General features: G+C 51.1%; 2 protein-coding genes across 3 annotated transcripts in view; both read left to right on the top strand.

The window, feature by feature from the left end:
- The first annotated feature begins 18658 nt into the window (after positions 1-18658).
- On the top strand, positions 18659-66095 carry CNNM4 (cyclin and CBS domain divalent metal cation transport mediator 4). The gene is made up of 7 exons (XM_025354863.1): positions 18659-20161; positions 51807-51950; positions 52290-52424; positions 53804-53973; positions 54317-54413; positions 62770-62951; positions 63524-66095. The coding sequence occupies exons 1-7, from the start codon at positions 18760-18762 to the stop codon at positions 63719-63721; spliced, it is 2328 nt and encodes a 775-aa protein (XP_025210648.1). The 5' UTR covers positions 18659-18759; the 3' UTR covers positions 63722-66095.
- A 2827-nt stretch (positions 66096-68922) lies between these two features.
- The window catches only part of CNNM3 (cyclin and CBS domain divalent metal cation transport mediator 3), a 22076-nt gene continuing 20575 nt past the window's right edge, over positions 68923-70423 (top strand). For both annotated transcript variants that reach the window (XM_025353968.1, XM_025353967.1), the window contains exon 1: positions 68923-70423. This exon is cut by the window's right edge and continues 991 nt beyond it. In XM_025353968.1, the coding sequence (XP_025209753.1) occupies positions 70190-70423 (234 nt within the window). In that variant the 5' untranslated portion in view covers positions 68923-70189.

Raw genomic sequence — 70423 nt, 5'->3', positions numbered from 1 at the left:
TTTGCATCCTGACTAAAATCAGGTGGTACGCATGTGCACTATAATGTGTGTCACCTGGAATTATGGCGCTCAATTAACAGATTATGGGTTTGTCTCTGCAGCAAGGCTGGGAGCTCCAGGACCACAGGAAGCAGGTCTTACTTATTTCCTATCTCAGGCCACACCCATTTCCCTAACGCCAACCTATCACCCAGCACATATAGGGGTTCTAATTGTTTTGAATAAAATTACTTTCATTGGCCGGGCGCGGTGGCTCAAGCCTGTAATCCCAGCACTTTGGGAGGCCGAGACGGGCGGATCACGAGGTCAGGAGATCGAGACCATCCTGGCTAACACGGTGAAACCCCGTCTCTATTAAGAAATACAAAAAAAACTAGCCGGGCGAGGTGGCGGGCGCCTGTAGTCCCAGCTACTCGGGAGGCTGAGGCCGGAGAATGGCGTGAACCCGGGAGGCGGAGCTTGCAGTGAGCTGAGATCCGGCCACTGCACTCCAGCCTGGGTGACAGAGCGAGACTCCGTCTCAAAAAAAAAAAAAAAAAAAAAAAAATTACTTTCATTGCATTTCTCTGCAAGATGAATTTTTAATTGTGGTAAAATGCACATAAAGGCCAGGCACAGCGGCTCATGCCTGTAATTCCAACACTGGGAGGCCGAGGCAGGTGGCTCACCTGAGGTCGGGAGTTCGAGACCAGCCTGACCAACATGAAGAAACCCTGTCTCTACTAAAAATACAAAATTAGCTGGATGTGGTGGCGCATGCCTGTGATCCCAGCGCCTCGGGAGGCTGAGGCAGGAGAATAACTTGAACCTGGGAAGCGGAGGTTGCAGTGAGCCGAGATCGCGCCACTGCACTCCAGCCTGGGCCACAAGACTGAAACTCCGTCTCCAAGCAAAAAAAAAAGGAAGGAGACCTGGGGTAACCCCAGGTAAACAAGGGATTTTTCATGAGAGGAAGGATAGAGAAGGTCTTATCTGAGTCACTGAGGAAGGGTGGAAGTGGGTCTTATCTCAGGATATTCCAGAGCAGGGTAGTCCGTTAAGATCAACCATTTCTCAGCTGGGCGCGGTGGCTCACGCCTGTAATCCCAGCACTTTGGGAGGCTGACGCGGGCAGATCACATGTCAGGAGTTTAAGACCAGCCTGGCTGGCCGGGCGCGGTGGCTCAAGCCTGTAATCCCAGCACTTTGGGAGGCCGAGACGGGCAGATCACGAGGTCAGGAGATCGAGACCATACTGGCTAACACGGTGAAACCCTGTCTCTACTAAAAAATACAAAAAACTAGCCGGGCGAGGTGGCGCATGCCTATAGCCCCAGCTACTCAGGAGGCTGAGGCAGGAGAATGGCGTAAACCCGGGAGGCGGAGCTCACAGTGAGCTGAGATCCGGCCACTGTACTCTAGCCTGGGCGGCAGAGCGAGACTCCAACTCAAAAAAAAAAAAGACCAGCCTGGCCAACAAACATGGTGAAACCCTGTCTACTAAAAATACAAAAAGAAATTAGCCAGGCATCATGGCACGTGCCTGTAATCTCAGCTACTTGGGAGGCTGAGGCATGAGAATCACTCGAGCCCAGGAGGCAGAGGTTGCAGTGAGCCAAGATCGCGCCACTCTACTCCAGCCTGGACAGTGGAGTCTACAAAATGAGATGGAAGGAAGACAAAAGGATGGGGGATTTATTTACTGTAGCTGCTTTTCAGAAGCACAAGCTTCAGCTAACTTCAACACAGTCAAGGTGTTGAGGGGTGGTGGTGGGAAAGAGAACAAGTAGCCATGCCCCCTTCAACACCGCCTTTTACTCCCACGCAGAGGCACCCTCTGAAAGCTGGCTCGGGTCTTGCGCTGCCATCCTTTCAGCTGCCTAGCGGTCCCCTTTTTCTCTGTGGAATCATCTGTCTCCCACAGTCTAGGGCTGCACAACTTCAGGGCTGGGGTATTCATATACAATGTGAGTTGTGTATTGCAGCGGTTCTGGGTGATTGCTCTACCTTCCCGTCTTCCAAGCCAAAATCGGGGGGCTGGGTGCGGTGGCTCATGCCTATAATTCTAGCACTTTGGGAGGATTGCTTGAGCCCAGGAGTTCAAGACCAGCCTGGGCAAGATGTTGAGACCCTGTGCCTTTTAAAAAATTGAAACAACAACAGCCAAAGAGGGACCTCCGCTCAGGAGCACCTTGAAGCCTGATGCCCCTTCACCCCATGATAGAGGCTCCAGGGCAGCCTCTTGGCCTATTCTTTCCACTGCTTCTCACCCTTCTTTTACAAACCTTGCCATTCAGTTCTGATCCACCCCCTCCTAGGACCAAAGCAGGGTCTAACATCAGCCCTCCCTAGGCCAAGTACAACCATCCATCCATCCTCAGGTATCCAGTGGGTCACGTCCATCTTCAGCCCAATAGTCACAGCTGACTGGGTCCTACCAACTGTACCTCCAGTTCCCCAGGTAGCCACTGGAGCATACGAGAGGATGGCAGCTCCAACACTAACTAGGCAGCTACTTCCCAGTGGTGACTTTTCAACATTGGCCTCCTGAAAGCCACAGTCAAATATCCTGGGAGGTACCTTTGCCTGAGCCCTCCTGTCAGACACTTGAGTCAATAGGTGTAGGGATTTAGTTTTGAAGAAAAAAAAAAAAAACTTGGAGAATTTAATTTTATTTTTTTTGAGAGAGTCTCTCACTCTATCACCCAGGCTGGAGGACAGTGGTGTGATCACGGCTCACTGCAACCTCTGCCTCCCAGGCTCAAGCCGTCCTCCCGCCTCATCCTCCTGAGTAGCTGGGACCACAGGCACGTGCCACCATGCCCAGCTAATTTTTTTATTTTTTGTAGAGACAGGATTTCACCATGTTGGCCGGGCTGATCTCCAACTCCTGGTTGGGTTCAAGCACTCCGCCCACCTCAGTGTCCCAAAGTGCTGGGATTACAGGCATGAGCCACTACGCTAGCCTTTTTTTTTTTTTCACTGTAGCCTCAAACTCCTGGGCTCAAGGGATCCTCCTGCCTTAGCCTTCTGAGGAGTTGGAATACAGTCAGGTGTCACCATGCCTGGCTATTATTTTATTTTATTTTTTGTAGAGATAATGTCTTGATATTTGACCAGGCTGGTGTTGAACTCCTGGGCTCGAGTCATCCTCCTACCTTGGCCCCCGAAAGTGTTGGAATTACAGGTGTGAGCCATCGTGCTCACCCCACCCTCTACCAGAGAATTTAATATGCAGCCTATTTTTCAGAACTACAGCCCTTTCACATTCAGTATCTCATTTTGATCTCACAATGATTTGTTGTGGTAATCTTTCAGATTGAATCTTTCAGAATGGCGTGGGCCCAGGAGGCGGAGCTTGCAGTGAGCCGAGATCGCGCCACTGCACTCCAACCTGGGCGACAGAGCGAGACTCCGTCTCAAAAAAAAAAAAAAAAAAAAGCCGGGCGCGGTGGCTCAAGCCTGTAATCCCAGCACTTTGGGAGGCCGAGACGGGCGGATCACGAGGTCAGGAGATCGAGACCATCCCGGCTAACATGGTGAAACCCTGTCTCTACTAAAAAATACAAAAAACTAGCCGGACGAGGTGGCGGGCGCCTGTAGTCCCAGCTACCCGGGAGGCTGAGGCAGGAGAATGGCGCAAACCCGGGAGGCGGAGCTTGCAGTGAGCTGAGATCCGGCCACTGCACTCCAGCCTGGGTGACAAAGCGAGACTCCGTCTCAAAAAAAAAAAAAAAAGATTAGGACAGGCTGGGTGCAGTGGCTCACACACCTGTAGTACCAGCACTTTGGAGGCTGAGGCAGGAGGATCACTTGAGTTCAGGAGCTTGACACCAGACTGGGCAACATAGTAAGACCCCATCTCTACAAAAAATATAAAAAGTTGTCTGGGCTTGGTGGTGTGCACCAGTAGACCCAGCTACTCGGGAGACTGAGACAGGAGGCTCATTTGACCCCAGGGGGTCAAGGCGGCAGTGAGCCATGATCAGGCCACTCCACTCCAGCCTGGGTGACAAAGCAAGACCCTATCTCTAAAAAAGAAAAAAAAAAAAAAGATGAGGCTCCAACTCCTGAATTTAGAGACAAGAATTAGAGATTTGCTTTAAGATACTCTAGAGGAATATCATGTGTGTGTGTTTAGAAGGGTGGGATGGATAAACAAAAAGACCATCAGGATGTTGAGAACCGCTGGAGCTGGGATATGGTTATACAACACTTCCCTCCAGCTCATGGGTGTGTGAGAGTTGCTGTAAGAAAAAGCTTCTCAAAGTCTCCCCTGGAGATGATGAGGAAATATGCTGGGTATGCATTTGTGGTGTTTTCTAAATTTCTCCGAGGGAAGGAAAACTGTAATTAACTATAATCTCGTAAAGTTCATTGTGACCCATCCAATATAATGTTGTCATAACTAAAGAGAGAGATGTCTGCAATCTAGAAAAAGAACAGTCAAGGGATGAAAATAAGTCAGAGCTGTATCAGTTCTGTCCAGGAAAGAGAATGCTTCTAAGTAGCCTGTGTTAGATCTCCATATAACTTTATTCAAATAAAGCCTATTTTCTGAGCATATTTATAAAGACTTCCAGCCTGGCCGGGCGCGGTGGCTCAAGCCTGTAATCCCAGCACTTTGGGAGGCCGAGATGGGTAGATCACGAGGTCAGGAGATCGAGACCATCCTGGCTAACAGGGTGAAACCCGTCTCTACTAAAAAATACAAAAAACTAGCTGGGCGAGGTGGCGGGTGCCTGTTGTCCCAGCTACTGGGGAGGCTGAGGCAGGAGAATGGCATGAACCTGGGAGGCGGAGCTTGCAGTGAGCCGGGATCCGGCCACTGCACTCCAGCCTGGGCGACAGAGCGAGACTCTGTCTCAAAAAAAAAAAAAAAAAAAAAAGACTTCCAGCCTACCATTCTAATCCTCTTAGCAGTTTAATTTTGCTGTATAAATTAAGAAATTAGTATGTGTTTGGGTTTATCCCTTAGTTATTAGTGTAGTCAGAGTGACTTAACCCTCCCAGTCTGTTTATTTGCAGGGAAATTGATAAAAACCAGCATCCTGAGGACCAGATCTCAGATCTATGGTGGCTCCTTGCAGTGGCAGAGCTCCCACAACTGAGCTGTGCCTCTGGGGATCCAGATGCTTACTTCCCACAGAGTTAGGGTATACGATTTGCCAAGGATCGCACAATGGGGTGTGGTGAAGGAGGAGAACTCTGGCATATTTGATTGGAGTTGGGATGAAATATCTGCCTTTTTGAGACCCAGCTGTGCTGTATGATCTCAGGAAAATTACGTAATCTCTCTGAGTCTCAAATCTTCTCTATGTAAAATGAGAGTGATGAAACCTACCACACTGGACTTCTGAGAGCATGAAATGAAGGACTGGGCCGGGCACAGTGGTTCACACTTGTAATCCCAGCACTTTGGGAGGCCAAGACAGGCAGATCACCTGAGATCAGGAGTTTGAGACCAGCCTGGCCAACACGGCGAAACTCCGTCTCTACTAAAAATACAAAAATTAGCCAGGCGTGATGGCACGCATCTGTAATCCCAGTTACTTGGCGGGGCTGAGGCAGGGGAATCGCTTGAACCCGGGAGGCGGAGGTTGCAATGAGCTGAGATCGCGCCACTGCACTCCAGCCTGGGTGACAGAGTGAGACTCTGTCTCAAATAAATAAATAAAAGAGATAGAAAGTCTCTGGAAGGTTTTGAACAGAGCAGGTTGTAATCTAACCTATATTTTTAAAGTATCACTCTGGCTGCTGACTTGAGGAGTGACTGTAGAGTAGAAAGGGTGGGAGCAAAGAGACTAAGCAGGAGGCTGTACAGTTACCCAGTGACAAAGGGAAGGGCTGGGGGGTTGGGTGGGGCTACTGGATGGGTCTTTCTTAGATGTATTTTCAAGGTACAGCCAGCAGGGTTCACTGATGGGACACACAGAGGTCTAAGAGAAGGAGAGGAGTGGGCCGGGCACAGTTACACCTGTAAACACAGCACTTTGGGAAGCCGAGGCAGGCAGATCACCTGAGGACAGGAGTTCGAGACCAGCCTGGCCAACATGGTGAAACCTCATCTCTACTAAAAATGCAAAAATCAGCCAGGTGTGGTGGCACATGCCTGTAATCCCAGCTACTCAGGAGGCTGAGGTAGGAGAATTGCTTGAACCCAGCAGGCGGAAGTTGCAGTGAGCCGAGATCATACTACTCCATTCCAGCCTGAGTGACAGAGCGAGACTCTGTCTCAAAAAAAAAAAAAAAAAAGATAGCGAGAAGGAGAGGAGTGAAGGATGACTCCAAGATTTTGGGCCACAGCAACTGGAAAGATGGAATTGCCACATACTGATGGAAGGGCAATTATGGAAGATATGTCTTTATGGAGAAAAGATCAGTAGTTTCGTTTTGGTGATAGTAGGTTTATATGTCCATTGGATATTTAAGCAAAGAACAGGTCCTCAGAGTCCTGCCATCACCCTGGTAAGACCAAATTTTCAGTCTTTTTTTTTTTTTGAGACAGAGTCTCGCTCTGTCGCCCAGGCTGGAGTGCAGTGGCCGGATCTCAGCTCACTGCAAGCTCTGCCTCCCGGGTTTACGCCATTCTCCTGCCTCAGCCTCCCGAGTAGCTGGGACTACAGGCGCCCGCCACCTTGCCCAGCTAGTTTTTTTGTATTTTTCAGTAGAGACGGGGTTTCACCGTGTTAGCCAGGATGGTTTCGATCTCCTGACCTCATGATCTGCCCGTCTCGGCCTCCCAAAGTGCTGGGATTACAGGCTTGAGCCACCACGCCCGGCTTAAAATTTTCAGTCTTTAAGAGAAGCTAGAAAGTCTCTCTAAGCCTTCTCTGGCTCAGGAGGCTGTCCAGTTACAAAAGAGAGAGAGAGAAGCTGTTGCGTCAGGGAATGGTGGCTTACACCTGTAATCCCAGCACGTTGGGAGGCTGAGGAGGGAAAACGACCTGAGGCCAGGAGTTCAAGACCAGCCTGGTCAATATAATGACACTCCATCACTACAAAAACATTTAAAAATATTAGCCGAGCGTGGTGGTGAGCACCTGTAGTTCCAGCTACTAAGGAGGCTGAGGCCAGACAATCACTTAGGCCCAGGAGTTTGAGATGACAGTGAGCTATAATCGTGCCACTGCACTCCAGCCTGGGTGATAGGATGAGACCCTGTCTAAAAAAAAGAGGGAGCGGGCCCGCCGGGTGGCTCATGCCTGTAATCCCAGCACTTTGGGAGGCCGAGGCGGGTGGATCACCAGAGGTTGAGAGGAGTTCAAGATCAGCCTGACCAACATGGAGAAACCCCATCTCTACTAAAAATACAAAATTAGCCGGGTGTGGTGGTGGCACCTGTAATCCCAGTTACTTGAGAGGCTGAGGCAGGAGAATTGCTTGAACCCGGGAGGCGGAGGTTGCAGTGAGCCAAATCACGCCATTGTACACCAGCCTGGGCAACAAGAGCGAAACTCCATCCGAAAATAAAAGAGAGAGAGAGACAGAGAGAAGCTGTTAGGAGTCAGGGTGGCGGGAAATTTACCAGTGGATCAGTGCTCAGTAAAGAGAATTTTCCCTCACCTCTTGGGATAGTCACTTCCAAATGGCCGCCATGGTTTCCCCTCCTACTATTCATGCCCTTGTATAGTTCTTTCCCACACGATATTAGGTTTGGTCTATGTGACCAATGGAATATGAAAGAAGCAGTGATACGGCATTTCTGAAGCTAAGTCATAGACAACATTGTGGCCTCCACCTCGGTCTTTTTCTCCTGGGATCACTTACTCTAAGGAAAGCCAGCTACAACGTTGTGAGCAGCCCTTCACGCAGGTCCTCGTGGTGAGAAACTGAAGCCTCTTGCCAACAGCCAGGAGAGTGAGGTTGGAGGTGGATCTTCCAGCCCCAATTAAAGTCTTCGGGTGACTGCAGCTCCAGCCAACATTGACTGCAACCCATGAGAGAGCCTGAGCCAGAACCACCCAGCTGAATTGCTTCGTAATTCCTTCCCACAGAAACTGGGACATAATAAATGCTTATTGTTTTAAGTCACTGAGTTTGGGGTACAATTTTTTATGCATCAATAGATAACTCACACTGGGCGCGGTGGCTCACGCCTGTAATCCCAGCACTTTGGGAGACTGAGGTGGGCGGATCACCTGAGGTCGGGTGTTTGAGACCAGCCTGGCCAACATGGAGAAACCCTGTCTCTACTAAAAATACAAAAATTGCCGGGCGCGGTGGCTCAAACCTGTAATCCCAGCACTTTGGGAGGCCAAGACGGGCGGATAACAAGGTCAGGAGATCGAGACCATCCTGGCTAACCCGGTGAAACCCCGTCTCTACTAAAAAATACAAAAAACTAGCTGGGCGCGGTGGCGGGCACCTGTAGTCCCAGCTGCTTGGGAGGCTGAGGCAGGAGAATGGCGTAAACCCGGGAGGCAGAACTTGCAGTGAGCTGAGATCCGGCCACTGCACTCCAGCCTGGGCGACAGAGTGAGACTCCGTCTCAAAAAAAAAAAAAAAATTACAAAAATTAGCCAGGCGTGGTGGCGGGCGCCTGTGATCCCAGCTACTCGGGAGGCTGAGGCAGGATAATTGCTTGAACCTGGAAAGCGGAGGTTGCGGCGAGCCAAGATTGTGCCATTGCACTCCAGCCTGGGTAACAAGAGCGAAACTCCATCTCAATTAAAAAAAAAAAAAAGAGAACTCGCATACCTCTCCAAGTCAAATGAAGGGGGTATTCCAAAACAATTTGGAGGCTCCTGCAAAGAAGGGTGACTGGCACCTCATGCCACAGTCAGACCTCTGTTCAGGCAGTGAACTTGCTCTCATGCCCCCGTCACTCGTAGATCAGAAGAAGGAGAGAATTGGAGACAGAGTTGGGCAGAAAGAGGAGTTGGTGGCAGGGTGCACAGGCACATGCCTATAGTCCCAGCTACTCAGGAGGCTGAGGTGGGAGGATCACTTGAGCCCACGAGGTTGAGGCTGCAGTGAAGCAAGATTGCACCACTGCATTCTAGCCTGGGCAACAAAGCAAGCCCTCTCTCGAAAACTAAAAAAAAGAGGGGTTGGCCCTGGAGTGGTCTCTACTACAACCCTTGGGTAGGCTCCCCCAAAAGGGGCACCTGCCAGGCAAATGGGACCCCAAGAGTGAGAAGCAAGGAGCAAGGAGGCCTGACAGGGCCGGAGCCTCCCACTATGAGAACCAATATCTGGACACCAAATCACACTCAGTCAACCAGTAACAACCACAAAACGAGTGGCGATTAAACTGTGGGAAATTAAGTAAAGAGAAATTACCCTCCTTCTCTCTTTCCTCAACACTGGAAAAGTTAGACCTGAGAAGGAAGGGAACGTGTACCAGAACCATCCGATGACCGCCTACACTCAACACCAGACACAAGCGAACACACACACACATATATCCCCCTCCAGCCCCTTCAGCAAATGGAGGGGTGAGAGGCTGACCAGAGCCCTTCCCCACAGGAAAGGAATCAGCAGAAACTGATCCCCAAGCCTGGAGAAGGACGGTAGGGAGGGGACACAGATGATGTATATCAGAAGTGAGATGGCAGGGGTTTTTTGTTTGTTTGTTTGTTTGTTTTCTTTTTTTTTTCTTTCTTTTTTTTGAGATGGGGTCTCGCTCTATCACCCAGACAGCAGTGCAGCTGCACAATCTCAGCTCACTGCAACCTCCTCCTCCCGGGTTCAAGCATTTCTCCCGCCTCAGCCTCCCAAGTAGCTAGGACTACAGGCGCACGCTACCATGCCTGGCTAATTTTTGTATTTTAGTAGAGACGGGGTTTCGCCATGTTTGCCAGGCTGGTCTTCAACTCATGACCTCAAGTGATCCGCTTGTCTCAGCCTCCCAAAGTGCTAGGATTACAGACGTGAGCCACCGCGCCCGGCTTGTTTTTTTGTTTTGTGTTTTGTTTTGTTTTGTTTTTGAGGCAGGGCCTTGCTCTGAGGTTGGAATGCAGTGGAGCAATCATGACTCACTGCAGGCTCGACCTCCTGGGCTCAAATCCTCCAGCCTCAACCTCCCAAGTAGCAAGGACCACAGGTGTGCACCACCATGCCTGGCTAATTTTTAAGTTTTTCACAGAGATGGAATCTTGCCATGTTGACGAGACTGGTCTTGAATTCCTGGGCTTAAGCAATCCTCCCTCCTCAGCCTTCTAAAGTGTTGGGATTACAGGCCCTGATTGGGCTTTTAATGTTAAAAGTCATACTAAAGCTATGGAATCTATCCAAGATCTCAAGAAGGATACAGAAAGGGAAATGTGACAGAAATTGGTTAAAAGCCTTGAATGGAAAAGAAATAAAACCGTGTTATGTTAAGTCCCCACTGAGTTGAGACTAATAAAAAGGTTATATATATATATTTTTTTCCTGAGACGGAGTCTTGCTCTGTCACCCAGGCTGGAGTGCAGTGGCCCAATCTTGGCTCACTGCAACCTCTGCCTCCCCGGTTCAAGCAATTCTCCTGCCTCACCTTCCTGAGTTGCTGCGATTATAGGCATCTGCCACCACACCCAGCTAATTTTTTTTTTTTTGGGATGGAGTCTCGCTCTGTCACCTAGGCCAGAGTGTAATGGCGCGATGTCGGCTCATTGCAACCTCTGCCTCCCAGGTTCAACTGATTCTCCTGCCTCTGCCTCCCCAGTAGCTGGGATTACAGGCGCGCACCACCATGCCTAGCTAATTTTTGTATTTTTAGTAGAGATGGGGTTTCACCACGCCCAGCCTTTTTATTTTATTTTGTTTTATTTTTTTGAGACAGAGTCGTGCTCTGTTGCCCAGGCTGGAGTGCAGTGGCGCAATCTCGATTCACAGTAACCTCTGCCTCCCGGGTTCCAGTGATTCTCATTCCTCAGCCTCCCAAGTAGCTGTGATTACAGGTGCCCGCCACCATGCCCGGCTAAGTTTTTGTATATTTTGGTAGAGATGGGGTTTCACCATATTGGCCAGGCTGGTCTCGAACTCCTGACCTCAGGTGATCCACCCACCTCTGCCTCCCAAAGTGCTGGGATTCAGGCATGAGCCACCGTGCCTGGCCTATTTTTTAACTTTTGTAGAGATGGGGGCGGGGGTGGGGGGTTGGTGGTAGTGGTCTCACTGTGTTACCCAGGCTGGTCTCACACTCCTGGCCTCAAGTGATTCTTCTCAGCCTCCCAAAGTGCTGGGATTACAGGTGTGAACCGCTGCCCCCAACCCTGAGAAGGATTCTTAACCTTTCCAAATCTCTGTTTAGAAAATGAGACTAAGAATGGTACCCCTCCCGGTCTCCTTGTAGGGCTGAGGTGAAGGGGGACAGAAGCAGTGCATTCAGCAGGCAGAGGGGACACTGCAGCTGACAGCTTGAGGCTTCCATAACCTCCATTATGGGACCTCCTCCTTATATAAAAGCCCCAGTCAGACCCCTGATCGACCCTCCTCACTGTAGATGAACAGCAGCCAGGGATGCTTTGATGGTCCCTGCGTGGGTAGCTGCCCATTCCTACTGGAACCCTTGGAAATGGAGGAGGGACAAGTCTCCAGAGAAAGGGGAGGTCCGTGCCTGGAAGAAAGAGGACAGGAAGCTGGACAGATCCAAACAACAGGTGTCCGCTGCATCTGATGATGCTGATTTTGCCTTCACCTTACAGAGGTCAGTTGCAATTCCTTCCTGTGTTGCCCAGGAAGAATTACACATCCAGGAATTTAAATTAGCATTGAACCTGTTTATCTGATCCAGTCCTCTTATGTTAAAGAAAGGCCCTGAGGCCCAGCAAATTGAGCTGGTTGCTAAATGTCTACAGGTAATTGGCACCTTGGCAATTGTTTGGGACAAACCTGAGAAAATCTGGATACTTAGGAATGAAGATCTCAAAGGTTCTATGGATTTCTGGGTGAGCTGGGGCACAATAACACTGAGGAATCAGGAACTTGCCTCATCAGTATGCCCGAAGTGATTTATTGCCACATGTGAGTTGTGCCAAGTTCTGTGGGTGTAGGTGCCACTTACATAGACTGGACCCTTCTTATTTATTTATTTATTTTTTTGAGACTGAGTCTGGCTCTGTCGCCCAGGCTGGAGTGCGGTGGCCGGATCTCAGCTCACTGCAAGCTCTGCCTCCCGGGTTTACGCCATTCTCCTGCCTCAGCCTCCCGAGTAGCTGGGACCACAGGCGCCCGCCACTTCGCCCGGCTAGTTTTTTGTATTTTTTAGTAGAGACGGGGTTTCACCGTGTTAGCCAGGATGGTCTCGATCTCCTGACCTCGTGATCCGCCCGTCTCGGCCTCCCAAAGTGCTGGGATTACAGGCTTGAGCCACCGCGCCCGGCCAGACTGGACCCTTCTAACGCCCACAAGTCCCTGCAGCCTTCCTCCCGGGCGAGTTCCACTGGGATGCCCATAAGCAATATATGAGACCAGCATTTTTCAAATGTGGATCAGTCAAGAAATCAATTTAGTTGGATCAAAACACAGATTAAAAAAAAAAAAGAAATAGAACAGAATTTATAACAATACATACAGTCTCTGGGAGCAGAATTTTAATTTTACATATAAGGCCACTGGCCAAGTGCTTCCTACTCATTTCCTACCCCTGGGTCCCAGGAGTATTATTCCTACGCCACTATTTTTTTTTTTTTAGAGATGGGGTCTTGCTGTGTTGCCCAGGCTACAGTACAGTGGCTAATCACAGGACTAATTGTAGCATGCTGCAGCCTCAAACTCCTGGGCTCAATCAATCCTTCTGCCTCAGCCTCCTGAGTAGCTGGGATTATAGGTGCACACCACTGCACACAGCTCATACCTCTTTTTTAAGGGATGTCCAATTCATTCCATAAATGCATACAGAATGCTGGGCACTCCTGATACAGCGATGACTATGATACAGTTTTTGTCCCTGAAGGATTCTAAACCCAATGAGAAATGGCCTCTAGCCCAGAGTACGGTAGAGAAGGTAATGAAGAAGGCAGATGGTGGCAAAATACTTAACAGAAAAACAATCCCTGAGCACTGGGATGAAGGGGAAGGAGGACCAACGTTTTCTACTTTATACACTGTGTTATTTGAGTTTGTTGCAGTGAACATGTATAACGTTTGCATTTTAGAAGCCCAGTAAAAATAGAAAATTACACAAATGAGCAAATGATTGAAATGTAATTGAAAATCTTGGACTGGGGAAGGAAAAGGACCTAACCTTTATGGGGCAGTGCTTTCAAACTCTGGCTCATTTTGTCCTTTTGATGCAGCGAGAAGGATTTCTTGATCCCCATCTTATTTTTTAAATTATTTATTTTTATTTATTTTATGGATGTATTTATTTATTTTAGTCTTGATCTTGTCACCCACGCAGGAATACAATGGCACGATGTAGGCTCACTGGAACCTCCGTCTCTTGGATTCAAGCAATTCTCCTGCCTCAGCCTCCTGAGTAGCTGGGATTACAGGCGCACACCACCATGCCCGGCTAATTTTTGTATTTTTAGTAGAGACAGGGTTTCGCCATGTTGACCAGGCTGGTCTTGAACTTCCGACCTAAGGTGATCCGCCCACCTTGGCCTCCCAAAGTGCTGGGATTACGGGTGTGAGCCACCGCACCTGGCCTTTTTTTTTTTTTTTTTTTTTTTGAGACAGAGTCTCACTCTGTCGCCCAGGCTGGAGTTCAGTGCTGTGACCTTGGCTCACTGCAACCTCTGCCTCCCGGGTAATCCCCATCTTAAAAATGGAGAAACCAAGGCCCTAAGAGGTGAAGCACTTTGCCCCAATTCTCCGGTTAGCAAGGGACATGAGCCCTTGATATTTTTGCTATAGACTTTTTTCCATTTGCCAGCTCAGAAAAAGAATCTGAAACTAGGGACGATTCCAAGCACTTTGTTATTAGGCCTTTATAGATACTCAGTGTCTGTTATCTTGTTCTTTCTTGTTTTTCTCTAGTAATTTATAGTTAATGTCTTAAAAGAAGGGTCTTTGTGTTTTTGGAGGTGGAAGGAAAACTTGCTGGGGTAGCCAGTCTTGGGGACAGAGGGCGGGAGGAGGGTGGCATGAGAGAGGGCAGGCCGAGGGACTCCCCACCTGGGCCCTGGTACTAGCAGGGGAGTCCCAGGCAGGCCTTGCCTAAGGGCTTGCCAGGTGTCTGACACCGAATGAGAGGCTTGCCTCTCTTCCTGGCTTGCCCAGCCTTTTCAGCTTGAGCCCCTCTGTGCTGTGAAAACTTTTCTTAGGCTCTCTTCCAACAGGCTTCTCCTCCACTCCCACCTCCTTTCTGTCCTCCCGACGGAGGCCCAAGGGTCCAATAGGGTCTTGCTTAGTCCCAGGTGGCCTCCCCCTCAGCCTCCCTTCTTCCCTCATCATCCTCATCTGGGGGAAAGGGATGAAAATGAACGAGAAGGCTGTGGCTGCAGGTGGATGGAGAGACACACTGCAGCTAAGGAAATTTACAAGCGTCTTCTAAAAATCCTAGCCGTGGGGCTGGGCACAGTGGCTCACACCCGTGATCCCAACACTTTGGGAGGCCGAACTAGGAGGATCACTTGAGGCCAGGAGTTTGAGACCAGACTGGGCCCATCTCTACAAAAAACAAAAAGAAATTAGCTGGGCATGGTGGTGTGCGCTGTGACTGTGGTCCCAGCTACTCAGGAAGCTGAGGTGGGAGGATTTACTTGGCCTAGGGAGGTTGAGGCTACAGTGAGCCATGATCGTGCCACTGCATTCCAGCCTGGATGACAGAGCAAGACCCTGTCTTTAAAAAAAAGGAAAAGAGAAAGAAAAGGATCCTGGCCACATCATTTTCATCATTATCGCGGTGACAGGGCATGTTTACTGAGCTCTTACCGTGGGCCAGACACTTGTGAAGTACTTATGGCTCATCATTTCACTCAACACTCGAGAATGTCCCAGAGTCCCAGGTCACACAGGCAATCAGCTGCCAAGCCAGCCCCCGGAGCCCTTCAAAACTGTGCTCTGAACCTCCATGGTGGGGCATCCTGCCTTCCATGGTCCTGCTCCCAAGAAAAACAATTTGTCCTGTGGCCAGAGGAATCTTGAAGCCCACTTACATAGTTAACACAAACCCCTTCACCTTTGCTGCTCTGGCATTCGACTTCCTTGGCCTGGACCCACTGATGTGATGCTCTCACTCCCTCCTCTGGCTCAATTAAACATTCGTCTCAGGTAGAAATCATGACATCCTCCTATCCAGGTCCTCATGCCCCCACTTGCTAGGATGACCTGAGTTGGGATCTGAGCCAAGGCACCAGCCTAGCTAACTCCACGCTCACTCTGTCCTTCTGTAGAGGGTTGACTGCTCCTTCCTTCCTGAGACAATTTAACGGCATGGATGAGTCCTGCAGATGTTCAGGGCTATCATAGTAGACTGACGGGCAGCCGGTGAACAGGCCACTGTATGTACTGACGACGATGCATAGCTCACCCTGAAAAGATGTCTCATGGTCCCCAACCAGGTTCTCCAACCCCAGGGCCCACGGTGCACCCAGAGGGATTCTGCCCATTGTGAGGCCAGGGCAGGCCTCAGGCTGTGAGCCCCACTCGCGGAAGGGAAGCTCCTCTGCCAGCAGCTCCCTATATTGGAGACCCAGAGGGTGAAGAGGGCTTAGAAGCCAGCCTGGGAGGATTAGATCCCGGGTTACTAATTCAGGATCCTTGTTCATCATCGGATCTCCAGCATCAGTGCGACGCCAGGTACAAGCGAAGGGGCACTAAGCCTTTAAGACCGTTTCCCTGCACAGAACCAGGAGGGAGCGGGCTCAATTATTGGAGGTGTAGCCATGTTGCCACAGGGCCTACACCTGGAAAGAAGCAGTAAGCTCCGAGGATCTCATGACTATAGAGTGCTGTGATATGCTCAGGGGTCCAGGATCAGGACCCCTCTGGGCAATTTCTTACTTGCAAATAGAAGCAACTAGGTAAGTAAGGACTTGCCATCCTGAGGCAGAGAGAACAGGTCTGATCATGCCTTTATCTGCCCCCAAAGGAGAGAGGCTCCTTGCTTGCCCGTTTGCTTTCTGCCATTCTCACCACCTGGTTAACAGAGAGCCGTGGGTGCATCCAAGCTTCCTGACACAGCATGTTGATAGACCGCTATCTCCATGCTGTCCCCACGGTGGGAGAGGTATTTCGACATGGGAGATGCAGAAAGGGCAGATTCCCTAACCAGGGTTGCAAGCTGGCAGCAACTGAACCTGGACTTTGGCCTGGGCCCCGTGTGCCTCTTCCAATAAGTGATACTCTGAATCTTTTTATTTTTATTGTATTTATTTATTTATTTATTCATTTTTTGAGACGAAGTCTCACTCTGTCACCCAGGCTGGAGTGAGTGGCATGATCTTGGCTCACTGCAACCTCCACCTCGCAGGTTCAAGTGATTCTCCCGCCTCAGCCTCCCGGGTAGCTGGGATTACAGGCGTGCATCACCTCACCTGGCTAATTTTGTAATTTTAGTAGAGAAGGGGTTTCGTCATGTTGGCCAGGCTGGTCTTGAACTCCTGACCTCAGGTGATCTGTCCACCTTGGCCTCCCAAAGTCCTGGGACTACAGGTGTGCACTACCGTGCCAAGCTAATTTTTTATTTTTTAAACTTTTAGTCGAAATGAGTTTTCGCTATATTGCCCAAGCTGGTATTCCCACATTTAACCTAAGTATCTAAAAAACTTATTTTTCCTTTTCTTTATTGGCTTCTGTCATTAGACTCAGTGCATATGAACAGAGCTTCTGAGTGTAGACAGCCTGAGAAGGGTAAAATAAAAAGAGCCAATTCGTACTTAAGCAGAAAAAAAAAACATAATAGAGAAAAAAATAAAATCTTAAGAAAAAGGGAAAAAATAGCCAACTGATAATAGAATGGGAAAGTTTTAAGTATGGGAGGTGGGGGTAGGGGTGGAGCAGGGCGCTGGTGTTACAGCTAGCTAGGAGATGAGGAGAGCTGGGCTTGCTTTGAGGCAATTCGGGTGGCTCTTCCTGATTGGTGGAGACAGGGAAGGAACAGGCAGTCAAGGTTCTGCTTTTGTTCTGTCTCAGCCAGTGCCCATTCCACGGCTCCTATGCCTGGAAAAAACTGGCCTGCTGGGCACTCGCTAGAAAGTATCCGCTATGAGTGGGACCCTACTTGCAATAGACTTCTCCGGGCGGGTCTAGTTACAGAATCCTCTACCCCTGCTAACGTGGCTTTCTTGAGTCCGGGCCACTCTGCTACCACACCTCCTCCCAAAACATTGTATGATTGTTCCTTTCTGTTTAGGCTCCTTCTGTTTGGTAGTGATTGTTGCTTTTATTAGCAAACGTTATACCAAAATGAAAATAAACACAAGTGTCAGTGGGGGAAGAGAGTAAAGTGGGTTCTGTGTCTTCAGTATTGGGAAAAGATTTGCTGTGAGACCTGGTGGTCAACCCAGTACCTGATCTTCTCTGTGCACCTCTGCAATTATTGTAAGGATGTTATCTGTCTGTCTCCTTCCCCCTCACAGGGTGGGCAGCTGCGGTCTTCCTCATACACCCTACTGACACAGGGGTGGGGCCATTCAAGAAGCAGTCACTTCAGGGATAGGCCCACTGCCGCGCCTGCCTGCTCATGTCCACAGGCAGCTGCCCAGCTGATCAATCACCACAATTTGGGGTTGGGAGTTTGGTCCTGGAAGGCAGGTAGCCATAACTACTACCTAGCCAAAGAATATTCTAAAGAGCTGTCCTGTCGTGTTCAATGTCTAGGTCCACGGTTCCCGCAAGCTTAGCGAAGTAATGCTCTATCATTCTTACCCGCATTTACAGATGGGGAAATGGGCTGGGAGATGATAATCTGGAGGGACCAGGATTTGTGTCTCGGCTCAATTTCTACATCTCTAAATGGAAATAATTCTACTAACTCTGAGGGTTGTGGGGGGAATTTAATGAATATATGTGTTTACTTGTTTATCTCCTGTTTTCTGTTCTAGACTGTAAACCCAATGGGCAGCTACTTCGGTTTGTTCACTGCTCTATTGTCAGAGCCTAGAACAAGTGCCGGTACGAAGTAGATGTTCAATAAATATCCAAGCCTAAATGGAAGCGACAGGAGACAAGTCTAGGCCAGAGCCTGGCCCTTCTATAACCTTAGTTCCCCAGATTTGCCTTCCACATCTGGCAGCCACTGGTTGATGGAAGCATCGTCGGGCTGGGGCTACGGCTGGGGCTGGCGGAAACTACTTCTGGCCTTGGGACAAGGTCAGCAAAAATCTCAGCAGCGAGGAGGCCAGAAAAGTCCCCAGGGGCAGGCTGCAATGCCAGCCTAAGCCCTCAGGTTCCCTTTTTCTTTTTCTACATCAGGAAAAGCACTTTTCTCGCCCTGCCTGCAGAGCGGGCCACCCCCAGCTGCAGGCTGCCGGGACGGAAAAGGAGCCTCGCACGAGCGGCCGGGCGAGGCCGAGGAACAGGAACGGCGTGGCGAGGAGACCAGGTCCCGGAGAAAGAGAGCCGACCCCACGGGCAGAGAAAGGCGGGGAAGGGCGCGGAGGCGGAGCACTGGGCCTGTCCCCGCCCGCGGCTCTCGCGCTCCGGCGCGGCTCCACCTTAAGCGTCTGGACCCCCTTAAGGGCAGGGGCTGGAGCAGCGCGCCCCGGGGGCGGGGCCTCCAATGCAAATGAGGGGCGTGGGCCGGCGGGGCGTGGCGGGCGGGGCGCTGACCTGACGTCAGGCTCGTGGCCCGGGCAGTTGGCTCGGCGGCAGCGGAGCGGCCGGAGCGGCCGGAGCGACGGTGCGGAGCGGGGCCGCGCGGCGTGGCGCGGGGAGCGGCGGCGGCGGCAGAGCCAGAGCAACATGGCGCCGGTGGGCGGGGGCGGGCGCCCGGGCGACGGGCCGGCCCGCGGGCGCCTCCTCCTGGCGGCGCCGGTGCTGCTGGTGCTGCTGTGGGCGCGGGGGGCCCGGGGCCAGGGCAGCCCCCAGCAGGGCGCGATCGTGGGCATGAGGCTGGCGAGCTGCAACAAGTCGTGTGGGACGAACCCGGATGGCATCATCTTCGTGTCCGAGGGCAGCACCGTGAACCTGAGGCTGTACGGCTACAGCCTGGGCAACATCTCCGGTAACCTGATCTCCTTCACCGAGGTGGACGATGCCGAGACCCTCCACAAGTCCACCAGCTGTCTCGAGCTCACCAAGGACCTGGTTGTCCAGCAGCTGGTCAACGTGAGCCGCGGGAACACGTCCGGCGTGCTGGTGGTGCTCACCAAGTTCCTCCGGAGGAGCGAGAACATGAAGCTGTATGCACTGTGCACCCGGGCCCAGCCCGACGGGCCCTGGCTGAAGTGGACGGACAAGGACTCACTGCTCTTCATGGTGGAGGAGCCTGGGAGGTTTCTGCCTCTCTGGCTGCACATCCTCCTCATTACGGTGCTGCTGGTGCTGTCGGGCATATTTTCTGGCCTCAACCTCGGGCTTATGGCCCTGGACCCCATGGAGCTGCGCATCGTGCAGAACTGTGGCACCGAGAAGGAGAGGCGCTATGCCCGCAAGATTGAGCCCATCCGGCGCAAGGGCAACTACCTTCTCTGTTCGTTGCTCCTGGGAAACGTGCTGGTCAACACCTCCCTCACCATCCTTCTAGACAACCTCATCGGGTCCGGCCTCATGGCGGTGGCCTCCTCCACCATTGGCATTGTCATCTTTGGGGAGATCCTACCTCAGGCCCTGTGCTCCCGACACGGGCTGGCTGTGGGTGCCAACACCATCATTCTCACCAAATTCTTTATGCTGCTCACCTTCCCCCTCAGTTTTCCCATCAGCAAGCTCCTGGACTTTTTTCTGGGCCAGGAGATTCGCACTGTTTACAACCGGGAGAAGCTGATGGAGATGTTGAAGGTGACGGAGCCGTATAATGACCTCGTGAAAGAGGAGCTCAATATGATCCAGGGTGCCCTGGAACTCCGCACCAAAACCGTAGAGGATATCATGACCCAGCTCCAGGACTGCTTCATGATCCGCAGCGATGCCATCCTGGACTTCAACACCATGTCGGAGATTATGGAAAGCGGCTATACCCGCATCCCTGTGTTTGAAGATGAGCAGTCCAATATCGTAGATATTCTCTACGTCAAAGACTTGGCCTTTGTGGACCCGGATGACTGCACCCCGCTCAAGACTATCACTCGCTTCTACAACCACCCGGTGCACTTTGTCTTCCATGACACCAAGTTGGATGCCATGCTGGAGGAGTTCAAGAAGGGTAAGGCCGCATGTAGTTCCCCTGGTTCAGTTTCCTCGAGATGCCTCTTGTCCCCTGGCGTGTTTTGTGTCTGCTGGCTTTAGTGTTCTGTTTGTGTGACTCTGTGTCCGTTTGCCCATCACTTCCTATGCCTCTGAGGTGAACGATTTTGGAGCAGGAGACCCATTCTCAAGTGTCTGCCATCTGCCAGGTAGTATGCTGTGTGCTCCTGATGAATCAAAGCTGAATAAGACACACTCGCTCCCTTGGAGGGCTGGAGCAAGGCCTCAGGGAGCTATTGAAGCAAGACAGAGTAAGATGCCTGAAAAGAGGCCAGGGTGATGGAGATTTAGAGTATGGGGTGGAGTCGAGAAGGGGCTGGAAAATTGGGGAATTCACAGGGGAAGGTGCTTTTGAGGAGAACCTTAAAATGTGGAGAGGCTTGCTGCTTGAGACAGAGGGAACCCCGCAAGCAGAGAACCCGAGTGGCGAAGCAAAGGTGTGCTGGTGGCCTAGCGGGTGGTCCTGTTTCTTGGGCATAGTGGTTCTGATGCTCAGTTGTCAATGGCTGGAGTCGTTTGGGGCCTGGTGGTGGATGCTAAGTTTGCTCCCAGCGTGGAGCTGCAGGTTTTTGAGCAGGGGAGTGATGTTACTGGAGGTGCCAACCCACAGAAGCAGAACTGGGAGGTCTCTCATTGGCTTGCTGCTCAGAACAATGCCAAGTGGCGCTTTCGACTATTCAGCAGACGCAAGCAGATTAAGTTTTGGTAATTGTCCCGTCTTTCCCTGGCGCCAGCATCAGCTTCCCTCCAGTGGTCTGCCGGAAATCTTCAGCTGCCTTGCACTGCCTTGTGTTTTTTTCTCACCTGGGTTCTTGGCCATTTCGCAGGTAGTTAGAGAGACATTTGGAGGGTTTACTCATCAGCCTCAAAGCTCAAGGCACACTCTCCTTTTCTTCCAGCAAAATTTTCCTCCCACCTCTGCCATTCAGAAACCCTCAAAGTGGCAGTAAACAAGCCAATTATGGAGTGGAACCCTCCTAGGCTGGCTGAAGGAAGTGAGGAGGCAGAAAGGGAAGCTCTTTTTTAAAGGAATGGGGGTGAGGGGCTCATCCCAAACTTGAGGACTTTGCTTTCTAACCACCCTCCCAGCCTTCATTCTTGTAGTAGAGCTCCTGCTGGCTGAGGCCGCTCAGGCCGACCTAGGACTCGGAGGGACTTCGGAATCCTAGCAGGCAGTGAGCTGGCAGGTGTTTCTGTAACAGAGAGTGGAGGACAGCTTTGGAGTGGGATAGGCAGGAGCTGGCTTTGCCAGGTTTGGTCTGAAAAGATGCTGGGGTCAGGGCCAGGGTGGTGGGTTGGTATCCTCTTAAGTTCAACAGACTGAATCTCAGCATCGGAGCTGAGGACCACTTGAGTAAAGTAAGCTAGAGTCGGGGAGAGCCCTGGGGAAGGTGGCTTCCTGCAGAGACTGGAGAGACAGATGCCTGGTGGTGAAGGCAGAGGCTGCGGTGGGGCGGGGGTGGAGGCGGCTTTGGGAGTGCAGAGCCAGGGATCAGGTTTTCCCAGGTACCCGAGCCTGGGACAGGAAAGCAGTGAGGATCTGTGCCCCAGCCCCACCCCAAGCCTTGGGACCTGAAGACTTCTCTTATTGCTTGGGAGGGAAACTGATTAGGACCCTCCAGGGCAACTTCCTCCTCACTGCCTCTGTGGTGTTTGGGACTGTGGCTTGTGACACACCCAATAGCACCTTCTCTCAATTCAGTTGGGAATCTGGATCCAGCCAGTATGGATTGGTCTGACCAGTCTCCCAGTCTTGATCAGCAGGACTGAGCTCTCTTGGTTGGGAGCCTCCTGGGTCTTGAGAGGGCTGTCTTTGGGCTCTGTCTTGTCAAGTGTCCTTTCATTAAGTTCGGAAAACAGAGCTAGCATCTCTTAGGCCAGAGCAGAGCTCTGCTGAGCCAAAGTCCCCAGGTCAGTTTACTCCAGGAAAGTCTTCTCCTTAACAGAGGCCAGTCGCCTGAGGCCAAGCCCTGCAGCAGTGCTGGTAATCCCAGGGAACTGCACACAGGCTGCCCAGGAGATGGTGATAGTCCCCGCTCTCCACCCCCCATCCCCAAATGAGCAGGCCCTGTGGCTTTATGCCATCACTTACTTCCCCATTCTCAGAGGTCTTGGAAAACCAGTTTTAACTCTTTGCTCACTGGGTTCCCTGCAATGTGGTCTCTTCCAGACCTTCCAATCTGGTGTCCACCTTCTTAGTCTGAGATTGCCCAGGACACAGCACACACCTAGTGTCCATCTGCAATTTAAGAGTTTCGCCTCAGTGTGCGTTGGCTCATACCTGTAATCCCAGCACTTTGGGAGGGCGAGGTGGACAGATCACAAGGTCAGGAGATTGAGACCATCCTGGCTAACATGGTGAAACCTCGTCTCTACTAAAAATACAAAAAATTAGCCGGCCGTAGTGGCACATGCCTGTAGTCCTAGCTACTCGGGAGGCTGAGACAGGAGAATCACTTGAACCTGGGAGGTGGAGGTTGCAGTGAGCCCAGATCGTACCACTGCACTTCCAGCCTGGGTGACAGAGCAAGACTCTGTCTCAAAAAAAAAAAAAAAAGTTTCTTTAGGAGTCTGGTGTTGGTGGTGTTGGGAATGCTTTTTTTTTTGGCTAAGAGAAACAAGTCAGCAAGGTTAGAACAGCTGGCATTGTTTTATTTGTTTGTTTGTTGTTTTTTGAGACGGAGTTTCGTTCTTGTTGCCCAGGCTGGAGTGTAATGGCACGATCTCGGCTCACTGCAACCTCCACCTCCCGGGTTCAAGCGATTCTTCTGCCTCAGCATCCTAAGTAGCTGGGATTACAGGCATGTGCCACCGCCCCCGGCTAATTTTATATTTTTAGTGGAGATGGGGTTTTTCCATGTTGGTCAGTCTGGTCTGGAACTCCTGACCTCAGGTGATCCACCTGCCTCGGCCTTCCAAAGTACTGGGATTACAGGCATGATCCACCGCGCCTGGCCTTTCAGCTGGTATTGTTAACAGCACCAGAGTCAGAGCTGGGGTGACTGTCTAGCCCAGCATCTCTCTCTGAGGGTCTGTCCTGGACCCTCCTCCACCCCAGGTTGGGCAAGGGCCCTGAGCCTAGCTTTGCCAGAGTCCTTCTGCCCCACAAGTAATCCTGTTTTAGGGCCTTTATATTCTTTCTTTCCCCTCTCCAGCATTATAAGCTCTTTGAGGGTAGAGGCCATGCCTTCTTAAGTGTTTTCACTACTCAGTGCTTGGTAAAGAGACGGGTCTCCAGTAAGTGTTGGACAAATGAATGAACAATGGATGACTGTCTGGCAAACCCCATTGACCTTTTTGCTGTTCGTTTTTTCTTTTTTTTTTTTGAGACGGAGTTTTGCTCTTATTGCCCAGGCTGGAGTGCAATGACACCATCGTGGCTCACTACAACCTCCTCCTCCGATTCTCCTGCCTCAGCCTCCCGAGTAGCTGGGATTACAGGCTCCCACCACCACGCCTGGCTAATTTTTATATTTTTAGTAGAGATGGGGTTTCACCATGTTGGCCAGGCTAGTCTTGAACTCCTGACCTCAAGTGATCTGCCCGCCTTGGCCTCCCAAAGTGCTGGGATTACAGGTGTGAGCCACCGCGCCTGGCCCTTTTTGCTGTTCTTGAACACACCAGGATGTTCCCACCCTGGGGCTTTTGCCCTGGTTGTTTCCTTGGGCTGGAATATTCTTCCCCAGAAGTCAGTATGGCTCACTGTCTTCCCAGGTCACCTCTCAGTGGGGCCTTCCTGCCACTTTGTTTAAAACCGCACCCACCATCCCACCCCAACTTCCTAATCTCCCCTGCCCTGTGCTGATGTCCCCTCTTCTCATAGCACGCATCGCTCTCTAGCATCTGTGTAATTTGCTGATTTACTGTGTTGTCTACTGTCTGTCTCCTTCCACTGGCATATAAGTTTCAAAGGGCAGCTCTCTTTGTTTTGCTCGTCAATGTATCTCTAGCCCCTAGAAAGGTTCTTGGCACATAGTAAGGCCTCTGTCCACGGCACCGAGTGAGAAAGTGAGTGAATGAATACCTGTCTGGTTTGGCAAAGGATCCTTCCCATTTTAATAGTGTTAGAATTCTAGGAGCTGATGAGGGCAAAGAAAAATGGGTGTTGTGCACTTACCAAGTTCAGAGTTCCATCCACACAGGACAGACAGGAGGAGTGCCTGGGATGACATGTCGGGGACTGAGAGGTAGAGTTTGGGGCCTTGAATGTGATGCATGGTTCCCCACCACGTGCCTCAGTTTCCCTACCAATAAGTGGTCTTTGACCACTGGGGGTTTACACAGCTTCCCTCGTTAGATGAGTCATGAATGTGCTCCTGCACACTTAGAGATGGGCTAGGGGCATCGGTGCAGAGGTGGTGGCCGAGCGTCCCTAGGAGTAAGGCAGGGGGTACAGCCTTGCAGCGCTTCTGTCTCCCGGCTCACGGCAGTTAGTGCCAGATATCTGTGGAACCCCATGCTGCGTGCAAGACGTGATGCTAGGTGCTGCAGGACCACAGGAGTAAGATCAAGAGTTGGTGAGACAAGCCCTCAGGCCTGAGTCTCCTGTGATTTGAACCTTGGCCCTTCCGCTTAAACCTTGCCTAGAACTGTTTGCAGTACTGGGTGTTGTGGATGGGTTTGTCCAGCTTGGAATCTCAGAACAAAGGCACCTCCAGTTCCTCCTGTCCTAGTTTGTGTTTTGCCTTCACCACTCTCCCAGACCCTGAAGCAAAGTAATGAAGGAAGAGGGCAGGGCCGCCCACCTTCCAGCTTCTAGCTGTGACCCACCCTCTGGGACACTCCTTCCCTCCCAGGTACTTAGCTCATCTTTAAACACCTTATCTTTCCCACCCACCTTATAACCACCTAGACCCTGTACAGACCTGGGTGTAACTCCAGCCAGCCTGGTCACTGACCTGTGAGTTGGCCTTGGACCTGTTACTGCTCCTCTCAGCAAGTTAGTGTAGTATAAATTGGTGAGAAAAAGCTAGAAATATTCTCATTAAAAACTCCTCCCGCGGAGCTTGCAGTGAGCTGAGATGCGGCCACAGCACTCAGCCTGGGCGACAGAGCGAGACTCCGTCTCAAAAAAACAAAAAACAAAAAACAAAAAACTCCTCCCGGCTGTGGCTCACGCCTGTAATCCTAGCACTTTGGGAGCTCTTTGGGTGGGTCACTTGGGGCCAGGAGTTCGAGACCAGCCCGGCCAACATGGCAAAACCCCATCTTTACTTAAAAAAAAAATGCAAAAATTAGCCGGATATGATGGCACATGCCTATAATCCCAGCTACTGGGGTGACTGAGGCAGGAGAATCGCTTGAACCCGGGAGGCAGAGGTTGCAGTGAGCTGATACTGTACCACTGCACTCCAACCTGAGCGACAAAGCAAGACTCTGTCTCAAAAACAAAACAAAACAAAAAACCCATATTTTCATCTAGGCTATGTCAGATTTTCCCACCGACTTTTTTTTTTTTTTTTTTTTTTNGGGTAAAATAATACTTTTTTAAAAATAAAAGCTTTAGAAATCCTTTCAGACGGACTCTTAAGTCACTAGCCTTTTCATATGAGTTAGGGTATCAGGGGCTATATATGGTACTGTGTTATGTAGAGGTTCAATTTAGAGTCAGAAGAATTTATCACTAAGCACTGTAAGACTAGAAAGGTACTTTATTCTCAGGGCTATAGTTTTGTTGATCCAAATAAAAGCACTTTTTTTTTTTTTTGAGACGGAGTCTCGCTCTGTCACCCAGGCTGGAGTGCAGTGGCCGGATCTCAGCTCACTGCAAGCTCCGCCTCCCGGGTTCACGCCATTCTCCTGCCTCAGCCTCCCGAGTAGTTGGGACTACAGGCGCCCGCCACCGCGCCCGGCTAGTTTTTTGTATTTTTTTTTGGTAGAGACGGGGTTTCACCGTGTTAGCCAGGATGGTCTCGATCTCCTGACCTCGTGATCCGCCCGCCTCGGCCTCCCAAAGTGCTGGGATTACAGGCTTGAGCCACCGCGCCCGGCTGTATTTTTTTTTTAGTAGAGACGGAGGGTCTCGATCTCCTGACCTCGTGATCCGCCCGTCTCGGCCTCCCAAAGTGCTGGGATTACAGGCTTGAGCCACCGCGCCCGGCCCCTACCAACTTTATTTTATTCCTGGAACAACTTTATAAAGTGAAGAAAAAACACTGCATGATTTTTGCATTCACTTTTGGTTCCTGTCATCTGACACACCTTAGGTAGCTTATCCTCCCCACCCCGCACTCCCTTCCGCACCTGCTTGTTCTTTCGTTTGTTCAACCAACAGTGACCGTTTTGAAGCCTGTGTGTCAGACACTGTGTTGGCTGTGGGGAATCAGAGATGAATAAAACTGCCCCATTCACAGAACTCACAGTCTCCCGAGGAGAGAGACACATGAACAATGCCTGGCTACGCAGAGTTCACAGATCGGGTGCCGTGGGGCTGAGGGAGGGCAGGCCTGCGAGATGCTTCTGAAGTGAGAGTAACTAGACTCATTGGTCCTTATGGAGACCTGGGAGTCAGGGCCAGGAAGTAGCTGTGAAAGTCTGAAGTTTCTAGCTTAGGACTCAGGTTGATGATGTCGTTTAACTGTAGTCGGGAGAGGAGGACGAAGAGACAGTTGGGTGAGGGCAGAGGGAGGTGAGTGGTGGTAATGAGAATGGTGGGACCCATCACTGAGCTCCTTCTCCGTGCCCAGCATTGTTTACACTAGGGCTTCTCACACTGGACTGCCTGGACATTTTGTTAAAATGCAGACTTGAACTCAGTGGGGCTGAGTGTGGCCTGAGAGTCTGCATTTCTGACAGGTTCTCAGATGATGCCCATGCTGCTGGCCCCTGCCCGCACCAGTGTGCCATAACATCTAGGCAGGCTTGCAGGGGAAAATGCCCACGTGGGGCTGGGGAGCAAGGCCAGGACAACACTAAAAGGTTTAAGAGTCAGCCAAGAGCAGGCAGAACGGGAGAGAGAGCTGCCGGGCACAGTGGCTGACGCCTGTAATACCAGCACTTTGGGTGGCTGAGGCGGGTGGATCACCTGAGGTCAGGAGTTTGAGACCAGCCTGACCAGCATGGCGAAATCCCGTCTCTACTAAAAATACAAAAATTAGCCAGGCGTGGTGATGGTCGCCTGTTATCCCAACTGCTAGGGAGGCTGAGGCAGAAGAATAGCTTGAATCAGGAGGCGGAGGTTGCAGTGAGCCGAGATCGCGCCATTGTACTCCAGCCTGGGTGACAGAGTGAGACACTGTCTCAAAAAAAAAAAAAAAAAAAAAGAATGTGAGAGAGAGGAAAGGACAGTGCAGGGGATGTCAGTGTGTAAAAGCTGGGCTGGGGCGACTCCTTGATGGGGACAAAGAGAACCAAGGGGGCACGGTATTCGGGAGCCTCCTTGTAAGGTCCGATGGGGTGAGGACCACGCACAGACTGTGGGATGGGACCTTAGGCTGTGGGGTGCCCAGCGAGAGCAGCCTCAGACAAGTGGTGCCCGAAGGCAGCTGTGCACAGGCTGTCCGTCAGCCCTGCCTGGTAATAGCCTCAACATGGTGCTTTGATCTCGAGAAGCTGCCCAGGGGCAGGTGTATCTGAGAGTGACACGAGCTGGTTGATACTCTGGGTGCAGGCAGAGGTCCCAGCAGGGACAGCTGACAGAGCTGTGCCCAGGCTCCTTCTCACTTTCCCTTTAGTGCAGTGCTGTGGGAAGGGAACATGGGCATGTGCAGGGGCCCGGTGTGTGCCAACCGGCGGGCAGCTGCACCTCCTTCCTGGCTGGCCCCGCGCAGCCTATGGGCTGATTCCCAAAGAGGAGCCAGAACTGAGGGGAGACTCACGTGTCTTCACTTGACAGTTTTCTTCCCAGAGCTCTGGTTTGCGCAACGGAAGGCACTGCCGTGCATCGAGGCCGTAATAGGTTCGTAGGTTATTCTGGTGTTTGCTTTTCAAACATCTCGTATTTTTAACTAGGAAATCCCGCTCCAGTGTTTTTCTGCTCACCTCTGGTCAGGACGGGAAGCACCGAGCAGATGTTTAACGTTGAAAATGGGTGAATACGTAGGAGCGCAACATCAGGGAACGGCCCTGCAGGATCAGCAGGGGGCCCTTAGGAAGGGGAGGCCTGTCTTGTAAGTAAAAGTCTGGGAAGACATTTCAGCGGAATCTGCCAGGGTGGGTAGACACGGCGTTTTCCACTCTGGTACGTGTTGCCCTGGGAGAGCCTGGACAAGACCCGAGGGCTGAGGGGTGAGCCTCGCCGTCCTCCGCAGCAGCTGTGGGGGTGTGGCTCGGGCCTCCCAGGCTGCTTCCCATCCCTTTCTAGAGGGACTTGGGGGTGCGGATCCCTGGGTGCCATCTCTCTGCCCCCCTCCCACATGAACCTGGTTCACTGAACAGCAAGGACATCTTTGAGGGGAAGGAAGCCTGGCCCCTCTGAAGGAGTCGCTACTACAGGCCTCCAGTCTCCTTGAGGGCAGGGGCCAGCATGGTTGTCCCGCACTGAGCGCTGGCTCCTGAAAGGCCGCACAGTCATGGAGAGTGTGTATGGAACTGGGCCAGGCCTTCATCGCTGCCTTGGTGACTGATTTTCGCAGAGCTTCCTGGTTCCTTCTCCCCAGCCTGTGGGGGATGGACAGGCTGTCTCGAAGCCTTCCTGTGGTCTTAGGGATTCTTGGAACTCAGCAGAACTGACTCTGAGATGGGTGAAGGTGCTAGAATTTCCAGAAGTACCCGGCTGGCCCTCGGCTGAGGGGGTGGGAAGCAGCTGGCCAGTCGCTGCCATTTGCTCCAGCCCCTGTGTCTGCTGCCACACCCGCCCTGCACCTCTCTTACCCCTCTCCTTTCACGAGGACATCCTGTTGTGAGAGGGTCGGAGGCTCCATAAAGGACCCCTGGCTTATGTCATAGGCTAGAGCCTGGACTCCTTACTTCTGTGCCTATTCCACTGTTAGAGGATTTTCTGTCTTTCTTTTTTATTAGTGTTTATTATTTGTCCGTAGCCATAAAAGAGATACATCTCATTGCTGGAACTTGTCTCTATTCAAAACAAAACAAAACAAAACAACAAAACAAAAACCTTATAACAGACAGCATGGCTCGGTGCAGTGGTTCACACCTCTAATCCCACTACTTTGGGAGGCTGAGGCGGGTGGATCACCTGAGGTCAGGAGTTCGAGACCAGCCTGGCCAACATGGTGAAACCCTGTCTCTACTAAAAAAATACAAAAAAATTTAGCCGGTCGTGGTGGTGCACGCCTGTAATTCCCAACTACTTGGGAGGCTGAGGCAGGAGAATTGCTTGAACCCGGGAGGCGGAGGTTGCGGTGAGCCACGATCGTGCCGCTGCACTCCAGCCTGGGCAACAGAACCACACTCCATCTCAAAAAAAAAAAAAAAACACAAAGAAATCCTTGTCTGCATGCTTTTTGGAACACAGTTTAGATGGGTTCTTCAGATTTCCCGCTGATAAGACATGAAATCCATTTGATCCCCATCATCCTTTGGGAGTCTCTCAGAGCATCTGCACCAGGACAAGGGCTGGGCAGTGCTGTGTGCCTCTGCGGGAGGGTGAGCCCAGAGGCTGGCTGTGCAGCTGCTGGTTTGTTTTGCTGGGGGTTAAACTTGGTGTTGCTGGAGCATTCCCCAGAGGTTACGGTCAGAGTTGCTTCCATGCTGCAGGGCTGATTTACTGTGAAGGGGTAGGGTTGTTGCAGGACTGGTTTCCCAGGCTCTCTGAAACGCCTGGTCTCTGGCCAGGAGGCAGCCTGGAGCCTCAGTGCAAGGAGGATCCCTCCCCCACCCCAGGTAGGGCCACTCCCACCTATGTGCGCACCCACACTAATACCCCCACATAGGCACAGGCAGGCACTCACACATGCATGCACACACATACACACACACTCATACCCCCACATAGGCACAGGCAGGCTCACTCCCACCCATGCACACACACACTTATACCCCCCACAAAGGCACAGGCAGACACTCACACACACATGCGTGCACACACACACACCCTTCACATAGGCACAGGCGGGCTCACTCCCACCCATGCACACACACACACTCATACCCCCCACACAGGCGCAGGCAGGCACTCACACACACACGCGCGCACACACACACTCCCACCTCCCAGATGCACAGGCAGGGCCACTCTCACACGTTCACACCCACCTGCTAACCCCCATGTGCACACACAGGCTCTCAAACGCCCACGTTTATGCACACATGCACTGTCACCAGGAGTCTTGCCTTAAACTGAAGCCTCTCTCTCATGAAACTTTCCTAAGAATTAGAAGTCAGTTTCAAAAATTAGTAAATGCTTGTACAGTGTAATTTATTTCATGAAACGCCCAAAATAGTGACTTTCTCTTCAGCTGCTAGTGATCTAGTCATCCACGTTGATGACTGTGTCCCTCTCAGACCTTGTTGTGAGGACTAAGTGAGGTAAGGTGTGCAAAGTGCTTAGCCCTGTGCCCAGCACTGTATAATCGTGTGGTAAATATTAGTTATTTTTAAAATTATTATTGCTGTTATCCAAAAGGTGCCCCAGTTGGCATTGATGCCAACCTGTGGCCACAGCGGTTCTCATACACTGTCTCTGTTGGCAGGCTGCCCTGCTGTTCAGGGTGGTGCCTTTTTTGGAATTATAAATACACTGATACACCTTCTATGTACCCACAAAAATTTAAAATTAAATGAAATGGCTAGGCACAGTGGCTCATGTCTGTAATCCCAGCATTTTGGGAGGTCCAGGCGGGCAGACCAGGAGTTTGAAATCAGCCTGGCCAACATGGTGAAACCCCGTCTCTACTAAAAGTACAAAAATTAGCCAGATATGGTGGCGTGTACGTGTACCTGTAGTCCCAGCTACTCAGGAGGCTAGGGCTGGAGAATCCCTTGAACCCAGGAGGTGGAGGTTGCAGTGAGCCAAGATCACACCACTGCAGTCTGGCCTGGGTGATAGAAGACTCCATCTAAAAAAAAAAAAAAAAGTAAAAGTAAATATAGAAAGCTTATTAAAAATAAATAAATAATGACACTGAGCTCAAAAGAACTCTCTATATAATTATATGCTAATTCAGATGCCATCTTATCTGGACCCCAGTGTATGTAGTCAGGGTCACAGAAGGCAGAGCTCAATGGAAAAAAATGAAAGTGAAAGAGGAAATTCTCCTCACTTCCTTAGTTTCCCCCACTTCCAAAATGGGGAAAGTTAAGCCCGCCGTCCTGACCGCCAGCGCATCCGTGTTCCCACTGCAGGAGCATCATGTGAGGGCTGCCCTGTGGGCGGGGCAGGGGAAGGAAGGAGCACAGCCCTGTTTGCCAGTCACGCGTTTTCATTTCAGCTTCACTGGTCCTCTGCTGCCTCCCAGGTGTCTCAGGGAGGGAGGGAAGAGGCCACCAGCTGAGTCTCTGTTCCCTTGGAGCCCCATCTTGCCTCTGCCACAGAGATCTGTGGTCACTTGGAGGCCAGGAGTTTGAGGTTACACGAGCTATGATTGCATCACTGCACTTCAGCCTGGGTGGCAGAGTGAGACCCTGTGTTTAAAAGTTTAAAAAAAATTAAAAAGTTAAAAAAAAAAAAAAAGAACAGGAAATGCATGTGCCTGTAGTAGTGGTTAACATTAATGGAGTAATTATTTAATCCTCCAAGTGCTGTAGATGGGAAACTGAGGCTCAGAGAGGCCAACAGCCTTTCCCAGTCACATGACAGCTGAGTGACAGCCTCAGGCTATGTGGCTCTAGAAGCCATGCTGTAAAGGACTATGCAGTGTCTCCTTGCAGTGAGATTGCAGCTGGTAAGACAGAGAGCAGGCCGGGCGCGGTGGCTCACGCCTGTAATCCCAGCACTTTGAGAGACCAGGGCGGGTGGATCACCTGAGGTCAGGAGTTTGAGACCAGCCTGACCAACATGGCAAAACCGCATCTCTACTAAAAATACCAAAATTAGCTGGGTGTGATGTGTGCCGGTCCTCCCAGCTACTTGAGAGGCTGAGGCAGGAGATTCGTTTGAACCCAGGAGGTGGAGGTTGCAGTGAGCAGAGATCGCGCCACTGCACTCCAGCCTGGGAGACAGAGTAAGACTCCATCTCAAAAAAAAAAAAAAAAAAAAGGCCAGAAGATTGAGAGTTTCCAGTAAGTTCAGGCTAAAAAATGCTAAAAAATGTTCTGTCAGTTTTCGATTTTGTTTTTTTAGGTAAACTTTTTGTTGATGCATAATATAGAGAAAAGTGCATAAATCATAAGTGTACAGCCTGTGTACAAACACCGCTAACTGCCGCTGAGCTTGAGTAATAAAACATTACTCGCACCCTGGAAGCCCACCCCTGACCCCATGCACCCTCCCAGGCCCTGCCCTGCTCCCTCAGTCATCCTGGGTCAATTTTTTTCTGTTTCTAAACTTTTGTAAGGGAATCATATCGTATGTACACTTTTGTGTCTGGCTTCTGCTGAACGTTAAGAGTCTGAGCTTCATCCACGTTGTGTGTAGCTGTCATTCATTCCTTTTTGTTGCTGTCATAATATTCCCTTATATAACCAATAATATTGTTGATGGACATTGCATTGTTTCCAGCTTGGGACTATTACAAATGACGCTGCTAAGAACATTCTTGTGCGTGTATCTTGCTGAACATATGAAGGCATTTCTGTTGGGAATATGCCCGGGAATGGAATCTGTAAGGCACAGGGACAGTAGAGATGAGAGTTTTCCAAAGTGCTTGTATCAGTGTTCACTCCCATCCCCACCAACTCTGGTCTTGTCAAGTATGTGTATATGTGTTTAATGTTTGCCATTCAGGTGTGTGCATGGTTGTGTCTCGTTGTGTTTTGTTTTTGTTTTGAGGCAGGATCTCTTCCTGTCATCCAGGCCGGAGTACAGTAGCATGATCACAGCTCACTGCAGGCCCAACCTCCCAGGCTCAAGCAGTCCTCCCACCTCAGCCTCCCAAGTTGCTGGGACCACAGGTGTGGGCCACCGCGCCTGGCTAATTTTCAAATTTGTGTAGAGATGTGGTCTTGCCTTGTTGTCCAGGCTGGTCTCGAACTCCTGGCCTCAAGCGATCCTCCCTCCTCAGCCTCCTAAAGTGCTGGGATTATGGGCTGGAGCCACTGTGCCATTGTAGTTTTATTTTATTTTATTTTTTTGAGATGGAGTTTCGCTCTGTCGCCTAGGCTGGAGTGCAGCGGCGTGATCTCAGCTCACCACTACCTCCGCCTCCCAGATTCAAGTAATTCCTCCGCCTCAGCCTCCCGAGTGGCTGGGACCACAGGCCACGTGCCACCATGCCCAGCTAATTTTTTGTATTTTAGTAGAGACGGGGTTTCACCGTGTTGGTCAGGATGGTCTCGATCTCCTGACCTCGTGATCCACCTGCCTCGGCCTCCCAAAGTGCTGGGATTACAGGCGTGAGCCACCGTGCCCGGCCGCCATTGTGTTTTTTTTTTGTTTTGTTTTGTTTTGTTTTGTTTTTGAGACGGAGTCTCGCTCTGTCACCCAGGCTGGAGTGCAGTGGCGCGATCTCGGCTCACTGCAAGCTCCACCTCCTGGGTTCACGCCATTCTCCCGCCTCAGCCTCCGAGTAGCTGGGACTACAGGCGCCCGCCACCACGCCCGGCTAGTTTTTTGTATTTTTAGTAGAGATGGGGTTTCACCATGTTAGCCAGGATGGTCTCGATCTCCTGACCTCGTGATCCACCCGCCTCGGCCTCCCAAAGTGCTGGGATTACAGGCTTGAGCCACCGCGCCCGGCCACGCCATTGTGTTTTTTAAAAATTTACTTTTATTGATACCTAATAGCTATTTTCACAGTACGTGTGATAATTTGATAGATTCATGTAATCAAATCAGGGTAATGGGAATATTCATCACCTTGAGTTATCTGTTCTTTATTCTTGGAGCATTTGAATTATTCTCTCCTAGTCATTTTGAAATGTAAAATTGACTAGTGTTAACCATCGTCACCTGCTGATCTGTGGGGCATCAGGTCTAATTTCTTCTAAGTGTATGTTTGTACCCATTAATCAACCTCTTTTCATCCCCCTCATTGTGGTTTTGAGATGGAGTCTCGCTCTGTCGCCCAGGCTGGTGTGCAGTGGTGCATCTCGGCTCACTGCAAGCTCTGCCTCATGGGTTCGAGCAATTCTCCTGCCTTAGCCTCCTGAGTAGCTGGGATTACAGGCATGAGCCACCACACCAGGCTAATTTTTTTGTATTTTTAGTAGAGATGGGGTTTAACCATGTTGGCTAGGCTGGCCTCGAACTCCCGACCTTGTGATCCTCTTGCGTTGGCCTCCCAAAGTGCTGGGATTACAGGCGTGAGCCACTGAGCCCAGCTTCATTGTGGTTTTAATTTAGATTTCCCTAGTGAATTATGATATTGAGCACATTTTTGTATGCTCATTGTCCATTTGACTCTTCTTTTCATTGGTGTCTGTTAACTATTTTCTTTTTTTCTTTTTTTTTTGAGACGGAGTCTCACTCTTGTTGCCCAGGCTGGAGTGTAATGGCACAGTCTCGGCTCACTGCAACCCCCGCCTCCTGGGTTCAAGCAATTCTCCTGCCTCAGCCTCCTGAGTAGCTGGGACTACAGGAGCGCGCCGCCACACTCAGCTAAGTTTTGTGTATTTAGTATAAACACAGTTTCACCATGTTGGCCAGGATGGTCTCAATCTCTTAACCTTGTGATCCACCCGCCGTGGCCTCCCAAAGTGCTGGGATTACAGGCGTGAGCCACTGCGCCCGGCCTGTTGCCTGTTTTCTAAGAGGTTGTTTGCCTTGCCTTTTTATTTCTTTTTTGAGATACAGTCTCTCTGTCACAGGCTGGAGTGCGGTGATGCCGTCATGGCTCACTATAGCCTCAACTTCCCAGGTTCAAGCAATATATTCCACTTTACAACCTCCTGAGTAGCTGGGACCACAGGTGTGTGCCACCACACCTAGCTACTTTGTGTATTTTTTTTTTTTTTTTTGAGACAGAGTCTAGCTTTGTTGCTCAGTCTGGAGTGCAGTGGCACGATCTTGGTTCATGGCAACCTCCACCTCCTGGGTTCAAGTGATTCTCTTGCCTTAGCCTCCTGAGTAGCTGGGATTACAAGTGCGTGCCACCACACTCAGCTAATTTTTTATATTTTTGGTAGAGATGGGGTTTCACTGTGTTGGCCAGGCTGGTCTTGAACTCCTGACCTCAGGTGATTCACCTGCCTTGGCCTCCCAAAGTGCTGGGATTACAGGCATGAGGCCCCGCACCCGGCCGAGACTGGGTGATTTATAAATAGTTTATTTGTTTGGCTCACAGTTTCGGGGGTTGGGAAGACCTAGATGAGGTTTTGCATCTGGTGAGGCATCGTGCTGTGGCACGCACGGTGCTGGCAAGAGAAGGGAAAGTGAGTGCACGCCAGGGGGCAGACTCCTGTGCCATCTTCTAGAAACTGTACATTTATTTTTCGCATTTAGATCTGTAATCCTTATGGAACTTATTTTTGTTGTTGATGTGAGTTAGAGGTTAATATTCTTTTTTTTTTTTTTTTTTTGAGACGGAGTCTAGCTCTGTCACTTAAGCTGGAGTGCAGTGGCGTGATCATGGCTCACTGCAAGCTTCACCTCCCAGGTTCACGCCATTCTCCTACCTCAGCCTCCCAAGTAGCTGGGACTGCAGGCGCCCGCCACCATGCCCGGCTAATTTTTTACATTTTTTCAGTACAGATGGGGTTTCACTGTGTTAGCCAGGATGGTCTCAATCTCCTGACCTTGTGATCTGCCTGCCTTGGCCTCCCAAAGTGCTGGGATTACAGGCGTGAGCCACCGCGCCCGGCCGATATTCTTTCTTTAAAAGCTGAATGGAATCACTTGAACTCAGGAGTTTGAGACCAGCCTGCACAACGTGGTGAAACCCTGTCTCTACCAAAAATACAAAAATTAGCTGAGTGTGGTGACCTGCACCTTTGATTCCAGCTACTTGGAGGCTAAGGTGGGACAGTCGTTTGAGCCTGGGAGGCAGAAGTTGCAGTGAGCTAAGATTGTGCCATTGCCCTCCAGCCTGGGCGACAGAGCAAGACCTCGTCTCAAAAAAAAAAAAAAAAAAGGTCCATATGATACCCAGGACTTTGTATTGAAAAGATCCGTTTTCTCAGTGGACTGTGGTGACATGCAGGTCTCTCTGGACTCTGATTTTTTTTTTTTTTTTTTTTTTTTTGAGACGGAGTCTCGCTCTGTCGCCCAGGCTGGAGTGTAGTGGCCAGATCTCAGCTCACTGCAAGCTCCGCCTCCCGGGTTTACACCATTCTCCTGCCTCAGCCTCCGAGTAGTAGCTGGGATTACAGGCGCCCGCCACCTCGCCTGGCTAGTTTTTTGTATTTTTTAGTAGAGACGGGGTTTCAGCGTGTTAGCCAGGATGGTCTCGATCTCCTGACCTTGTGATCCACCCGTCTCGGCCTCCCAAAGTGCTGGGATTACAGGCTTGAGCCACCGCGCCCGGCCTGGACTCTTTGATTTAATTGATCTGTTTCTTTTTCTTTGCTCCAGTAACTATATTGGCATAATTGCAGTAATTTTATAATAAGTTTTGATATCTGGTAATGTTAAGCCCTTTGGTCTTCAAGATTGTCTTAGCTTTTCTTAGCTTTTTACCTGGGAATTTTATGGAATCGCACTGAATCTACAGATCAAGTCAAAGCCTTGGCATTTTTTTTTTTTTTTTTTTAGATGGAGTCTTGCTCTGTCGCCAGGCTGGAGTGCAGTGGTGTGATCTCGGCTCACTGCAACCTCTGCCTCCTGGGTTCAAGCGATTCTCCTGCCTCAGCCTCTCGAGTAGCTGGGACTACAGGCACGTGCCACCATACCCAGCTAATTTTTGTATTTTAGTAGAGACGAGGTTTCACCATGTTGGCCAGGCTGATTTCAAACTCTTTTTTTTTTTTTTGTGATGGAGTCTTGCTCTGTCACCCAGGCTGGAGTGCAGTGGCGTAATCTCGGCTCACTGCAAGCTCTGCCTCCCGGGTTCACGCCATTCTCCTGCCTCAGCCTCCCGAGTAGCTGGGACTACAGGCACCCGCCACCATGCCCAGCTAATTTTTTGTGTTTTTTAGTACAGATGGGGTTTCACTGTGTTAGCCAGGATGGTCTCACTCTCCTGACCTCGTGATCCACCCGCCTCGGCCTCCCGAAGTGGTGGGATTACAGGCATGAGCCACCGCGCCCAGGCAAGAGACAGGGTCTTGTTCTGTTGCCCAGGCTAGAGCGCAGTGGCACAATCATAGCTCACTGCAGCCCCAAACTCCTGGGCTTAAGTGATCCTCTGCCTTGGCCTCCCAAAATGCTGAGATCACAGGCTTGAGCCACCATTCCCGGCCCTGCTTACAGTTTTATTTTGAAGGATACACATAGGACAAGGCTTGGTCAGTCCTAGAAGAGCTTCACGTCCTCTGCCTGTGGTATCAGGGCACTCTCTCTAGATATGTTAATGTATTCACCAACCAGGAAGCTCAGTGATCTTTGGGGTCCAGAGTTTTTATCCAGACCTCATTACATACACATGTTTGATTAAGTCATTCACCACAGGATTGAACCCAATCTCTAGACCCGTCCCTCCCCTGGAGGTGGGACAATTCAAAGCCCAGACTGGGTAATCACCTGCTTGGTCTTCACCATGTTGCCGGGGCTATTCTGGAACTCCTGGGAAGGCTTTCAAAGTTGATCATTTTATATGATTTTGCTAGGGTTTTTTGTAGATTTCCTTTATCAGATCAAGGAAGTTCCCTTCTCCCCTTAGTTTGCTAAGAATTTTTATGATGAATAGGTGTTGAATTTTGTCAAATGCTCTTTTTGTATCTGTTGAGATTATTGAATAACCTATTTTCTTTATTCTGAAATACACTGATTGATTTTTGAATGTGAATCCCAAATTTATTGCGTAACTGGAGTAGAACTAACTTAGTGATATTATTCTATTTACACTTTGCTATATTTGATTTGCCAATATCTTTCTTTAGAATTTTGGCATCGACCAGGCGCAGTGGCTCACGCCTGTAATCCCAGCACCTTGGGAGGCTCAGACGAGTGGATTGCTTGAGCCCAGAAGACCCTGTCTTTACTGAAAATAAAAAAATTAGCTGGATGTGGTGGCATGAGCCGGTAGTCCCAGCTACTTGGGAGGCCGAGGTGGGAGGACCATTTGATAAGTCCTTATCTTTTAGAGATACATATTGAAATATTAAATATTTGCAGGTAAAATGTGTACATGTTTACAGATAAAACCTGGGTTTTGCTTCAAATCAGTGAGTAGAGCAAGTGGGAGTAGAGAAGAAGCAGGGCTGGCCATGAGGAGCTGTTAATTGTCAGGTGAAGGTGTAATTAGATTATTATCTCTACTTTTGTATATACTTGATATTTTCCATCGTAAGAGCTTAAATATCTAGAGACTATTAGCTAAATGGAAAATCAGAGGCCTGAAGACCTGTCTCCAGGGTGAGGGACCAGTCTTAGAGTCCCCATCATCAGTCTGTCAGTAGCTTCACCCTCTATGGGCTTGTGTTAAAGGAAGAAGGCTATCTGTAGCAGAAGTCCCATTTCTGTATCCCAGCCTGACCACCCTTGTGGTGTGACCCTGGGCGTGACTTCTCTGGGCCTTAGCTTCCTCCGAGGAAGAGTGGGATTGGCAGTAGATGCAGGGCATCACTGTCCTGGGAACATGGTCACCCTGACAGGTTGGTGGCAGAGGGAGGTTGACCCCATGTCCTGTGCGAAGAGGCTGCTGAGGCACAGATATCTTTATGGGGCTATTTTTTCTTTTTGAGATAGAGTCTGGCTGTGTCACCAAGGCTGGAGTGCAGTGGCGCAATCTTGGCTCACTGCAACCTCTGCCTCCCGGGTTCAAGCGATTCTCGTGCCTCAGCCTCCTGAGCAGCTGGGATTATAGGTGGGCACCACCACGCCCAGCTAATTTTTGTGTTTTTAGTAGAGCAGGATTTCGTCATGTTGGCCGGCTGATCTCAAACTTCTGACCTCAGATAATCCTCTTGCCTCAGCCTCGCAAAGTGCTGGGATTACAGGCATGAGCCACTGCGCTCAGCATTTACGGGGGTATTCTAAAGGGAGCTCTTCAAGCTTTTCATCTTGCCCCTATTTAAAAACCTTTTTTTCTGTTTTTGTCTGCATTCATTCAAAAGTTATATACATGTGCTATTATACTAGTACATGTATTATAGAATGAACAGATAAAAACATTTAAAGGACTAAAACCAAAGTCCAGGTGCAGTGGCTCACACCTGTAATCTTAGCACTTTGGGAGGCTGAGGCAGGAGGATTCCTGTAGCCCCAGAGTTTGAGACCAACCTGGGCAACACGGCGAAACCCCATCTCTACAAAAAATATGAAAGTTGGCCGGGCATGATGGCCTGTAATCCAACTACTTGGGAGGCTGAGGTGGGAGGATCAGTGGAGTCTAGGAGGCCTAGGCTACAGTGAGCTGTGATCCTGTCACTCTGCACTCCAGCGTGGGCCACAGAATGAGACCTTGTCTCAAAAAATAAAACACAAAAAAATTAGCTGGGCGTGGTAGCACATGCTGGTAGTCCCAGCTATTCTGGAGGCTGAGGTGGGAGGAGTATTTGAGCCCAGGAACTCTAGGCTGCAGTGAGCTATGGTTGCACCACTGCTGTCCAGCCTGGGCAACAGAGGGAGACCCTGTCTCTAAAAAAAGATAAAAATGCCAGGCGCGGTGGCTCACGCCTGTAATCCCAGCACTTTGGGAGCCTGAGGCGGGTGGATCACGAGGTCAGGAGATCAAGACCAACCTGGCTAACACGGTGAAACCCCGTCTCTACTAAAAATACAAAAACCTAGCCGGGCGTGGTGGCGGGCGCCTGTAGTCCCAGCTACTCGGGAGGCTGAGGCAGGAGAATGGCGTGAACCCGGGAGGCGGAGCTTGCAGTGAGCCGAGATTGCTCCACTGCAGTCCAGCCCTGGGCAACACAGCAAGACTCCATCTCGGAAAAAAAAAAAACAGAGTAAAAATAAAAAATAACATATGTTAAGTATAAAATGCATTAAGCAAAAGTGAAGAAAACCAGCAGTCCTTCCTACTCTACTGTTTTGGAACTTTTTACGTTACACAAATAGTGAATCACCATCTCTTGAGATCAATTCATGGCTGAGTCAGCCGTTTTAAAAGTCCTGCAATATTGTGACAAACAACATTGGCAGGCCCTCCTGGGCACACCTTGCATGCTGGCCTGGGTGTTTCCTTTGTATTAAGGTCACTTCCTAGGATTGGGAGAAATGGCAGAGTCCAAGGTCTTGCACATTTTACATTTTGGCACATACTGCCAAATTAATTTCTGAAGAAAAAAATTGAACTTCCAACGGTAGGTAGTTCTCCTGCCAACATTGAGAGTACCAATCTCTGAAATCTTGGCTAATATGATAGGTAAAAAATAAGTTCATTGTGAAAATTTGTATTTCCTTAGATTTTGTTTGTATTTATTGTATTTCTATTTAAAATTAAGCTAGTGATTTTTCTTATGGATTTATAAGTCTGGTATAAAACAGTGACTTTGGAGCAGTTAGCCCAATACCTTTCATTGAGTAATCTCTCTTTTCTCCCACGGTTTAATATACCAGATTTAATATATTCAGTATTCGCAATTTGTTGAAGCTTATTTCTGTCCATAAGCCAGGCGTGGTGGCTCACACCTACAGTCCCAGCATTTGGGGAGGCCATGGTGGGAGGATCGCTTGAGCCCAGGAGTTTGAGGTCAGCCTGGGCAGCATAGTGAGACCTCATCTCTACAAAATTTTTTTTTTTTTTTTTGAAACGAAGTCTTGCACTGTCCCCCAGGCTGGAGTGCAGTGGCCCGATCTCGGCTCACTGCAAACTCCGCCTCCTGGGTTCATGCCATTCTCCTGCCTCAGCCTCCCGAGTAGCTGGGACTGCAGGTGCCCGCTACCACGCCCGGCTAATTTTTTGTATTTTTAGTACAGGCGGGGTTTCACTGTGTTAGTCATGATGGTCTTGATCTCCTGACCTCGTGATCCACCCACCTTGGCCTCCCAAAGTGCTGGAATTACAGGCATGAGCCACCGTGCCCGGCCTTTTAAAAAATTAGCCGAGCTTAGTGGCATGCACCTGTAGTCCCAGCTACTTGGGAGGCTGAGGTGGGAGGTTCACTTGAGCCCAGGAAGTCACGGTTGCAGTGAGCTGCGATCGTGCCACTGTACTGCAGCCTGGGTGACAGAATGAGACCCTGTCTAAAAAAATTTGAAGTAAAATAAATCCCATTGTTCTCTCCAGTACTGCACTGTTTTGGTTTTGTTTGTTTTTGAAACAGAGTCTGGCTGTGTTGCCCAGGCTGGAGTGCAGTGGTGTGATCTCAACTCACTACAACTTTCGCCTCCCAGGTTCAAGTGATTCTCCTGCCTCAGCCTGCTGAGTAGCTGGGATTTCAGGCCCGTGCCACCACACCTAACTAATTTTTGTATTTTTAGTAGAGATGGGGTTTCACCATGTTGGCCAGACTGGTCCTGAACTCCTGATCTCAAGTGATCCGCCCATTTTGGCCTCCCAAAGTGCTGGGATTACAAGTACGAGCCACTGCGCCTGGTCCAGTACTGCACTGTTTTAATCACTGTAATCTTTTTTTTTTTTTTTTTTGAGACAGGGTCTCACTCCGTCTTAAAGCCTAGCGAGTGTAGAGTGTATGGCCTGCCTGCTGGGCCACAGCAGTCTTCTGGTCTTCTGGCCTTTGCTGGGACTGACTGTGCTGACTGCCAGCTGTGTCTCTGGGAGAAAGGGAGCAACACAGATGAGCCCTGCTTAGGATTACGGATGAGCTTGGCTGCCCTCCCTGAGGCTAGAGGGCAGGGGCTTGTCACTCTGGCTGGTTCCTCTCCTGCCCTGGCTCTGCCTTCTTGCTGGGCTGGCCGCCACTCATCCCGGCGGTTGAGGTCAGCACTATTAATAGCCAGCTTAATCCTGCGGGAGCTTGGGTGAAGGGAGGAAAGCGCAGAGAATCGCCAAGAAATCAGGGTGCTCAGCCATCTGCAGGTGTGGACCCAGGGCCCAAGCCTGTGGCTTTCAGTCAGCCCAGTCCGCACCTCTCCCATGGGAGGTCCTGAGAGCACGGGACCATCCTGGGCCCCTGGGATCTCAGAGGCTGGACCTTCCTGGGAGACTCTGTGAGTAGGATGCAGAGGACTCCTTCTCGGGTGGTGGGAATCCCTGGTCTGTTCTGGGGCCCCTGGCTTTTCCCCACGAGAAAAGGCAGCTGGAGCTGGTGAGTAGGGCCCTCTCAGGGCCCTTGTGGACTTTGTAACCCGGCACCTGTAATATGTTTTTCTTAAGGGCTTTGAGGGACTGTAAAGTCTTTTTTATGGAGGGCGGGGAAGGAGGACACAGCAGTTTGCTAAAATGGGCATTGTGCAGGGCGGGGCCATCCTTTCTGTATCCAGCAGGGGTGTGGAGCACCTGCTGTGCCAGGCACGGTGGGAGGAGTTGGGGTAGCGTGGTGAGGAGTGAGGGCACTACTCAGGCCTCACTGGGCTGCAGCCTGGTCAGTGGGAGATAGACGCCGGTCAGCCAATGGCACAGAGCTGTGAAGGAAAGAAATGGGTCGGGGTCCAGGGTCCTAAGAGCCGACATGGGCACCCAGGGCTCATGTTTGAGCCCAGGGCAGAAGGATAAAGAGGTGACATGGAGGCTGGGGAGCAGGAGGGGCTGTGAGGGACTCAGGCGGGGCTGGGATCCTCACTCCTTGCACCTGCGCCAGCTGTGAGGGAGCCGTGAGGGAGGCTGAGACTGGCACCTGTGGTCTGCCCAGCCATCCGGGGTTTCTGGAGGCCTCACATGCTGTTCTCTGACTGTGGAGCACACGGTCCCACCTGGCTGCTGCTGGACAGAGGTCGCTGAAGGGCAGAGTGGGCAAGCATGCCGCCAGGCAAAGCCTGGAGAAGACGGTGGGGACAGCCAGGGTGCCAGGCACCTTCTTTCTGGGTCTCCCTTTCTTGCAGTGCTTGGAAAGTACTTGGGAAGGCTCGGGAACCCTGAAGTCCCAGAGGAAGCAGTATTAGGATTTTATGTTATTTTATTAATTCTTAATTAATTAATTAATTATTTTTTCGAGATGGAGTCTTGCTCTGTCACCCAGGCTGGAGTACAGTGGGTCGATCTCGGCTCACTGCAACCTCTGCCTCCCAGGTTCAAGTGATTCTTCTGCCTCAGCCTCCTGAGTAGCTGGGATTACAAATGCGTGCCACCGTGCCTGATTAATTTTTGTATTTTTAGTAGAGACAGGGTTTCACCATGTTGGTCAGGCTGATCTTGAACTCCTGACCTCGTGATCCACCCTCCTCGGCCTCCCAAAGTGCTGAGATCACAGGCGTGAGCCAACACGCCTGGCCTAGAGTTTTTTTTTAAAGTTAATTTAATGGATGTGTTTTTTTGTTTGTTTGTTTGTTTGAGACAAGAGTTTCACTGTTGTTGCCCAAGATAGAGTGCAATGGCACGATCTCGGCGCATCGCAACCTCCACCTCCTGGCTTCAAGCGATTCTCCTGCCTCAGCCTCCTGAGTAGCTGGAATTACAGGCATGTGCGACCACCCTCGGCTAACTTTGTGTTTTTAGTAGAGATGGAGTTTCTCCATGTTGATCAGGCTGGTCTCGAACTCCCGAACTCCCCATCCGCCTTGGCCTCCCAAAGTGCTGGGATTGCAGGCGTGAGCCACTGTGCCTGGCCTAATGAATGTGGTTTTTTTTTTTTTTCTGATTATGAAATTAATACTATTGGCCGGGCATGGTAGCTCACGCCTGTAATCCCAGCACTTTGGGAGGCCGAGGTGGGTGGATGGATCACTTGAGGTCGGGTTTTAGAGATCAGCCTGGGCAACATGGTAAAACCCCATCTCTACTAAAAATACAAAAATCTGGCCAGGCGCAATGGCTCATGCCTGTAATCCCAGCACTTTGGGAGTCTGAGGTGGGTGGATCACCTGAGGTCAGAAGTTCGAAACCAGCCTGGCCAGTATGGTGAAACTCTATCTCTATTAAAAATACAAAAATTAGCTTGGCATGGTGGCCTGTGCTTGTAGTCCCAGCTACTTAGGATGCTGGGAGAGGATAATTGCTTGATCCGGGGAGGTGGAGGTTGGAGTAAGCTGAGATCGCACCACTGCATTCCAGCCTGAACAACAGAGTGAGACTCTGTCTCAAAAAAAAAAAAAAAAAAAAATTAAAATACAAAAATTAGCCAGGCATGGTGGCACATCCTTATAATCCCAGCTACTCAGGAGGCTGAGGCAGGAGAACGCTGGAACCTGGGAGGTGGAGGTTGTAGTGAGGTGAGATCGTACCACTGCACTCCAGCCTGGGCAACAGAGCGAGCGACTCCATCTCAAAAAAAAAAAAAAAAAAAAGAAAAAAAGAATTTAATACTATTGATTATGAAAAATTTTGAATTTTTATATAGGAAAGTATAAAAAGAAAATAGAAACCATCCTGAATCTCCCATACATAGATTAAGTCACATGAATTGCTGGTTTTGGTAAAATATAATTGAACATCAGCAATTTTATATGGCTCAAGCAAATACTAACATTTTGCTGTATTTCCTCAATCATTTTTCATTGACTAAGGACTACTTTGAAAAATGTGGATTTTCAGCTGTAGATGTATTGTTTTAATTTTCATGCTTTTTTTTTTCTTAGACGAAGTCTTTCTCTTTTGCCCAGGCTAGAGTACAGTGGAGTGGGTCTCTGCCTCCTGCTTTCAAATGATGCTTCTGCCTCAGCCTCCTGACTAGCTGGGATTATAGGCGCTTGCCACCACACCCAGCTAATTTTTTGTATTTTTAGTTGAGATGATTTCACCATGTTGGCCAGGCTGGTCTGGAACTCCTGACCTCAGGTGATCCACCCACCTCAACTTCCCTAAGTGCCGGGATTACAGGTGTGAGCCACTGCACCTAACTGATGACACCCCCAAAGTCTAATCAGCCAATTGAATAGACACCAATAATAACATAAGGTAGCTCATTAAAATACAATTTTATGGGCTGGGCACTGTGGCTTACACCTGAAATCCAGCACTTTGGGAGTCCATGGCGGGTGGATCACCTGAAGGTCAGGAGTTCAAGACCAGCCTTGCCAACCTGGTGAAACCCTGTCTCCACTAAAAATATAAAAAATTAGCTGGGCGTGGTGGTGGGTACCTGTAATGCCAGCTATTTGGGAGGCCGAGACAGGAGAATGTCATGAGCCTGGGAGGCAGAGGTTGCAGTGAGCCAAGATCGATTGCACTACAACCTGGGCAACAAGTGAAACTTCATCTCAAACAACAACAACAACAACCCCACAATTTTATGGCCAGGCGCAGTGGCTCACACCTGAAATCTCAGCACTTTGGGAGGCTGAGGCGGGCTGAACACTTGAGGTCAGGAGCACGAGACTAGCCTGGCCAACATGGTGAAACCCCATCTCTAATAAAAATACAAAAAATTAGCCGATTGTGGTGGTGGGTGCCTGTAATCCCAGCTACTCAGGAGACTGAGGTGGGAGAATCACTGGAACCCGCGAGGTGGAGATTGCAGTGAGCTGAGATCGTACCACTGCACTGAGTGAGATTCCGTCTCAAACATACACACACACACACACACACACACACACACAAAATACAATTTTATTAGAATTTATACAATGAGAATCCTAAATGTAAGTTCTAAATTGATCTTCTTGTTTTAGATGTTAAATCAGTTAGCAGTAATTTCCAAAGTATAGAAACTTCTAAACTACTAAAATCTACAATGATTCTTTCCATCTTCGGCCTCCCTTCCCCTCACTGGTTACTTTTCTCCTCCTGCCAAATGGTTGTAGAGGCACAAAGAAAGACAGGAGGGACTGGTCATGGTGGCTTACACCTGTAATCCCAGCACTCTGGGAGGCTGAGGAGGGTGGATCACCTGAGGTCAGGAGTTCGTGACCAGCCTGGCCAACATGGTGAAACCCCATCTCTACTAAAAAATACAAAAAATTAGCTGGGCGTGGTGGTGAGCGTCTGTAATCCCAGCTACTTGGTAGGCTGAGGCAGGAGAATCGCTTGAACCTGCTAAGTAGAGGTTGCAGTGAGCTGAGGTTGCACCACTGTACTCCAGCCTGGTGGCAGAGCAAGACTACATCTCAAAAAAAAAAAGAAAGAGGAGGTCGGGCTCACTGTCCCGTGGGCCTGGTAACTGGGACAGAGCTGCCCTGAAGGGAGACAGGAGTGTTGGGGGGATGGGCATGAGCTGGGTTTTGGCTGCGTTAATTTCAAGGTATTAGTGACGTCAGGCAGCACTTGGATAGAGGAATCTGGAGGGCACGGGAGAGGACAGGGCTGCAGAGATTTATCTGGGACACTTGTACACTTGTATTTAAAGTTTCTAGGCAAGGGACCAGGGGTACAGCTGAGTTCTGAGTCTCTCCAGCATTAAGTGGTCAGGGAGAAGCAGCGGCCCCCTGAGGTCAGGAGCACTGGGAGGGCAGAAAGGGCTTCTGGGGGAAAGGAGGGAGTGACTGTTGGTCAGCAGGTCATCTGAGAATAACAGTCCACCATGAGAGGTCGTTGGTGACCTTGACCAGAGGTCTCTGGCCCGGGGAGGGGAAGATTCTACCAGGACAAAAAGATGTCCCCTCTGGACAGACAAATTAGAAAAAAAGCAAAAACAGCCCAGGGACCCAAAGCTCACCCTGCAGAGGGTGACTGACTGGCCCCTTAGGCTGGAACCTCCGTACGGAACCCCAGTTGGCCAGTCATCAGCCGGTGCCCAAAGCTCAACTTGCAGAGGAGGGGTGCACGTGTACACGGTGCCCAGGGCTGCACACCTACAAGGTGCCTGTCGTGCGGCTGGCCGCCACCCGAGGGTGCACACACACAGCAGTGGATCCCACCAAGGGGCCTCAGAGAGGAGGCGGGGGGCTAAGAGTGGTATTAAGACCCTGCTCAGGGAATCAGCTCATCTCATCGGCAGCAGGGCTGTTTCCACTTTAAGAGAGGCTGCCAGGCGGGACGCGGTGGCTCACATCTGTAATCCCAGCACCCTGGGAGGCCGAGGCAGAAGGATCACTTGAGGTCAGGAGTTCGAGACCAGCCTGGCCAACATGGCAAAACCCCGTCTCTACTAAAAATGCAAAATTAGGCCGGGTGCGGTGGCTCAAGCCTGTAATCCCAGCACTTTGGGAGGCCGAGACGGGCAGATCACGAGGTCAGGAGATCGAGACCATCCTGGCTAACACGGTGAAACCCCGTCTCTACTAAAAATACAAAAAATTAGCCGGGCGTGGTGGTGTGTGCCTGTAGTCCCAGCTACTCGGAGGCTGAGGCAGGAGAATAGCGTGAACCCAGGAGGCGGAGCTTGCAGTGAGCCAAGATGGTGCCACTGCACTCCAGCCTGGGCGACAAAGCGAGACTCCATCTCAAAAAAAAAAAAAAAAAAAAAAAAGCAAAATTAGCCGGGTATGGTGGTGCGCACCCAGCTACTCAGGAGGCCGAGACAGGAGAATTGTTTGAACCCAGGAGGTGAAGGTTGCAGTGAGCTGAGATTGTACCACTGCACTCCAGCCTGGTCCACTCCAGCCTGGGCTACAGATACAGAGCGAGACTCCGTCTCAAAAAAAATAGAGAGAGAGGCCACCAGCCTTTCACTGTGAGGGAACGTTTCATTGATCAGGATTTGGTCTGAGCCTGTGGAGTAATTAGGGATGTGAATGTAGTGGGGAGGTTGTGTTCTGACTTTGGGGGTCTGAACAAGGTTCTGCTCACTGAACCTTGTCAAAGGACACACCCCCATTCCCTGGGGCTCGCTCTGTGGCACTGGAAGGCACAGATGGCCCTTGTCCACCCTGGAGACTCTCACCAGCTTCTCTTTCTTCTCCTTAATTTTGTTTTCCCCCTTAATTTTGTATGTTTTGTTTTTAAGTTATAAAAGTAAAATATGCCCATCAAATATAACAATATGGAAGGGTATACAGAGAGGTATAATAGCCTCCTTCCGCCGGGCGCGGTGGCTCACGCCTGTAATCCCAGCACTTTGGGAGGCCGAGGCGGGCGGATCACGAGGTCAGGAGATCGAGACCACAGTGAAACCCCGTCTCTACTAAAAATACAAAAAATTAGCTGGGCGCGGTGGCGGGCGCCTGTAGTCCCAGCTACTCAGGAGGCTGAGGCAGGAGAATGGCGTGAACCCAGGAGGCGGAGCTTGCAGTGAGCCGAGATCGCGCCACTGCACTCCAGCCTGGGCGACAGCGTGAGACTCCGTCTCAAAAAAAAAAAAATAATAGCCTCCTTCCCAAACTCCAAATACCCTCAAAGGCGACTACTCTTATTGCTTCCGGACACTTCCAGGGCAGTTGAAGCCTACACACCCGCTTTGTTTCTGTGCAGGCAGGTGGCTCCATGCATTCCGTTCTGTGACTTCCTCGTTCACTAATAGCGTATCTTGGATTTCATTCCACACTTCATTCATCCACCTCCGCCACGTTCTCCCTTGAGTGGCTGTGGCCCCTGTTGAGTCCCTGTGCCCTGCTGCTGTTTCTTTAAGTTGTTTCTGGTTTAGGGCTGTTAAAAAGAATGTTGCCAAGAGCCCCCTTCTCTTGTGTCTTTTGTGAAGGTTGCCTCTCCCTAGGGTAAGTTCCTAGAAGTGGACCTTCCAAGTCCAAGGTTAGGAACCCTTGATTTTGTGACATCCTGACCAACTGGCCCCCTGAAATGTTGTACCCTTTTACCTGGCCACCAACCAGATACGTGTGAGGGCCTGTCTGTCTTCCCCATCCTCCGCCATAACTGGGCATTACCAGGCTTTTTAGAGGGTGCCCATCTGAAAGGGGGTACAGGTTGGGCATCCCGAATCCAAAAATCCAAAATCCCAAATGCTCGAAAATCCAAAACTTTTTGAGTACCAACATGATGCTCAAAAGAAATGCTCACTGGAGCGTTGTGTAGTTCAGATTTTCAGATTTGGGGGGCTCAGTGGTGTGTATTCTGCAAATATTCCAAAATCCAAAAAAATCAGAACTCTGAAACACTTCTGCTCCCCAGTGAGGAATAAGGGATACTCAGCCTGTCAAAGCTGCCTTGCTTTAATTCCCATCCCCACGTGGCGACATCGTTTAGCTGGATGCCCAGGCCCTTCCAGGCACTGTCTTTCTCGAGGGCATTCCTGTATGGACAGCCTCCAGCAGGCACAGAGGCCTGGGGACAGACCCCGGGGTCCTGGCCTGGCCCGCTGCCGCCCTGCTGGAGGGCCTCACAGATCTCATGAACTTGTTGGCTCATCTCTAGGAAGATACTGGGGAATTTTCTTTTTCCTTTTTTTTTTTTTTTGAGGCAGACTCTCGTTATCTCCCAGGCTGGAGTGCAATGGCGCAATCTCGGCTCACTGCAGGCTCCGCCTCCCAGGTTCACGCCATTCTCCTGCCTCAGCCTCCAGAGTAGCTGGGACTACAGGCACCCACCACCTCGCCTGGCTAATTTTTTTTTTGATATTTTTAATAGAGACGGGGTTTCACCGTGTTAGCCAGGATGGTCTCTATCTCCTGACCTCGTGATCCGCCTGCCTCGGCCTCCCAAAGTGCTGGGATTACAGGCGTGAGCCACGGCGACCGGCCGATACTAGGGAATTTTCAATCGAGTCCAGCCATGGCTCTGTCTGGCAATGCGCTAAACGTTTTTCGACCAGAACCTGTAGTGGGAAATACATATATCATTGCCCAGGCATGTGTATGAAGAGCTTTCACAATGCAGTACTCGGCCCCATCACGTGGGGTGTATTGTGAGAATTTTTACTTTAGTCATGAGACCTTGCATTCTCTGTTCTCCCTAAGAGGCCCTTAGAAGTTGTGACAGCCCATCTTGGGCTGGGGGATTTTCTGTGGCCTTAAAGACCTGGAAAACATCCTCCACCGAGGGTATTTAGGATGAGTTCTTGAGTCCCCAGAGCGAGGCGCTTGGATTGTGAAGGGGAAGCCATGCGGAACACCCTGACTTGACCTTCCCAGATTTCCGGGGGCCTTTCTTCCTAGGCTGCTCCAAACCTGTGCTCCTGCGAGGAGGGCACGGCACACAGGATTCATCCCACCTAGACTGTGGACCCGGCCCTTCTTGGCTGGCCCCTGTTGCCACTCGCTGGGGTTGGGGCCATAAGAGCAGGGTGTGGCCTTCAAAAACGGGTCTGGGAAGACCCACCACCCCACAAGGTTTCTGTGGAGGGTCCTGTCCCACCTCAGCCTCCTTCCCTCACTTTGGGTTGAGGGGGTGGCCCCTCTCTGATTGTAGTCTCTGCCCCACCTAATCACAGTGCTTGGCCGCTCTGTGCCTTTGTCAGTTTGGGTCTTTCCCCTCCCCAAGAGTCCCAGAAGCCCCTGATAAGTGGCACCAGGCAGGGTCTTTTTTTCTTTTTTCTTTTTCTTTTTTTTTTATAGGACAGAGTCTTACTCTGTTGCCCAGGCTGGAGTGCAGTGGCGCGATCTCGGCTCGCTGCAACCTCTGCCTCCTGGGTTCAAGCAATTCTCCTGCCTCAGCCTCCCGAGTAGCTGGGACTACAGGTGTGTACTACCTTGCCTGGCTAATTTTTGTATTTTTAGTAGAGACAACCATGTTGTCCAGGCTGCTCTCAAACTCCTGGCCTCAAGCAATCTGCCTGCTTCAACCCCGCAAGGCGCTGGGATTACAGGTGTGAGCCACCGCTCCCAGTGTTGCCATTTTTATCCTATTTATTTATTTATTTATTTATTTATTTATTTATTTATTTATTTTGAGATGGAGTCTCACTCTGTCACCCAGGCTGGAGTGCAGTGACGCAATATTGGCTCATTGCAAGCTCCACCTCCCGGGTTCACGCCATTCTTGTGCCTCAGCCTCCCGAGTAGCTGGGACCACAGGCGCCCGCCACCACACCCGGCTAATTTTTGTATTTTTTTTTTTTTAGTAGAGACGGGGTTTCACTATGTTAACCAGGATGGTCTCGGTCTCCTAACCTCATGATGCGCCCGCCTCGGCCTCCCAAAGTGCTGGGATTATAGGCTTGAACCACCATGCCCGGCCCTCATTTTTATCTTATTTAAGCAAGTAGTCCTGGCCTGGCATGGTGGCTCATGCCTGTATCCCCAGCATGTTGGGAGGCTGAGACGGGAGGACTGCTTGAGCCAGGAGTTTGAGACCAGGCAGAGCAACATAGTGAGACCCATTTCTACAAAAAATAAAAGAGTTAGCCGGGCATGGTGGAGCACACCTGTGGTCTCAGCTACTCGGAAGGCTGAGGTGGGAGGATCTCTTGAGCCCAGGAGTTGGAGGCTGCAGTGAGCTATGATTGTGCCACTGCACTCCAGCCTGGGTAACAGAGCTAGACCCTGTCCTTCCCCTACAAGAGAAAAACAAAAAAGCAGTCCTTAACGAAATGCTTTTAAAAATTACTTTTAGTTTTCCTTTTCATAAAAGCAATGTCTGTTTGTAGTAGAAATGTCAGGAAAGTTGCAAAAGAGAAAAACCACCATGACCCCATCCTGGTGACTTATGACCCTACATCTAGAGTTAATGTTTTGGTTGAGGGAGTCTCATGACTGGCCTCTGGACTCTTGTCTGACCTGCTTCTTTGGCCCACAGGGAAGTCCCACCTGGCCATCGTGCAGAAGGTAAACAACGAGGGTGAGGGTGACCCCTTCTACGAGGTCCTGGGCCTGGTCACCCTGGAGGACGTGATCGAGGAGATCATCAAGTCGGAGATCCTGGATGAGTCCGACATGTACAGTGAGTCCAGCCCTCCACAGGGCTCAGGACCCCTTTCCTGCTTGGATCGAAACCTGGTGTCCCTAGCTGGAAGGGCCATAGGGCAGGACACAGGAGGCCTAGCATCCTGAGGCCCGGTGGCCAGGTGCCCTGCACTGGCCACGGTGAGCAGGGAGCAGGTTACTGAGAGCATTGCCCGGAGGCTACCTTCACCCTCGGCGTCTGTGCCTTGGGGACCTGCCAGCCAGAGCCCGCTGCTCCTGCGTGGGACTAGGGGCTGGAGAGCAGGAGCTGCAGGGCGGGTCTCTTCCTGAGTCCTCCGGGGTCTGTGTTCTCAATTCCACGCTCTTCCTCCGGCAGCTGACAACCGAAGCCGGAAGCGGGTGTCTGAGAAGAACAAGCGCGACTTCTCCGCCTTCAAGGATACGGACAGTGAGCTCAAAGTGAAAATCTCCCCGCAGCTCCTCCTGGCTGCTCATCGCTTCCTAGCCACAGGTAGGAGCGTGAGGAGGACCTTCCGGTCTTGGTGGAAATACGGTCACAGGGGGAGAAGTCCTGGGTCTCTGGCTACTTTCCCCTCATAGGACGAGGGCTGCAGCAGGTGAGGGGTGCAGAGACAACACAGTCACCCCTGGAAGGGGCCAGGTGCCTACTCCACCCCCGGGGATCTCCCTGCGATTCGTTTGCCATTAATGGGCGGCTACTGCAAACTTCTAGGAAGCATCCCAGTTATTATAGTTAATAGTTTGGGAAATAATGACTAAGCACTATGGCTCACACCTGTAATCCCAGCACTTTGGGAGGCCAAGGGAGGAGGATTGCATGAGCCCAGGAGTTCGAGACCAGCCTGAGCAACATGGCAAGACCCCATCTCTACAAAAAATCCAAAAGCCAGGCATGGTGGTGCCCTCATGTAGTCCCAGCTACTCAGGAGGCTGTGGGATGGGACAGTTGCATGCCTGTGGTCCCAGCTACTCAGGAGGCTGAGGTGGGAGGACCGCTGGAGCCCAGGAGTTTGAAGCTGCAGTGAGTTCTGAATGCGCCACTGCACTCAGCCTGGGCCACAGAACAAGATTCTGTCTCAAAAACAACAAAAAAGAAAATAACCACTGAGGTGGGCCCCTAGGCTGGCCAGGCCCATCAGGGCTTGTGGAATGGGAAGAAGGGATCCTTCCCCTTCTGCAGGCCTGCTGGGTGCGGCTGAACCCCTCGTGCGCTCACCCACTCTGAGGAGCTTGCGTCCAGCTCTGCTCTCATCTCTCCAGCCCTCCCCTCTGCAGACGTGTGCTGGTTCCTGCAGGAATTCACCTCTAGTTCAGGGACATTTCTCTTTTCAGCCCTGATTCAAAGCTCTGTTGGGGACTTGGGTGACAGGTTCTGTTCTGCCCGCTCTGCCCCCTCCCCCACCCCACCCAATTCATCTTCCTTCCCACCCCTTACTTGCTAAAGGGATGGTAATTCCCTCTCCATTATTTTTCCTGTGGGATATCGATGCTGATGCAATAATTATAGTCACATATACTAAGCGCTGTCCATGTGCTATCCCATTCGCCCTCACAACCACCCTGTGAAGCTTTTACCCCCATATTACAGATGAGGAAACTGAGATGCGGGTTATGTAATTTGCCCAAGGTCACGTGCTGTTCTTGCAGGAGCCACTGTTCAAGCCCGGGCAGGCAGGCAGCCTCGGGTCCAACCAGTCAGAAGCCAAGCGTGCTCCCTCCCCAGCGAGATACAGAACTGAGGGCCGGCCGAGCAGGGAGGGAGTCTGACCACAGCGCGGCTACTGTGGTTGGGGTGGACGCACAGCGGTGATCGAGCTTTAGGGCCACCTGGCCAGCCCCGTGTAAGGTCTCCTCTCTGTCCTCCTACAGAGGTCCCCCAGTTTAGCCCCTCCCTGATATCAGAGAAGATCCTGCTGCGGCTGCTCAAGTACCCAGATGTCATTCAGGAACTCAAGTTTGATGAGCATAATAAGTACTACGCCCGCCATTACCTGTACACCCGAAATAAGCCGGCCGACTACTTCATCCTCATCCTGCAGGTGAGCCCACTCAGCCCTGGGCCTGCCGCCTGCTCCCCCTGGCACCGCAGCACCCCTCGGGCCCTCTTTCCCACCTGCTGCGGAGGTGCATGGCTTCCCGGCCTGGGGAGCCTGCCGCCTGCCCTCGAGCCCCGCCTGCCCCACGTGGCTGTGCTCTCCCTGACAGGATGAAGGAGAGGCTGTCCTCTCCCTTAATCCCACAGGTCAGGCCCCTGAGCTCTCCAGGGCTCCAGTACCGGCCCTTCCTCCTGCCCCACCATCCCTTGTTCCTTACTCCCCATCCTGCCTCATCCTTTCTTTCCTCCCTCACTCTGTCTCTAACCCCAGCCCTGTGTGTTTTCAGGGGAAGGTGGAGGTGGAGGCAGGGAAGGAGAACATGAAGTTTGAGACGGGCGCCTTTTCCTACTATGGGACTATGGCCCTGACCTCGGTCCCCTCTGGTGAGTTGTTGGGCAGGGTCTGTGCTGCACTCTGGCCCCCTGCAGCTGGGGAGCCGTGGACAGACACCAGAACTGAGCGTGGGCCCGAGAGCTCATAGCCAGTTGGCTGGGGCAGAGGGAGGCTTGTGAGGTGGGAGCCGCCAGGGCCTGGAGAGGGTGGTATGGAGGAGCGGAGGGAGCTGCCCCTTTGGATGGAGTCCAGAAACTGGAGGGGAAGAGAGGAGAGAGGGATTTTAGAGCAAAGGCCAGGAGGCAGTGGAGGGCATGTCCAGAGGTGGTGAGGAGACCAGTCTGCCTGGGGAGGAGGCCTGTGGGGAGGAAGGCCCAGGGCCCTGCTCCTGAGGACAGGAGGGGAGTCTGGGCGTCCAAAGTGCCTGAGGTCAGGAGCCAGGCGAGGGCCTGTTTGCCAGGGCAGGCTACAGATGGGTTTGGCTTTCCGAGGGACGCGGCTACTGGGTTTTGGTTAGAGGTCAGCTCCGATGGAATAAAGGGCCTTGGGGACAGACAGAAGGGAGACTGGGCACCCCCTGAGAGGTGTGATGGAAGGTGTGGGGATGCGCCGCTCTGGCCGCCCCAGTGCCCTCTCCGGTGCTGAGTGGCTCAGGCTTTCCCCGCAGAGCCCCACAGACAAGGCCCTGCAGGCCCAGGTCTCGCCAGCTCATCACCTTGCTCCTCTCCAGCCTTTGGTCCTGGGGCAAGGTTGCTGCAGGGTAGAGAGAGAAAGTCCACTTTGGTGCTGGAGAACAGGCCACGCCAGTGGGGTACGTGCTGCAGTTCCCAGAGCAGCTCTGTGCTGTGCCTCATTGTCCTTTGACAGAAAGGACCCCGAGGGGGCATGGGGGTAGGGCACCCATGAATATTGACACCCAGCTCAGCTTATCCACCGTGTCGTCGGCCCCTCCACCAGATGAGTGGGGCATGGCAGGCTCCCTGGGCAGGAGACAGACAGGGCCCCAGAGAGGGGTTCTGAGCAGGTGGACCCTGCCAGATGCCTGAGGCCTGGGGAGGACTTCCTGTGCCTCCAAGAGCAGCTGTTCTCTGTTCAGCTTGAGGAAATCTCGTTCAGAAGGGCGGGCAGGCACGGGAGGCCTCCCCCAGGCACTGCTTGTGCAACGAAGCCTCGGAGGCCTGGTCTCTCCACCCGTAGTCTCTCTGTTCCCACTTAGTGTGGCCAGAAGGGAGGGGAGATGACTGGGCATACTCAGCCAGCTTCTGCCCATCTCCGCACAGGGCTCATTGCTGTGCCCTGAGCACCCTTCCCATCAGAGCCACGTCCCTTTCTCCACTGGGCCCGTCTCTGCCCAAAGCAGCCTGGCCCCGTCAGGTCTGCCTCTGTCCTGTGCCTGTGGCTCCGTGTCCTGTCTCCTGACTGTGCCCATCACTGACCTTCTCTTTTGCTCCAGTGCCTTCAGTCCAGGTCGGGTGTCCGCCTGGCAAGCGGAACTCCCTGCTCTGCTGGCTCACAGGTAACGTGGCATGGCTGAGGGTCACGCTGCCGCCTGCTGCCTGAGCCTGCACACTGCCGCTGCATTAACCTCCCCGCAGGGCCCGGGCGCCGCCTGTTCAGTGTTGGCCGCCCGACCTCAGTGGCTCCGACCTCAGTGGCTCTGCTTGGCTGGGGCCCAATTTCTGGGCAGCTTTGCTGCCTCAGCTCTAGAAGGGGCCCCCAAAGGTCTCTTAGTCCTTGAGATCACACACCCATAGACACATACACACAGAGACACACAGAGAGATACCACACACAGATATACACACCCACAGACACACATACACAGAGAGACACACAGATACCACATACAGATATACACACCCACAGACACACATACACAGAGACACACAGTGAGATACCACACACAGAGACACACACACACAGACACACATACACAGAGACACACAGAGAGATACCACATACAGATATACACACCCACAGACACACATAACACAGAGACACACAGTGAGATCCCACACACAGAGACACACACACACAGACACACATACACAGAGACACACAGTGAGATACCACACACAGAGACACAGATACATACACCCATAGATACATACACACAGACACACACAGAGATACACATACCCAGAGAGACATACAGAGATAACTCACAGAGACACATACCCATAGACACACACACAGAGACACCCCATATAGAAACACACACGCAGATACACACAACCACACACACTCATAGACACACCAGGATACACATACACACACAGAAACACATACCCATAGGCACACAAAGAGACAAACACAGATACACACACCCATGGACATACAGACACACAAACACCCACCCATAGGCATACACACACACACACACACACACAGGTATATATACACAGATACACCTATAGACGCACAAACACAGAGACGCACAGATACCACACATAGACACAGATACACACACCCACAGACGCACACAAAGATACCACACACAGAAACACACACCCATAGACACACCAGGATACACATACACAGATACACGACTTGTAGACACAGAGAAACACATACCCATAGGCACACACACACACAGGGATATATACACAAATACACCTATAGACACACAAACACAGAGATGCACAGATACCACACACAGACACAGATACACACACCCACAGACACACAGAGATACCACACACAGAAACACACCCACAGACACACACACATACACACACAGAGGATAGGCTGGGAGTGGAGGGTTGCTCCTGGCCCAGCCAAGTGAGCGCCGGCCAGCCTGCTGCCCTCCACGGCCAAGAGCAGATGCACCCCAGCGGTGAGCACTTCCTGTTCCAGGCCCCACCCACACACCGTGGCAGGGTGACTTGTCATCTCATCAGCTTTCTCTAAAAGACTTTCCAACTTTCTTCATAAGCTTCGCTTCCCGTTCAGCTGCTGGCCCAGTAGGCAACTGCGAGGCCATGAGGGGCACGGCCCCGGGTCAGACTGCCCACTCAAGAGCCACCTCCACAGTTGCTGGCTAAACAATCGTCTCTGTCCCTGCTTTCCCCTCTGTGAAATGGGAACAATGCATGGACCCCCTTCATAAGAGTTATCAGGAGAGTACGTGAGAGAATTGATGTAAAAATGTTGCGTTAGAGCTCAGTTATTATTATTTCTGTTTTTTCCTGATTACAATGAAAATGTGGCGTTCCAACCAGCAAGTCTTTCAGGAAAGGCCAGTGCCGTATGCTGCTTCTGGCCTCGGACGCGTCACGCTCCTGACGCCTGTCTGGGGAGTCGGTGGGAATAGGGTCAGACTCGTTCGGCTTGAGGCTTGCTGGGATTCCCGTGTGCACCCAGGCTGCAGAGGGCACAGGATGGCGCTGGTCTCGCCAGGTGTGGCCTGTGCCCATCAGGAGCAGCACCAGCGTCTTTCAGCTCCTCACACCCCAACAGCCCTAAAAACCCATCACCTCAGCCCGGGGATTTCCATTTTCCATTTGTAAGCTGGGCCTTCTTCCGACTGAACTGTTCCAAGGTACAGTCTGCTATTTTGGCCCTCTGTTTAATAAATAAATAAGGACGCCGTGGCTCACGCCTGTAATCCCAGCACTTTGGGAGGCCGAGACGGGCGGATCACGAAGTCAGGAGATCGAGACCATCCTGGCTAACACGGTGAAACCCCGTCTCTATTAAAAAATACAAAAAACTAGCCGGGCGAGGTGGCGGGCGCCTGTAGTCCCAGCTACTCAGGAGGCTGAGGCAGGAGAATGGTGTGAACCCGGGAGGCGGAGCTTGCAGTGAGTTGAGATCCGGCCACTGCACTCCAGCCTGGGTGACAGAGCGAGACTCTGTCTCAAAAAAAAAAAAAAAATAAAAATAAATAAATAAATAAGTAGATGAAAAGATAATTTAGAAGCAGTTACTCCCTGTCCCTTTCAAACCTCCCCAGTGTGACCTCGGCCTCCCTCCCCTCCTCTGGGCTCACTCTGGTTTCATGGATGACCGGGAGGTGATGCACCCGTGATGTGAATCCTGACAGCAGGTGTGCCCTCACTGATTAATTCTCACCTCATGTATATTCCTGGGGGTCTTTATTGTAAATAATATCATGATATAAACTTTTTTTTTTTTTTTTTTTTTTTTTGAGACGGAGTTTCGCTCTGTCGCCCCCAGTGGCGCGATCTCGGCTCACTGCAAGCTCCGCTTCCCAGGTTCACGCCATTCTCCCGCCTCAGCCTCCGGAGTAGCTGGGACTACAGGCGCCCGCCACCTCGCCCGGCTAATTTCTTTTTTTTGTATTTTTAGTAGAGGCAGGGTTTCACTGTGTTAGCCAGGATGGTCTCGATCTCCTAACCTCGTGATCCGCCCGCCTCGGCCTCCCAAAGTGCCGGGATAACAGGCTTGAGCCACCGCGCCCGGCCAATATAAACTTTTTTACACAAAAAAGCAAAAAGCTTTCCCTGTGTTTAAGGTTATGTCCTTAGGATATCCTTTCAACAATAAAATTACCAGGTCAAAACCTTGCAGTTTTTGTTTTACTTATTTTTTGTTTTACTCATAAAACTAAGGTAGCTTATTGGGAAAATAGAAAGAAGTCTTGAAAAAATTAAAAAGCATCAAATTTCATCACTCAGAGACAAAATGGATTTTGGCGAATTTTTTCTAGGACCTCTGTGTTTTTGTTTGTTTGTGTTAAGAGACACGCTCTTTCTCTGTCACCCAGGCTGGAGAGTAAACAGTGGTGCAGTCATAGCTCACTGCAGCCTCAACCTCACGAGCTCAAGCAACCCTCCCACCTCAGCCTCCCAAGTAGCTGGGACTACAGGCAGGTGCCACCATACTGGGCAATTTTTTTTTTTTTTTTAACTTTTTGTAGAGATGGGAGTCTCACTATGTTGTCCAGGCTGGTCTCAAACTCCTAGACTCCCCCCACCTCAGCCTCTCAAAGCACTGGGATTACAGGTGTGAACCACTGCACCTGGCCAGACCTCTAATCTTAGTAGGTCACGTCACTATTTTTTTTTTTTTTGATATGGAGTCTTGCAATGCCCAGGCTGGAGTGCAGTGGTGTGATCTTGGCTCACTGCAACCTCCACTTCCCGGGTTCAAGTGATTCTCCTGCCTCAGCTTCCCAAGTAGCTGGGACTACAGGTGTGCGCCACCACTCCCGGCTAATTTTTTTTTTTTTTTTTTTTTTTTTTTTGAGATGGAGTCTTGGCCCTGTTGCCCAGGCTGGAGTGCAATGGTGCGATTTTGGCTCCCTGCAACCTCCACCTCCCAGGTTCAAGTGACTTTCCTGCCTCAGCCTCCCGAGTAGCTGGGATTATAGGCATGCACCACCACCCCTGGCTAATTTTTTGTATCTTTAGTAGAGATGAGGTTTCACCATGTTGGCCAGGCTGGTCTTGAACTCCTGACCTCGTGATCTACCGCCTCGGCCTCCCAACCTGCTGGGGTTGTAGGCATGAGCCACTGTGCCTGGCCAAATTTTGTATTTTTAGTAGAGACAGGGTTTTGCCATATTGGCCAGGCTGGTCTTAAACTCCTGACATCAGGTGATCCGCCTGCCTTGGCCTCCCAAAGTGCTGGGATTATGGGTGTGAGCCATCACACTCGGCCCATGTCACTAATTGGTGTTGGTTTTAAATTCAGTTTCTTGGCCAGGCTTGGTGGCTCATTCCTGTAATCCTAGCACTTTGGGAGGCCGAGGCAGGAGGATCGCTTGAGCCCAGGAGTTGGAGAGCAGCCTAGGTAACATAGCGAGACCCTTTAAAAAATAATAATAATGGCCGGGCGCGGTGGCTCAAGCCTGTAATCCCAGCACTTTGGGAGGCCGAGGCAGGCGGATCACGAGGTCAGGAGATCGAGACCATCCTGGCTAACGCGGTGAAACCCCGTCTCTACTAAAAAATACAGAAAACTAGCCGGGCGTGGTGGCGGGCGCCTGTAGTCCCAGCTACTCGGGAGGCTGAGGCAGGAGAATGGCGGGAACCCGGGAGGCGGAGCTTGCAGTGAGCTGAGATCCGGCCGCTGCGCTCCAGCCTGGGCGGCAGAGCCAGACTCCGTCTCAAAAAACAAAAAAAAAAGAAAAAATAATAATAATAATAAAATAAATTCAGTTTAAAAAGAAAATAGTTTATTTTAAAAATAAAATTCAGTTCCTGTTTCTAGAGTGTTAGGAAGCATTAATTAAAAGCATTCCATCATTCAGATAGCTAATGTGAAGTGTTACGTAATACCCCTAGTATTTCTGCTTTTCCTAGAACCTAATCAGAGGTGTTACTCGTTAGATGCTTGCACATGATCCTCTAATGATCCTCTAAAATATTTCCTGTTCCTGCATTGGAATACCACGACCTCATCATAGAATGGCCAGTTTCCGGAGAAACTATATATAAAAATTAAAGCTTAAGCACAAAGATAGAGTATTACTCAGTTTAGTCTCACTTAGTTAAAAATTGTATTGGTCATTGAGTCACTAGATCCAGTATGTTTGTTCTCTTCACTTGGCAATTTGTTAGAATGGCTAACTTAGTAACTTAGTAGTTAACAAAGCGAATCAGCTTAGTCCGCTTCTTGTTGGTTTAAAACGATCCTGCATGCCTTCACAATTAACTTCTTTGTGCATCTCACGGTTTCCTAAGTGTTCTCAAAAACAAGTTAATGATATACAGTAACGTATATTATTTGAACAAGCAGTTTGTTTTTCAAAATTAGAAGCCGTTCTTCCTTATTGGAGATTGCTACAACTCTGCGTCATGAGAGGGAAGTGCCTGCCACCCCCACGGGCCAGGCGGGCTGGGTGGCAGGTGGAAGTGGGTAGGGCTGTGTTTCATGCTGAGTAGGTTACGTGCAAAACACACTTTTGACTCCAAAAAAGCATTTTCTTTTCTTGGGGGGGGGGCGGGGGGGACAGAGCGTAGTGGTGCAATCTCGGCTCATTACCACCTCTGCCTCCCAGGCTCAGGTGACCCTCCCCACTCAGCCACCCAAGGAGCTGGGGCCACAGGCAAGAGCCACCACGCCTGGCTGATTTTTGTCTTTTTTGTAGAGATGGGGTTTTGCTGTGTTGCCCAGGCTGGTCTTGAACTCAGGCTCAAGCAATTCAATCTCCCCACATCAGCCTCCTAAAGTGCTTACAGATGTGAACCACCTCACCCAGTCCCCGCCCGATAAGAGCATTTTAAGAGGTGACAGGGCTGGCAGGGTGTAGTGGCTCACACCTGTAATTCCAGCACTTTGGGAGGTTGAGGCAGGCGGATCACCGGCAGTCAGGAGATCGAGACCATCCTGGCTAACAGTGAAACCCTGTCTCTACTAAAAATACAAAAAACATTAGCCAGGCATGATGGCACGTGCCTGGCCGACAGAGCGAGACTCCGTCTCAAAGAAAAGAAAAAAGAAAAGAAAGAAAGAAAAAACAATAATCTAGGCATGGTGGTGGGCACCTGTAATTCCAGCTACTCAGGAGGCTAAGGCAGTAGAATCGCTTGAACCTGGGAGGCGGAGGTTGCAGTGAGCCAAGATCGTGCCACTGCACTCCAGCCTGGGTGACAGAACGAGACTGTCTCAAAAAAAAAGGTGTGACAGGGCATCTTATGTGTGGGGTGTGTATTCACAATGAGAGAGTGCAAACTATACATTCTTCCTTTCAATGCATTTTTTAATTGAAAAGTATGCAGTTTATGTCACTTGATATAAACTGGTATTGAGACAAGGATGGCAGTCTGCTTATTTGTTTGTTTTGAGACAGAGTCTCGCTCTGTCACCCAAGCTGGAGTGCAGTGGTGTGAGCTTGGCTCGCTAAAACATCCACCTACCAGGTTCAAGCAATTCTCCTGCCTCAGCCTCCCAAGAAGCTGGGATTACAGGTGTTTGCCACCACGCCTGGCCAATTTCTGTATTTGTAGTAGAGACAGGGTTTCACCATGTTGGCCAGCCTGGTCTCCAACTCCTGACCTCAGGTGATCCTCCTGCCTCAGCCTCCCAAAGTGCTGGGATTACAAAGGTGAACCACTGTGCCCAGCCTAAGGATGGCAGTTTGTCTGTCCTGCTAGGGTGATCATTGTGTTGCCTTGACTGATTGGTTGTTGTGGGAAACAAGAGATTCTGTAGCCATAAACTTTCTGTGTCTGTGGTTTTTATTTTCTGTGTGGTTGATTTGTTTTGGTAGACTTTTTAATACTTGTTGCACAACAGTTCTAAACAAACTAATTCATTTGCTTTAACGAAGTCAGACCTTATGCAGTCAGACCTTCTACATGCTTCTGTTTGTCCCTAAGAATGACTTCCTGTTCCTGGGTGGGGTGTCCCTGGGCTTCCATGGGATGAGGTCAGACAGGAGGGTGAAAGTGGGCACCAGAGTGACCTTTGGCATGACAACCTCTGCTCTCCCTGCAGACCGTTCCCCAGCCCACCCCACCCCACTCAGCCGCTCGGCCTCCCTCAGTTACCCAGACCGCACGGACATCTCAACTGCATCCGCCTTGGCAGGCAGCAGCAACCAGTTCGGCAGCTCTGTCCTGGGCCAGTACATCTCTGACTTCAGCGTCCGGGCCCTCGTGGACTTGCAGTACATCAAGGTGAGTGCCCCACCGCCTTGTCTGGGCAGTGCCATCTTCTGCTCAGGAATCTGTTACTTCTTTCATCCACCAAACCCAGCATGGTGGGCCCAAACCCGAGATGCCTTTTTCTTCTGGAGACAGGACCTGGCTCTGTTGTCCAGGCTGGAATGCGGTGGTGTGATCATAGCCTACTCCAGCCTTGAACTCCTGGGCTGAAGGATTCCTCCCACCTCATCCTCCTGAGTAGCTGGGACTACAGGTGTGCATGTGGCTCTGGGTTTTTTTTTTTCCTTTTAGAGATGGGGTCTCACTGTGTTGCCCGGGTTGGCTTGAGACTCCTGGGCTCAAGCGATCCGCCCGCCTCAGCCTCCCAAAGCGCTGGGATTACAGGTATGAGCCACCAGGCCCAGCCCTGAGGTGCTTTCTCCTCTTGATCGTGCACCTTGTTCTTCGTAAGGGCTTCCAGAGACCCTGACTGGTCATGTTCTCTCTCAACTCACAGCCTCAATCCTGGCCCTGTTTCTCCAGGCCTGGTGATAGGGTCTGCCTCCCAGCCCCTCTCTCCATGAACTCATCCCTTTCTCATGCAGATCACTCGGCAGCAGTACCAGAACGGGCTGCTGGCCTCACGCATGGAGAACAGCCCTCAGTTTCCCATAGACGGGGGCACCACCCACATGGAGAACTTGGCCGAGAAGTCTGAGCTGCCCGTGGTGGATGAGACCACGACTCTTCTCAACGAGCGTAACTCCTTGCTGCACAAAGCCTCCCACGAGAGTGCCATCTGACAGGAGGGCCCGGGGCCCCCCGCCTACCCTGCGGGGGCCTCCCCAGTGGGCCCACATGAAGAGAGGGAACCTGTTAGTCCAGAAAGGTTGCAGATAGATAGCCTGTCTGACTGAGCAGCCAGATGGCCCCCAGCCTGTGGGGGATCTGGCCTCTGCCAGGGACCTCTGAGTAGCTCTGAGGTGGCACTGTCCAGCCCTGGATAGATGGGGCAGTGGGCCAGCTACCATGAGCAAAGGCTGTTTTTTTACTGAGAGTATTTCTAAACTAGGCTCATCGCTCTTCTTTCTAAATATAATTTTGGGAAGGGAAGACAGGGTTAAGGAACTTTATTAAAAAAATTTTTTTTCCTAAAAACTATAAAAGAAGAAGGGTTTCTTGTCCTGGGAAGCAATGGACATGATCTGCTCCCAGCCATGGCCTTCCAGCTTGTGTCCCTGACTGAGGGAGCTCTCCCTTCCCCTCCTCTTCCTCCCCGGAGGTGGGATCCCAGAGCCTGCCGGCGGAGGCTCGTCTCTTGGAAGGAAGACAGCTCTTCACAGGAAGCAAAGAACCAACTGGCATGGAGATCAGCTGCCTGGGCACCTGCGCCGTAGCTTGTCTGACAATGCTGAGGCCAGGAGCTCCTGGGTAGCTGTGATCAGGGACATGATAATCCGAGCTATGGAGAGGAGCACATCTGCTGTCAACCGCTGTACCCGGAAATCTCCTAGAACTCTGCCGACAGCCTCTCCTGGTGAGTCAGGACTCGGCTGAGGACAGACACATCCCCCCCTCGCCTCCCATCCAGCCCTTTGGACAACTGGCCCCTTCATGACGGGGCAGACTCAAGTGTTAGGCAGGGTCTCAGGCCTTCGATTGCTCACCCCTGCTCCCCAGGCCCTGCCCTCACTTTTACCAAAGGCTCCCCCTCGGCAGGAGGCATCTACGTTGGAGGTGACTTGTCTGGGCTCTTCCTTTTGGTTCCGGAAGGAACTGTCAGTCATCGGCATCTGCGTTGTTAGCAGTCAGTACCACCCCCGCCCCACAATGAGAGTCAAGGCTGACTTGTTGACTGAAGCCTTTTTCCCAGGTTCCTTATTTCGAATCCCCAAGCCTCAGTCCCTCTTGGGGATGGGGACAAGAGGACGTGTGGGAAGCCACGGAAGCAGGTTCTTTATGTCCTTTCCTCTGCGGCTGGCAAGGCTCACCTGGCCTTATCCACCCCCTTATGGAACCTCAGGAGAGGACAGCTCCTCCTAAAGGCATGCAGCTTGCAACCCTGCTTTCTCACAGGCGTGATCCTAGTGTGAGAGGTCGTCCTGCCCTTGCTGAAGTTAGTAGTACTGTACCAAGAGCTCTGCCCCCATGTGAATTGCTGCCCTGGCGCCTCTTCCCTGGGGCTGAATCAGGCCCTGCTGCAGAACTCCAGGTTTCCCAGAGTCGGGGAGGCTGTGGGACCAAGGTCCCCGTTGGCCCCTCTGCTGGGTGCAGCAGGAGCTGGGTCCTGAGAGCCTGGCCGGTGAAACTGCAGGCTTTCCGCCTGAGTATTATTTATTCACTCCTTTCCTCAGCCCAAGTGCCCTGCTCCCCAGGTGCCTAGAGAATCCTAACTCTTAGGACCAGGGATTGTCTTGCACCAAGTATGCGTACCCCTGGCCAGTCTGAGGTCTCCTAGCCATAGAACTGACTCCTGGACGCCTGGAGAGAAGGTGGTGACACCCGTGGGTTCTCAAGTGTAAGGAAAAAAGACACCAGACTTTTGTTCCCTATTGGGGGAAAGCCCTTAGTCTTCTCCAGGAGCAGCTTGCTCCCAAGTCCTTTTGGAAGCTGGCAGAGCTGTACTCCTGACAGCCTGACTGCCAGGTGGAGCAAAAGACGTTGGGGGGGTGTGGGAAGCAAAAGGGGCAGGTGTACACACCTCCACAGTGACCTCTGTGCACACGGTTACCGCCAACTGGCTGACCCTCCTCTTCCCTGGCCCATCGATCATCCCTTCTCACAGAGGGTCGTCATTATTTCCAAATACTGTTGGTCTGATGACTTCCTCTTCCCAGTGCAATTTTTCACTTCCTATTTCAACCTCTGGTTCCTGGGATGAGCCATACCCTGGAACTGTCCCGCCCGCTGTGTCTTCCGTGTAAGGGAGACCTTTGCAAATGGCATCCAAATGGGTAGGCAGGTCACAGCCGCCGTATTTATTTTGCATAATATTTTAATTTGTATATTTTTGGGATTTACTTTGGCGTTATGAGTTTGACTCTCGGGGAGTTTTGTTGTTATGACTCTTGTGTCTTTTGTCACAAAACAATGATAATATTTGCTAAAGGATATATGGAATTTATTTTTGATTGGTAATAAAAAATGAAATATGTATAAATCCTGGTGAGTCTACAACTTGCCTGTTTGTTCTGTCGCTATTTAGTGTGTTGTCAAGATAAAAGTGGCTGTGGCTGGCTGTCTCTTGTGACGGGGCAAGGAGCAATAAAGGATTCCAGGACCATTCAGCAGTGAGATGCAATCGGAAATGGAGTTTCTAAATAGAGTCAAGGCTGTCATCACAGGAGAGGGTCGTGGCTGCTGGCAGACATATAGGACAGATGTGCTCAGCTGCCATGAGCATGACTCCTGTGAAACAGACCCCACAGGGCCCCTTGGCTTGTGAGTACTGGAAGGGCAGTGGGCTTCAGCAAATTGCCCCTCCTTCCTACCCATAGGACTGAAAGAAGCTTGATCTGAAAGTATGAGTAATACTGTTTTATAACATGCAGCTGCCTCTTCGTCCACACTTACAGGCTGCTTGTGGTTTCAAAGTTGGAGTCCTCATCCCTTGAGGGACCTGAGTTCCGTCACTATACCCACTCGAAGTCGCAGCTCTGCAGGGGACTCCTGTGGTGCTGTATAGCTGCTGCAGGCCGGCTTGTGCGACTGAGTGTGCTGAGACCAGGGGCTCCAAGCATGCAAAGTTTAATGGAGTAGACAGACTGAGGGCATCTAGGTAGGCAACAAAGAAAAGAGGATATTCCAGATAAAAGGGGTACACAGGCAAACATTTGTGTATAGGGCAAGATTTGTAAATTATCTTCATCCATCTGTTCCACATGTTTAAGCCCCTATCGCATGCCAGGTACTACCAACCCCTGTGTGAATTTAGTGAAGAACCTCCCCACCACCCCAAGGGGGACATTTGCTGTCTCCGTGACCTGGGACACGTCTCCTAAGTCTTGATGAGGCTCACCTCTTATTTCATTTAAGCCTCAGTTCAAATGCCATCTCCTTGAGAAGCCTTCCCTGATTAGCCCATCTCAATCAGCATCGCCCCAGCATCTGTCTCTTGATCTTGCCTTTTTCCCTCCATAGCACTTACTACCAGATATTAAAATATAGACATTGGTATTGTCTATTGTCCTTGCACTAGAATCTATCCCCACAAGGGTAGAGACTTAATTTTATTCCCACTACAGTCCCGATACTAGAACAGTACCTGGTGCATTGCAGGGACTCAGTGCAGGAAATACTCGTTGAATGAATAAGTGAATACATGTTACAATAGGGGATGTACTGGATGATGTGGGGAGAGCACATAGCTTGATTAACCTTGAACCAACCTAGTCAAGAAGGTCAGGGAAGATCACTTGGAGGGAGCAGCATATGAGCCAAGGCTTGAGAGAGAAGCAGGAAGTAGCCAGTGGGTTTAAAACTCAAGAATAAATATTTAGATATAACATGGAAATGTCTTGATTCAAAAGAACACTAAGGAAAATGGCCCAGGGAGGGCCAACAATGGTCTGAAGGTCAAGTGGCTATGTCTCCATTGATGCCAACCAGGGGTGGGGTAAAGAATGGCACAGCCACAGGAGAAGCTGGTGAAGGACTGTCGAGGCCTCTACTGCAAATGGAAAACCACTCCAGGAGCAGGTTTGCGTGCCCCATACTGGATTGTTTTGTATCTTTGTGTACTGACAATTTAAATGACCACTTATGTTTTCCAAGTTTGATCCAGTTTTCTTCTACCTGAAGCTTTACTCCCAGAAAGTTAGTTACAGGTTGGTGGTTTTCCAAGGAAGCCTGAGACAAGGAAAAAGTAACATGTCAAAGATGAGAGCTCTGTCTCTAAATCCATGGGGAGTTTCTCCTGGCTTTCCTCTGGAACCGTTCTTAGTTAATGACTCTTCAGGCACATGACTCATTTTTTTTTTTTTTTTTTTTTGAGACGGAGTCTCGCTCTGTCGCCCAGGCTGGAGTGCAGTGGCGCAATCTCGGCTCACTGCAAGCTCTGCCTCCCGGGTTTACGCCATTCTCCTGCCTCAGCCTCCCGAGTAGCTGGGATTACAGGCGTGCGCCACCTCGCCCGGCTAGTTTTTGTATTTTTTAGTAGAGACGGGGTTTCACCGTGTTAGCCAGGATGGTCTCCATCTCCTGACCTTGTGATCCGCCCGTCTCGGCCTCCCAGAGTGCTGGGATTACAGACTTGAGCCACCGCGTCCGGCCAACGTGACTCATTTCAAGCATGTCATCCATTCTCTTTCAATGTCAGTATTTTATCTTGACTTGGAGACAGAGGGAGAACTAAAGGAGCTGAATCTATTGTAATGTTTGCACTTTTGTTTTTTCTTCAGAGGCATGATGATGATCCAGTGGAAAGGCCCAGTAATGTCTTTATTGCTTCTGCTGGCGGCTTTACTCTGTAATCTGCAAAAGTAAGGTAAACTCAAAGGGCACAGAACATCATCTGGATAATGAAAACTGGAGCACACAGAGATGCCCCACTGGCCTGGTCACAGCTCTGGGTTTACAATGCAGAAGAGACACTATTACCATCTTCTAAAAATACACTATTATCTTTTTTTTTGAAATGGAGTCTCGCTCTATCGCCCAGGCTGGAGTGAAGTGGCACAATCTTAGCTCACCACAACCTCTGCCTCCCGGGTTCATGCCATTCTCCTGCCTCAGCCTCCCGAGTAGCTGGGACTACAGGCGCCCGCCACCACGCCAGGCTAATTTTTTGTATTTTTAGTAGAGACGGGGTTTCACCGTGTTAGCCAGGATGGTCTCGATCTCCTGACCTCGTGATCCGCCCGCCTCGGCCTCCCAAAGTGCTGAGATTACAGGCGTGAGCCACCGCACCCGGCCCACTAGTACCATCTTTTAAAAAGTTTTTTACAAAGTCTTTTCCTTTGGCCATTCACCACCAGCTTACTCATTTTTTTTTTTTTTTGCACATTACTTTCCACACAAGTTTTACTTTGTGGCCACAATGTGCATACTTTATTTGAATGTTACTTTCATGACATAACAAATTGTTTCTATAGTCTTTATAAAGGTCATTTAAAATGACATGCGCAGTAAGTCAAAGTCTTCCTGTGCTAGGAAATTTGAAAAAACAAAAGCGTAGAGAAAAATACAAAAATTACTGAATCTGAACATCTACAGAGAAGTGTTAGCATCTGGTCTGTTTCCTTCCAATCACAGACAGATCATATCTAATGGGTAAAGAACCTTCCATACTGTCAACAGACCACACTGTCTTCTAAAATCAATTCACCAGTGCGGATCCTCTGGAATAGATCTTGTGAGTCCCGAGGTGGTATTTTCCTCCCAGCGGCGAGCTATGAGAAGTGGAATCACCAGATGTAGTCATTCCGTAGACAGAACTGCCGCCTCCCTGCATGGCTGGGATGCTGACCTGGGTGGCAGGCCGGGGGCGCCGGAACCCAGCACGCACGCTAAGTCGGTCCGAGCTCCACTCTGCTCCTGTAAGATACTAACAACCTGAGGTAGCTGTCCAGACTCAAGGCGGTAGTGATTTTGTGTGTCTGCGTATTTATCGCGGGGTCCGCGGCGGGACCGCAGGGGCTGTGTCCGACGTCCCCAGACCTCCAGCAGGGTCCGGAGCGATGAACATCTTCCATCAACTTCACCTCCGGGCGCTCGGTCACTGGTTCTTACTTCAGCCCTCCTAGCCCCATAGGTCGGCGCGTCCAAAACTTTTCTGGCACCCGGGGGTCTTTCCTAAGAAAAAGGCGCATCTCTCGCACATTTAACTCTCCCTCCGGTCTTTAACTTCAGGCGCGCCAGGACCCGAGGTTCTTCCGAGCGGCAGCTCCGCTCCCGAGCCGGGCACTTCCCAGAGCATTGGCGCGGCCACCGGGCGCGGGGCACAGCCTCGGGAGGATGGGACTCCGGGCGCCGCGCGCGGGCCGAGGACAGCCGTGCTGGGGAGGCCCTGCCCGCCGCCCCGCGTTCTCCCGGCCACGGCCACCCCGCGCATCCGGAGCTGCCGCAGACCGGCCGGGCCCAGAGCCCCACGCCCCCGGCCCGCCCCTAGCGGCCGCTTGTTTACTCCCCGGCGCAGCCTAGTCCGACCCTGGGGCCCGCCCCTGCCCACCGCCTATTGGCCGAGGAAGCGCGAAGACCGGCAACGATTGGCCCGGGGAGGCGCGGGGCGAGCGGGGTAGGCTGCGCGAGAGGCCGAGAGGGGGCGGCAGGCGATGGCGGCGGCGGCAGCGGCGGCGGGTCTGTTAGGCTGGTTGTTCGCCGCGCTCTGCCTGGGCAACGCCGCGGGGGACGCCGCGCCGGGCCCGCGAGTGCTGGGCTTCTGTCTGGAGGAGGATGGAGCGGCGGGCGCGGGGTGGGTACGCGGAGGGGCGGCGCGGGACACGCCGGACGCCACCTTCCTCCTGCGGCTCTTCGGCCCGGGCTTCGCCAACAGCTCTTGGTCCTGG

The sequence above is a fragment of the Theropithecus gelada genome, chromosome 13 (genome assembly GCF_003255815.1).
Source record: "Theropithecus gelada isolate Dixy chromosome 13, Tgel_1.0, whole genome shotgun sequence".
Classification (NCBI taxonomy): domain Eukaryota; kingdom Metazoa; phylum Chordata; class Mammalia; order Primates; family Cercopithecidae; genus Theropithecus; species Theropithecus gelada.
The sequence above is the reverse complement of the archived record's forward strand: the minus strand, read 5'-3'. Positions and strand labels throughout refer to the sequence as shown.

Bases quoted from the DNA above. Each gene is read 5' to 3' on its own strand.
- CNNM4 (XM_025354863.1), top strand. From the start codon at position 18,760: ATGGCGCCGGTGGGCGGGGGCGGGCGCCCGGGCGACGGGCCGGCCCGC. The intron at 51,951-52,289 runs GTGAGTCCAGCC...TTCCTCCGGCAG, and splicing joins GGATGAGTCCGACATGTACA to CTGACAACCGAAGCCGGAAG. The intron at 53,974-54,316 runs GTGAGCCCACTC...GTGTGTTTTCAG, and splicing joins ACTTCATCCTCATCCTGCAG to GGGAAGGTGGAGGTGGAGGC.